Raw genomic sequence first — 72089 nt, forward strand, 5'->3', positions numbered from 1 at the left:
TTGTATCGAATTTATTCACAATCCATACACACTATGCCACATATATCTAAAAAATGATAGTATATAGCAGATTCCATACATATACTAGTTTTTAACATTTATACAGATTTCAAACACACAATGATCGCACATATCTCAAAATGATACAAACCAATTTTTATATACAATTAATACACATGTCAGTAATAAAAAAATATTTTGTAATATTGGTTTGAAAATTTATATTATGAGAGAAGATGAATTTTAGGTCTAGAAATGGTGTCTATCACAGAGGAAGAGAGAGAGAGAGAAGAATCTTTTGAAAAATGAGAAGAGGTTGATTGGTAACTATACTATAATTAAGTCCACATTTAAAATCAGATTCTTTTCCTTAAAAATGCCCAAAATCGCGAGTATCTCATTAATTCCAAATCTGGTATTCTATTTGGTAATTTTGTTGGTATGTTTTGTAAATAAGAAAAATTATCTTTATGTTTTGTAATATAGAGTCTTAAGTAGTATTATTAAGTCATTTTCTCTTTTTATAAAATACAAAAGGATGGGTTAATTTTAAAAATATTAAAAAGGCCAACGGATAGATCTTGGCCCAAAAACAGGTTTGAGCTAGAATTTGAGATTTGAAGATTCGTTTTCAAAATCTATCAAAATTTTATGGCCAAACAAAGATTTGAAAAAGCATTTTGAAAATATGCTTCCAAAATCTATGGCCAAACGAGAGCTGAGAAATCTTTATTTGAATCAACTTCGTTTTTACTCTTGTTCGTTCTTTATCCGGAAGATGATAAAAAAAGAAAAAGGAAACAAGCAGGTATGAAAGCTATCATTGTAAACCACGATTGAATCTATGGAAGCATTGGTTTATAAATTCCTCTTAGGGTGTGTTCGGTATGGAGGAAACTGTCTTGCTGGAAAATGTGTTCTTGGAAAATAAGTGAATTTCTACTTATTTTGTCATGTTCGTTTGGATAGTGGAAAATAAGTGAATTTCTTACTTATTTTCTCATGTTCATTTGGTTGATAGAAAACATTTTTCGGAAAGTACACACCCAAGCCCCTCCAACTCCACCCCCCCCCCCCCCCACCCTAATTTTTTTCTTGAATTTTCTACACCACCACATCCCCCCTCCGCGTGGACCCATACCACACTAACCCCCATACTTTTTTTTTTTTTGAAGTTTTTAATTTTCTTTTCTGGGTTTTCTACACCACCACAACCATCACTCCCCCCCCCCTCTAAAAATCTTAATTTTTAACCACGCAAACTTTTAATTTTATAATTTTTTTAATAAAGATAAAATTAAATAGAAAGTAGAAAATTCGGGAGGGGGTAGGGGGTGCGTGGGAGGGGGGGGGGTGTAGAGAATCAAAAAAGAAAAAAATTCAAAACTTAAAAAACAAAAAATTAATTTTTTTGGAGGGGGTGTCGGGAGGGGGGTGGGTGGGGTAAAAAAAAAATTTAAGAAAAAAGAAAAAAATTGGGGGGGGGGGGGGAGGAGTGAGGGGAGGGGGATGTGTTGGTGAAGAAAACCCAGAAGAATTTTTTAAAAAAAAAAATTGGGAGAGGGATGTATGGGGTGGGGGGGGGGGGGTGGTGCATGAGTTGCAGGAGTGGTTGGGGTTTGTTGGTTGGGGAGTGGGGGGTGCATGGGTTTTGGTAGTTGGAGGGTGGGGGTGGGTGGTGTAAAAAACCAAAAAAAACAAATCAAATATTTTTTTCAAAACAATTTTTTTAGGGGGGGGGGGGGTGTTGGGTCGTGGAGTGGGGGTGTACGACGTGGGGGTTGGTGGGTGGGGTGGTGGGAGTTGTTGGGGTTTGATGGTTGGGGGTGGGTTCGGTGGGGGTGGGTGGTGCATGAGTTGCAGGAGTGCTTGGGATTTGGTAGTTGGGGCGTGGGGGGGTGGTGCAAAAAAAAAAAAAAAAAAAAAAAAAAAAATTCAAAACAAAATTATTTTTTTTTGGGGGGAGGGGGATGAGGGGGATGATGTTGGGTGGTGAGGTGGGTGGTGGGGTGGGGTGGGGTGGGGTGGGGTTGGCGTGGTGAGAGTGGTTGGGTGATGGTAGGGTGGTTAGTAGAATGCACTTGTGGACTTATTTTTCCTATTTTTATTAGGGAAGTCATTTTTCCCATTTTTGAGGAGCTTATTTTCTTAAAGAAAATATTTTTCAATTTTTTTGAATAAACGAATATGAAAAAATTAAAAAATATTTTTCAGAAACTGTTTTCCTTCATACCGAACACAGGCTTAGTCTAATTGTCCGGAAGAAAGTATGAAAAATAGAAATAACTACTTTTGATTTCTAAAAAGTGTTTTTAGAGAAATGGGTTGCTGCAGGCCAACCCAGTAAATTACATGCTGTGTTTAGCCTACTAAAGCAGTATATCAGGCCTGCTTTCGATATTAATATGGGCTCTCTTAGTCAGCCACATTCTTTGCTCATTGAGTTTTTGTTTGGCAAACTTAGTAAATGTATCCTTCGGCCAACTAATTTATTAACATAGTCAAAGAATAAACTATCTGCACACTTCAGCTGCATATGTTGTGTATATGTATGTATAGTATATATATGTTTAGTATAAAGTATACATTTCTGCAGTATATGTTGTATACACATGTATAGTATATGTGCATTTAGTCTAAAGTATACACTATCTTTGCACTGTATACATATTATATAAACTAGATTGTCGAATGGTATTTGGCTGTATAAATTACCTATATGTATTGTGTACATATAGGTAGTGTATACTTTATACAAAATAGACATATGTCATACATATAATATATATACACTAAACATATAATATGCATACCTATACACAATATATACAATCGAAGTGTATAGATAGTGTATAATTTGGCCATATTGGTAAATTAGTTGGACGAAGGGTACATTTACATAAGTTCCCTTCAATTTTTCATTTTAGCTATTATGGGCTAGGAGACAAGAGGGGAAATAAAGCAGAATTTTTCTCTAGTTATCTTTTTTAGGATAGTTATTTAGTAAATGATTATCTTTTTATTTCTCTTGTAATTTATGGACATTTTAAATCACAATCTAAAATTTCTTTTGAGCAAATTAAAAATCTTATGAAAAAATAGTAGACCACGATCGGATTTAATTGTCGCGTCATTACACATAGAGGAAATAAAAGGAAAACGGACAAATGAGACAATAAGAATGACGTTCATACTAATTGTGTGAACGACTTTTACTGATATTACAACATCATAACTCTTGATGTATAAAAATACACTTAAATAACGAAGATGCAAAAATAAAAGAAAAAGATTAGGATAAATTGGAGAAGCCTAATAATTTATTAAATCTTTTTATGTGGAAACAATTCAAGAGAATTATATGTTTCAGACATGCCTCCAAGGTCTTTCAGCAAGATTAACACATTCTTTGTGTCTAAAACAATAAATCAAATGATCAATTGTCATTCCAGCCGCTTGCATAAATGAATTTACAATCACTGGCCCAACAAGCGTTAATCCTCTCTTCACCAAATCTTTGCTAATAGCTTCTGCTTTTGGACTTCTTAGTGGAACATTTCTTGCATTTCTAAATCTGTTAATTATTGGTTTATAATTCATATGGTTCCACATGTAGCAGCTGAAAGATCCAAATTCCCTCCCAATCTGCATATCAATCAATAAATAAATAAATTTAACTTTTATGCGCTAATGATGTATATCTTCTGAAAACAACCTCTCTATCTTCACAAGATAGGAGTAGGTCTGCATACACACCATTTTTTCCAGACCCTACTTGTGAGATTACACTAGGTATGTTATTGTTGTTGCACTAATGATGTATAATTTTTTTTTGGGATCCTTTCATTTAAGTTCCTTCGGCCAAGTTACTTACCTGCAGGCGGCAGTAGCCCAAATATAAAAAGGCTATACACGGATATGTATATATACTATATGTACATTTTGCACATTGTATATCTATATTTAAGTATAAATATACAGAACCCATACATTTGGTGGTTGTTTTGTAAACTAGATCACCCAAAAATATTGGGTTGAAATTATCCCCTTTTGTGTACATTATGAAGTCATCTAAAAATAATTACAGGTAACTACTCATAATAAGTGAAACTAATGACTTAAAATAAGTCTACCTGATATACCATATTAAATTAAATTAGCATAAAAAATTTCACGCAGAAAGTGTATATTATATAAGTTAAATCGTGGGTTGAGGGGAGGGAGTTAACCAACTTGATTTGGTAAAAATGGTAGTTTACTTTGGCAATAAGTGACAAAGCTACTTTTGTCAAATTAAAACGAATTTATCCACTATATATAATAGTAATATCACAAGATTTTGCACACTATAAAAGTAAAAGTTACCTTAATGGGTAGGCTTACCGTTAATGCGTAAACTTTATTAACTTTACTATTATAATGGATAAAGTTCAGTAACTTATTGTGACAATTTTTTTATTTATGATTTTATTATTATAACGGCTAGAGTTTAGTGATGTTATGATCATAAATAATAGAGAAAATTCAATTACTTTGACATGATTAAAAAAAAAAAAAACAATGTTATAACATTACTGTTATAATATATAATTTTCATTGACTATATTTGGAATTAACACATAAAAATGTTGGTAAATGAAGGTAATTAAGAGACTTGCCTTGACTATGCATTTGGCGTTGTCAACAATTGATCTAACTCTATTTTCTGGTAACATCAGGGATGCATTAGAGACTATTTCTTTAATCTCTTTCTCCCCCATTTTAGCCACTTGCTTCGCATTGAATCCAACAAAGGCTTCTCTGTATAATTATCACATTGAAAAGGTTATTCAACTATATTTTGTATGTGACATTGACAACATCTTAAACTTATCGGTAAATTTTATTTAGACACTCAAATTACAACATGTTTTAATTGAGCACCTGAACACATAATAAAATGTTCCTATTGGCAATTTCGATTCAAATTTTGAAAAAATCTTTTCGCGTGTTCTCAAATGTCCATTTACGTAGATAAGAACCACTTAAAATACACCGTCTCTTTTAATTATATGGATTCGCCTCAATAAGCTGTAAAACCCAAGGGTTTTTTTTTAATTGAGGTTGATGTGTCTAACTAAAAGAGATGACATATTTTATGTGGTTAACTTAACTAACTAATAGACAATTGAGAACACGCATAAAAGTTTTTCTAAAGTTTGAACTGTGTCTAATAGTAACAATTAATTTATCATTTGCTTGGGTGCTCAATTGTAACAAGCCGTATTTCGAGTATTTAAATAAAATTTGTTGGCAAAGGGGCTTTCAATATGTTAAGCCAATAAGTTAATACATCAAGACGTAACTAAGTGGAAATATGTACCTCATTAGTTGTCTTCTCTTTAAAATTTCAGTCCAGTTAAAATCCATCAACAAGCCAGCCAATGAAAGTAGCTCGAACAATTGACTGCAGTTAAATATTCTCTTGTGAAGTATCACTAATCGGAAAATTAGGTGAATAATTAAGCTCTAAAATATTAAATTACTTACTGGTCATCATAAACTGGAACACCCCAGCATTCATCATGGAACTGCACATATGCCTTATCTGTATACATATTGCACTCAATAAGTCTTTAATTTCCTAAATTTACTTTGATACTTGGAAAGATGAATAATCCAAGTAAAGTCCTACTTTCACGTCCAATTTTATTTTGCCTCTAACTAATGACAAGCAGAGAGATCAAATCTATGATTTGAAGTTTATGGGTCTCAGCGATTTCAATTAAAAAAAAAAAAAAAAAAAAACCTTGATTATACATGTCCCAGGGGCATCGAACACTTATCAAGGGAGGTTAAAAAAAGCTTTAGCAAGTTCCATTACTACCACTGTGGTAGACCGACCACTGGACCAAGCGCCTACCTTGTTTGTGAGTTTCCAATATATATTTATATATTTAATGAATTTTTTAATATAAATATAGAGTTTACACAAAAGTTACTATGTTTCCAAAAATCCACATCTCTAACCTAGATCCGCCTCTGATGACAAGTCAATTTTTCACTAAAGAATGTACCATAATAATGTATTTTAATCCTCTACAGCAAGGTTTTGTTGTATTTTTTAGGTTATCAAAGTAGGATTACGAAAGACAATTATATGTTATTGTAGGTCATCTTCTAACTAATTAATCATATTAAAAGAATTGCGCATAATAAGTGCACATATATATATTAAACTCAACAAAAGGAAAAAAAGATAGAAAAAAAAAATCTTGTTGAGAATATAATTAAGTAAATAAAAGTGCGTGCTCTCTCTCTAAGAGCTTAAGCTTTTGAATGAAATAGTCACACAATTCAATATGGTATCAAAGCAGCAGATAGAGGTTCTAGGATCGACTCCTACTAGCACCCATTATCAAAAACAATTTCCAAATTAACACAAAAACAGTAAGACACATTAAATTATATTGGTTCAAAGAGAAAAAGAAAAGGATAAGTAATGGTAGTTGAAATATATACCACTGCTATTAGTGATCCAACTGCACCTCATAAGCTCTTTTTCACTAGGACATGTGCTAAGATTTAGAGCACGACTAACTTGTGGAACAACATTTTTGCTGGCTGGAATTTCTCTTCTTTGAAACGACGAAGAGAATATATGATCATCCAGTGTAGAAAGGGAAGAATCATCTGATGAAGTTTGAGATAGAGATAAAGAAAGGGAATAAGTTGGAAGTGAACAAGTTTTTTGAAGCTCTATTGGGTAAACTTTCTTCAGGTGTTTGGATAAATAAAACAAGTTACTATAATTGCTTGGCCCCTTCTCTTTCTCTTTAGAACTACGGTTAATATGCTTCTCTATGGCTTGTTTCCTTACACTTGGCTTAGACATCTTTGAAGAAGAAGAAAACAATAAGGTAGTCTTTCGTTTAAATTTGGTACATGTAAAGACGTGGTTGAAGTTTATAAAGAAGTGATGGGAAAAGTTGGTTGTACGTGAATTTCATTATGGACTACGTACCTTTTTATATACTTATATCTCAAGCAACTCTTTTGAGCAATGTTTTAGGAAAGGATAATTGCAATTTGATCCCTCGATTATTGTTAAATTCTGATTTTGATTCTTGTGAATTTTATTAAGCATATTTAACTTTTAATTAACTTAAATGAGTATTTTAGTCTCTCTCTCTATAGGGAATATGTTATATTAAAATTATATTTTAAAACTATATTATCCTCAAATTTGGAGTATATAGTATGTTCCGGCTTTGTCCGTAGACAATTGATTGTTTCAATCTGGTTCGATTCATGATCACATATGCAAACCTTATACCTTGGGCTTTAGCGGACGTTTTTCATTCTTCACCCGGTCCTTAGTAGCCTTTCCAAAGTCAAACTAACCGCTTACCTTTGGAAATGCGCTAAATAGGCCTTGCACCTTTATATATAATAGAAAAAAATGTTCTAGTTGTAATTTAACTTACACATGAGTATTTGAGTGGTTTAATAGCTAATAGTTTATTAAATTTATGAAGATTCACAAGTAAAAGGATTAAATGAACATTTCAATTAATTGGAGGTTAAATGTGTTTAACCATATAATACAAGGACCAAAATCATAACTAATCAATATTTCAGAGACAAAAAGAACATCTTGCCCTTTAAGAGAAATTAAGAAATAGGAAGAAGTGGTTTGTTGGATCTTTAAAATATTACTATTAATAATTGACTGAGTTCTTAATTGAAGTGTAGGAACCCGGAAGCAGTCTTTTCAGAAATAAATATTCCTATTTAAATTTATTATGCCATAAACTCAAAGATTTTAACCTTAGAAGTGTTCTGCAGTGAGAGTGTTTGACAAATTTGAGCCCGTTTGGATTGGCTTATAAGTTGGCTTATAAGCTGTTTTTAGCTTTTTTGAGTGTTTGGCTGACCAGCTTAAAGTCATTTTGTACTTAAAATAAGCTCAAAAAAATAATTGAGTCCATTTGACTTAATTTATCTAAAGCAGCTTATAAGCTGAAAACAACTTATAAGCCAAAAAAAATAAGTTGGACTACCCCAACTTATTTTTTTTGACTTATAAGCTGTTTTCAGCTTAAAGGCATAAGCCCATCCAAACAGGCTTAGGTACTACTAAACAATAAGGATCATTTAACATATTACAAAATTCAATGCAATCACAGTCATCACAATTTAATTTGGAAAAAGGATTAATCATTTTTAATTGTTGATAGTTTAGTAGTCACTGTTCAGAAATTGTCAATCTGAGTTAGTACCCAAAACAAAAATGTATCTCTCCTACCTGTAGTACCAAATACTACAATTGCACTAGCATCTTTTTGTTTGCTTCTTTTGTTTTTGAGGGATAATTAAATGTATGTACAGTGTCCTGTCAAATCAAGAACTTATATTACTAAGTTTGTTTTACTAATAATAATAATATTTCCATGTTTTCTTCATTCAGGTTACTTATTTCTTCAAAAACTAAGTCCCAACATCCTATGCTTTTCTTAATTTCGAACATTACAAATTCTGACAGTGAATACACCAAAAGGCTTTGAGAAAATTAGGGTAGGGTTGTTTATAGTAGTAGAAATGTATCATTCAATCGCAACAAATGCATTGAAGAAAATGTAAAATAATAAACCATTAGTTCAATTGTTCACCTCTGTGCAAGTGAGGTTTTAGACCTAATACCACAATTTAGCCCTCAAAAGCTAAGAAAAACCTTTTTGGCTGCATAGATGATGATATATTATCCTCTCTTTCATTTCCATATTTTTTTCTTAAAAAAATGATCTCATCCATTTTAATTCTCATATGCTAACCATATGCAATCTCTTATGAACGGGTGTTCTCCCCTTGTGAGTAATTTAAAAAAAAAAAAAAAAAAATTTTTTTGGGACAAAGTTAGGTTACTGAACAGAAAATTATGTTTTCGACTATGCAACAAATGGAATGACAGGTAACTAAATGCAAATGTTACTAACTTTGCAAATTACCTTTTCTCTTCATGTTTGATGCTGTCTCAAGTGACTCTTAACTTGGAATTTGCCAACTATTAACACTACTAAGGACCCGTTTGGACATGATTTGGAATCATGAGATGAAATCATATTTGGACATGCAATTTAGATTTTTTAAGTTGTATTTTTTCTTATACATATAAAAACCCACAAGTTATGAAAACCATCAAAACTTTCCCAATTCTTATACAATCTTACCAAATGAGCAAGTCATAGTTCATAAAATAATTAATACGCTATACATGAAGGCCTTTCTAAATAATACAACATCAATTGATTAAACTTTAGTTCAATAAAATGGAAAATTGAACACTACTCTTTAATATAATCCTCCCACATAGTTGGCAAGAGTAAATTTGTTATAAATATACTACCAACTTGTAGATCTAATAATGTTTGATATAAATGGTCGATAAACATGATTGGTAATATATTTACCAACTTATGGATCTATTTTTACAAAATATAAACTTATGGGTCAACTTTTACATTTAAATTTTTTGAAATCATGATTTGGAATCACAAGTCATGCCTTTTTGGATGATTTGGGATTTCAACTCACAGATGAAATCATGAGACGAAATCGCATGTCGAACCGCGTACTAAAAAGACGGGATTTTTCGACCTCAATTGAGGTCAAAATTTTTTGACCTCATGAGGTCGAAATTTCCAGATTTTATAAATTTTTTTATTGGATTTCGACCTCACAAGGTCGTTTGATTAACGAGAAAATATAATTTCGACCTCATGAGTACAAATAATTAACGAAATTATATTTAGTACAAATAATAAACGAAAAAAAAAATTTTATACATATAAATATAAAATAAATAAATTAAAAAATTTCTAACTCGTGAGGTCGAAAATTTTAGTCAATGTTGGTCAAACATGACTTAAATTCTTGACCTCAAGAGGTCTAAAATTTTAACACATAATTGAGCAGATCGTTTTCCCCCATTTTCCTCTCTCTCTCTCTCTCCCTTTGCCCCAAAATTCCCACCACCACAACACCTTACCATCGGCCAGCCTGCACCATCCCCGACCTCCACTCGACACCGCCACCCCAGAGCACACCCCCAGTGCACGCCGCTGCCTGCACAGTGACCTCGAGCTCGAGGTAAGTTATTTTAGTTTTATTTTATTTATAAATAACTTCCTACCGAAGGAACGTAGTGTCACGATTCAAATTCATCAGTCGGGATAAATATAAATCCAACGAGCTATTACTCACTAAGCAAACCATGTTTTCAATTTACCATACCCAACACAACGTATATGATAAAGTCGACATGTAGATAATTTAATTTGAAAGCAAAAGAATAAATGTAACATGAAAGTCAAACTGTAGCCCAAACCCATATATACAGTGTCAAGGAGCATCTAAAAGATTTAGAGTACAACATATAAGAGACAAAATAAGTGGCGGATCTAGCACATATCGTTCAGGTTCGCTGGAATTTTGTAACTTTTGTTCAGACCATGTATATTGTGAACCCAGTTATTATTATATATTAACTTGAGATTATTGTAAGGAACACATTCAAATCCTGAATCCACTCTGGACATAACCCAAAATACTAAAAAAGGAATAGGTAAAGATAACATAGCAGCCACCACGAACAAATTGTAGTTGACTCACCTCATTGGAATTTAAATCACCTCATCGGACAAAGATCACTGATGTCCTGCGCTACCACTAGTGTAGGATCTGCATGAAACAGTAAATGAATTTGTTGATCAGAAAGCCAGTAAAATCATCGACCTGCTCCTCTGTCTTACCACGTGGAGCAAGTATTCAAAATAAATGCATGAAACCAAAAATTGTATTATAGAAGTAACTTAAATAACCATAGTATGTTTAACAACACAGTGAATAATATCCGCAATAATAACCACATAATCATTAGGCCCTTGTGTGTGCACCCACTAGACCAAACTCGTAGGCTTTATATATGCAGATAGAACTGCCAGGTCAAAGTCATGGGTCATTTATAGATAGAACTGGTATACCGCTCTCATGGACCCTCGTCAACTAAGACCTGCTCCTTAACAGGATTGAAGCTAGACTCGAGGCTTACGCTACCCACGCTACAAGCCTTTGAGCATGCGACTTTCCTACATGTTCTCCCCTCTCTTCCTTGATCGGACACAATCTAACAAGAAACATGAAATGACCACTCTCTCACCGATAAATGTGTTTGCAACTCATTGCACAGACCCTCGTGTTGTAGTCTAGATCGACAAACAATAGCATCCGACACCATTTAATCTTACGATGCATTTGGGGAAATCTTGACATAGAGTAAGACCACGATGACCCACCATTATCCCGTACTTGACCCTGCCTTTATGTAGATGTAAAAAATATACATGGAATGATCCTCATCAACAACAACACCTTGTGCTGAAGCGGTACATAGCTTGACATAACAGAGATTTAATCAATCTACTTACGAGTTCTAATAGGTCTACCCCATATGTAGACCTAAGCTCACACCGGAAACTCGCCATGCTGGAAGTTCTCCCAACATAGAGGACTTGACACACACGAAGTCACGCCCTACACTGTAGAGTCGTCACACTCAAAGTTCTCCCAACGGTAAAGGCTCGCCATGCACGAGTCGCACCCTCCTCAAGGGAATCGTCTCAATTGTTGTCTAGCCCATAAATATCTAGTGACTCAAATAAAGCCCAAATAAAATTACATTCATTTTTTCATTATCTCTTATTACAAATATTTCTTTTATGATCGATTTTCCTTATTTTTACTGTTAATGACACTAAAGTTATAATTTATCTTATATTTTGTGTTATTTTTCTGGAAAGCGTCATATAATTATTGTATTAGGACATAATAAACATTTAGAAACACGAGTTACGTACATGTATTTCGATATGAAAAAACCTTACAAGAAAAAAAGAATGAACTTAATTAAAAAAAATTGAGTAAAGCTGAGATTAAAATTTAACTTTTATTGATTTGATTTAGTTTATACAGAATCTAGTATAATTAATTTGGCTTTGATGGATGAAACATTGAAACCATACACATACGCAGAATTTTCTAGTACATAACATTTGTAATTTACTAGAAAGTTGTGCTTATGTTCATTTGCTAATATGGAAACACGTGTTACAGCATTAAAAGGTTGTGCTTTTGAAATGACTAGTCCGTCCTTAATGTTGGTTATTGTGCTTCAAATCAAATATAGGGGAGGAAGGACATTATGAGAGAGCCGATCGACCCGCCATATACTCAGACTTGGCCATCCCAATACGGAAAACATGAACACCCACAGACATTATGAAAAACTACTAGTGTGTTAACACTGCATAGACACACTGCCCAACTAGGTTTTATAAATCTCGATAAGTATAAGTCACATCTCACACCGGGAACTCGCCACGCTTGAAATTCTCTCAACATGGAGGACTCGACACACATCAAGTCACGCCCTACACTGTACGTGGACTCGTCACATTTAAAGTTCTCCCAACATTTAAGGCTCAACATGCACCAGTCACACCCTCTTCAGTGGACTTGTCTCACTTCTTGTCTAGTCCATAAATATCTAGTAACTTAAATAAAGCTATCTAGTAACTTAAATAAAACTCAAATCAAACTATTTTATTTTCATTATCTCTTATTAAAAATACTATCTTTATGAATTTTTATATTTTTATTCTTGATGAGACTAATGTTATGATTTATCTCATATTTTGTGTTATTTTTCTGAAAAGTTTTATATCATTAATGTATTTTGATAGGACTAAAGAAATATTAGTTAGATGAAGAAACCTTACTTAAAAAAAAAGAAAATATAAACTATATTAAAAAAATGAGAAAATCTGAGATAGATTAAAAAAAATCAATTATGAAGAAACCTTACTTAAAAAAATAGAAAATATAAATTAAATTTAAAAAATGAGATTGAAAATATCGATATTTATTAATTTGATTTAGCTTATAGACTAGAGAATCCAATATAAAGAATTTGGTTTGATAACACATAAGCAGAACATTCTAGTAGATGGATGACTCATTTACTAGAAAGTTGTGCTTATGTTCATTAGCTAATATGATACCACGTGTTCCTACATTAGAAAGATGATGCTTTTGAAATGACTATTCCATCCTTGATATTGGTTATTGTGCTTCACATCTAAAGGCCATTTACGTAATTTCATCATATAGCCCAAAACAGTAACCTTCTATCACTCTCTTGTTTGCCTAGTGAAAGCTGATTTCTTCTTCTATACACTTGTATATTTTCGGTAATATGAGCTTCAACGAAAATGGAAATGGAATTCGACTAAGTGCTCTAAATGCTTCAATAACGTCATCTATTTGGTAAATGTTGGTTTTTTCTATATCTGCATGTGTATGTGTTATTATATTTTGTGTAACTTAGTTTATCAATTGTAGCTTATTCTCGACAAGCAGTGCAGATTTTTGTGGATTATCAATTTTTTTCATAAAAAGTAAATCTATTTTTTCATGTCAAATTTGATTAATTGATTTTATGAAAAAAAAAAAACCTAAGTTGATTTGTTTTTGACAGATGGAAAATTCAAACAAAACCCGTCTGGGAAGCTACTAGAAAGTTGTGTTTATGTGCATTTGCTAATATGATAACACGTGTCTCTCCATTAAAATGAAAAGACTAATATGTCCTTAATATTGGTTATTGTGCTTATTATCCAAAAGGAGATATACCTATTTTCGGTAATATTAGCTTGGGTGAAAATGGAAATGGAGTTGGTTTATTAGGTAATAGTTTTGTTTCTCGGGGATTAGATTTAAGGTTACAGTGGAGCAAACTGGTGACAACATTCCAGTAAGTGTTGGTTGATTATTTTTGGGAAAAAAATAACACTCTATGTCTATTTGGAGAAAGTGTTTACCCGAAATGGCCCTTTTATTCATTATTATACACTTTTATATAAGGTTTATACATTATCTACAGTAAGTGTATAATGTTGTATATCATGTGTATAAACACTGTTGCAAAAAAAAAAAAACTGGTTATGTGGATGTAAATTAAAAATATGGCTACGCGGATATAATATTTTATGCAGGATTGTATATTGTTGAAAATATCCCTTTTTTGGGAATATTTTATTTTATGGGAATATTTTAAAAAATATACAGCTTTAGAAAGTATTTACGCCACATAGCCTAATATACAGCATTATACAGCATACCTGCGAAAAGCACAAGACATAATAGATCAACCTTTACAAGTGTATAAAAGGTGTTTATTACACAAATATGGGAAAAATCGGGTGTTTATACACAAAGTATGGTCTACCTAGCGTAAATATTTTCAAAAATAGATATAGAGCATAGTTTTCCCCCTTTTTTTTTTTGGTTCTTGCTTCATTATTATTGGGAGTAGTTTATTTATAGGGAAAAAGAAAAATTACACTATGTCTATTGGGAGAATTTATTTACGTTACGTAGCCCGTATTTTGAGTTTGTTACCCGGTTTAGCCCATATCTGTGTATAAACACCTTTTATACACTTTTATACAAGGTTGATACATTATGTATAATGATTTGTGAAAATTACGCTCTATGTCCATTTTTGAAAATATTTACGCCACGTAACCTATATTTTGAGTTTGTTACTTGATTTAGCTCATGTTTGTTTATAAACACCTAATTTTGTATAATGTTGTATAATATTGTATATTGGGCTATGTGGCGTAATATTTTATGTTGGGCTGCATATTTTTGAAAATTTCCCTGATTTATATCTGCATGTGTCTGTATTATTATATGTTGTGGTAATTAGTTTATTAATTAGTAGTTTCTTCTCGACATGCAATGGAAATTTTTGTGACTATTCATCTAGGTTAGTACAAATGTGTATGAAACAGTCATCCTAATGTGTTTGTTAAACCAATTACTGATATGGAAGGGTTTTTTTGACCCATGATTTTGCAATATGTAACCTTACCAAGGTAGAGGTAAGGTTTGCGTACACATTACCCGCCCAACACCCCACTTGTAGGATTATACTGGGTATGTTGTTGTTTGATTCTACAATATGGTTGGTTTGTCCTTGAGCTCCATTTTCCAATTAGGGTGTATTATGTTTTCTTTGGAAAATGTTTTCCAGGAAAATAAGTGGGTTTCTTACTTATTTTCTTGTGTTCGGTAGGTAAGCAAAAAATATTATCCTAAAAGCATTTGTATATAATCTAGACAAATACTATGGGGGTGGGTGGTGGGTAGGGGTGAGGGGTGGGGGGTGGGGAGGAGACAGAAATGCCACTTGTGGAATTTGTTTTCCCTACTTCCATTAGGAAACTCATTTTCCTCATTTTTAAGGAACTTAATTCCTAGAGAAAATGTTTTTTCCAAAATTTTGACCAACCGAGCATGAGAAAATTGGACCAAGCACACCCTTAGTGAATTTGCCTCTTTGATGTTGATAAGTTAATTCACTACATGACGAAGAAAGGTCCCCCCCCCCCCCCCTTCCTATAAAAGAAAAAGATAGTTTTAACTGTCTGTAACCTGCATTAGAAAACAGCAGAGGTGAAAAATCCAAATCATCAATTTTTTTTTTTGGAAAAGTACTGTGTGGTTGTGATGAAATTATTTATTTAAGCAGGCAGATATAGAGATTTGAGGCAACAAATAATCAATCAAAACCGTGAACATCAAGTGTTTATTAAAATGCTTATATATAAATGTCTCAATTGGATAACATGCTCAAATGACTAAAGAATCTAAAATTGAGAGAATCATCCTGATAAAAGGTATTCCCTCCGGTTCAAAATAAGTGTCCACTTAGCCTTTAGCACACCCTTTAAGAAAATACTAACTCCTAGAAAAAAAATAGGCGTTTTAACTACCCTTAATTAAAATTTGCACATTACTATTAACTTGACACATTGGGATCTAATCACTTAGCACTTAAATAAGGGAAAATCTGGAAAAATAGGGTTAATTCCTTTTTGATATACATTCATCTGTTGCTTACAGTTGATATCAGGAAAGATATATATGCTAATAATGTATGATTATTTTTGTAATGTTCAGTGTAGTGAATTGATGATGTTGGAAGTAATTTATTCTTCCGTTATCCATGCATTTGTTGTTTTTTCTCTTCTATTGCACTTCCTGATTTTGTGATTGGTTCAATTACCTGACTTCCCTTGTGCCGTGTGATTGTTAGTTGTTTTCTCTCAGTTTACATTCCCTTGCTTGGAACCCCTAGGTCATATTGTTCATAGCTTCGAGTAAGAGAAGCAATTATAGCTTAAGGAAATGCTGAAAAGATTGGTGTAGAAGAACTTACATTTGACGAAGAAGTCCAAAACAAATTCACATTTGACATAAAAAATCTGCAGTAGTTGTTCTATTCCGAGCATTATGAACCATTGTGCTTGCATACAACCATCCAGAATAGTTATATCTTGAATTACAGAAAATTGGGCAAGAAGAACCTGAAACAAAAACTTCTGTGCAGAGAGATGTCTAGAATAGGACTGGCAAATTGATGTTTCTATTTTGTTTTTCAAGTGCAATGTGCCATTATTCTTGATGATTGAATGAATTTTGATGAATTTGATACTGAAATTTTTCCAGAATGTAACAAAATGTAAGAGCTGTGTACAAAATTTTCTCTTGTGGAGTGAAACTATAGTGATTGTAGTAGTTGCGTTTGGTAATATAGGGCAACTCAAACAAGAACATTAAGACTTTGTTCATTTTGGCCCGTGCTCTACTCTCTACTAGTACTGATATATAAGTGTGTGTGTGAGTGATTTCCCCCAAAAAAAAAAAAAAAACTTTATTAACACGGAAATACGTTAATTTAGCACGTGGGAAGTAAGAATCTGATGTGAACTCGAGTGATTGTGGATTATCTGAGGTGGACCATACCTCTTACTAATATTTTCTATTTATTTTTGGTTTTTGAACTTGCTGAACCCATGGTTGTTCTCGTAATTTTTAACTTTTTATTTCTCTGGGTTTTTGGGGAATGCAGGATATTAAGAGCCTGTTTGGATGGGCTTAAAAAAAGCAGCTTATAAGCTGGAAACAGCTTATAAGCCAAAAAGAAATAAGTTGGGGTAGTCCAACTTATTTTTTTTGGCCCTTATATTTTTTGGCTTATAAGCTGTTTTCAGCTTATAAGCTGCTTTAGATAAGCTAAGCCAAACGGGCCCAATTAATTTTTTTGGCTTATTTTAAGCACAAAATGGCTTTAAGGTGGCCAGCCAAACACTCAGAAAAGCTGAAAACAACTTATAGGCAACTTATAAGCCAATCCAAACGGGCTCTAAATAGATTTCTGATATAGCTCAAAGTTGCTTGACGATCTTGACCGCCAAAGATTCTCAAGTAAGTCGTATGGTTTTAAATTGTTTTGGTCATTTGCTTGCTTGTAATCGGTTATTAATGTCACGAACCTAAGTTTTGTCTGCATGGAACTTTTAAGTGCAGTTGAAGTTTTATTTCACTATTGATAGGCAAACGGAAAACCTAATCGCCCAATTGCAGAAGTTGACTCCAAAAAAGTTAATTTTGCATTAAAATTCTTGTCAAATGGTCTCTCTGCCATTTGATTTAGACTTGCATGAGTCATATTTCTAGCATTCTTTGGAAAAATGATAAAATACTCGTCCGCAAAGGAAGGCAGAAAACTGCTATTATGCTACCAAGACCTTGAAGAGAAGGTTTTCAATGCAACTCGCCTAAAGGTTGATATCTTTTTTAAATGGGAAAAGCAAACGCTTAAGCTGAATGAGACTACTGGAACCTAGTGGTGCATTCTGATGCATTTTGCAATTTATTTTTTTATTTTTATTTTGGGGTTTTGTTTTTGCAACTAATGCATTGTAGACCTAAGAAATGATATATGTTAAAATTCAACAATCAGAACACCCAATACAACTATGACTGATTACATATAGTGAGAGAAAAGATGCCTGTCATAGCTACGATTATGAGTTTATAATGTATGGTATCCTGAATTTCTTGGAATAGTAGCACATTTTGTTCCGACATTTTACCCTCTGTAATTTGCACCCTGCCTAACCTCTTTAACTTAGGTATCACTTATCAGAGTGCCTCCAAAAGTCTAGCTTCGAACATGTTGCCAATGGTAGGTAAAACAAAGCTTTCTAGAAACTCTATTTCTGTGCAATTTATTTTGTTTTTTCGTTTATCACTTGGTGTATCACTCTTCGTATAAAAGGACTAAGCTATTACTACACAAAAACCAAAACTTCCTCTTTTTCTTTCTTTTTCTTTTACTAGATACTAGATATCATGAGATGAAGATATAATAAAGATATTTTTGTTCTATTGACCTAGGAGGAACATTTATAGATATTCAGAAGAAAATTGTGTAGTATGGGAGTGCGGGAGATGAGTGTTATATAGGAAGATTTCTTTCTTTTACTAGATGTCATGAGATGAAGATATAATAAAGATATTTCTGTTCTATTGAGCTAGGAGGAACATTTGTAGATATTCAGAAGAAAATGTGTAGCATGGGAGTGCGGGAGATGAGTGTTAAATAGGAAGATACAAAATTGTATCTATACTATTGTGGCCGTATTGTATCTGTACTATTGTGGCTGTATTGGCCATTTTCTTTTCTTGGTGAAGGTATGGGGCTAGGTTTGTATTTTTAAAGGGATGAGAAATTGACAAGATTAACACCAAATCCACGCGCCGCCCCTTGAACTAGTTCAAATTAATGGCTTATAGGAGACTTCGCTACCCGAATTAGGAGGTTAGGATGAAAACGATAAATGTTGCTGTGCTAATTACTGTTTGCTAGTAAAGGTTTGGATGCATCATCTGAACCTTGTCCTATTTTTTGTACATATTGAGGAAAATAGACAATCTTTAGGAGGTGCAAGTATAAAACATGCAATATCAATGTATGATCGTTTCAAATGTATAACAGTGCGACAAGGTTCAAATGAATCATCTTAAATACAAAACATGCAATATCACATTATCAGATTGCTTGAAATTGTGAATTTCTTCCTTGAGACTTTGTCTGAATTTTTTTAACTCCTTGTTCCTTTGGAGTTGGATTGTCCTCATCTATGTAAGCAATTCACATCTTTTGCTTCTTTTTGTTGCTCTTTTACTGTTCCTTTACAATTTCAGTTGTGGCATAGTTGGGGAAACCTATGAGGAATACCTTGAGACCAAAAAATTGCCTTTGTCTTCAAAACAGCTAGAAATTGAACTAAACCATCCATGACTATTTCTTTTGATAAGCAAAAATAATTGTATTAACAGTAGTGCCAAGTTGGAACTAACCTGTTACAACTAAACCATCCATGCCTTGTGTATTTTCTGCACAAAGAAGAGAAATTTCAGTGTTAAGCTTGTCATCACCTCTTTTATTGTTTGTCTTCACACTTGGTCTTTATTAGTGAGGCTTAAAAAGTGAGTGAGGTTTAAAAACTTGAAGTAACATCTGCCTGTAGAGTTACCATTCTCAGTTAACATATCCCTTGTTAAGTATCTTTTTGAAGTTTCTTTTGGTTGTTTCTCCTTGTATTTTGTATGTGCAAATCATTTATGGTTAGGTGCAGGGCATTTTTCATAGCAAAAAAATGATGGAAGCTTTCCCGTTTCCTAATTCCTTTATACCTTGCCATATATATTCATCAAGAGTTCACTTTCCAAGATGCCAATGAAGTTGTTGCCTTTGGCATCAAGTGAAACTGGACATAATCTTGATGTACTGTGCACTCATTTTCCTTGATACTTGGTAATAGATAAAGCTAATATACTTTTCTTTCTCCAAGTATTAGATGCACACTGTTAAGCGGGTAAAACGTTTTGTTTTCATGGTGAATGTTATTGAATATTTAGAAGTCCACAAATGTTCTTAAAGTCTTGCCATCTTACTTATGTAGCAGAGGATGTTTGGAAGAGGAGAGAAGAAGATACTATTTTAACATTAGAAGCTGCTAAGAACATATATTTGTTTGTAATAGTATCTTGAATTCTTGACGGGACATAGAAAGGAAAAATGTAATTTCTCACTTATCATTTACTCCTCTTTCCTGTAACTTATGTGCATATACTTAATTGTAAGAAGGGCTTAAAAGTTGAATTGTGTGAATTTTTTTTTTTTTGATAAGGACTTGTGTGAAAACCTCTTACAAGACCAACTGAAGGATGAGTTGAAGTATTATGTAACAGTTTCTAACTGGATTGCACTTGAGTGAAAGTTATCTGGAGGCGAAATTGCTCATATAAGTTGGTAACGAATTGAAATAAGGTCCCCAAGAAATTTGTTTCGTTGAAAAGCTTTTGTCTAACAAGTAGTTAAGGCTTTAAAACTTTTTCTGCACGGGTGGGAAAACCGAAGTAAGAGACCAAAAATCTGCAGTCATTCGTTTCTTTACGAAAGATATATATGCCAATAATGTACGATTGTTTTTATGTTCAATTTAGTGCAATGAGGATTTTGGAAGTGATTTATTCTTCTGTTATCCATGCTGGCATTTGTTGTTTTTCTTTTCTATTTAATCTCATGTTCAGAAGATGAAAGTGGCGGAAATGAGAAGGCTGCGATGGATGTGTGGGCACACTAGGAGCGATAGGATTAGGAATAAAGTTATCCGAGACAAGGTAGGAGTAGCCTCAGTGGGGGACAAGATGTGGAAAGCGAGGCAAAGATTGTTTGGGCATGTGATGCAGAGAGACGCAAATGTCCCAGTGCGGAGGTGCGAGAGGCTGGCTATGGACGGTTTTAGAAGAGGTATAGGTAGGCCGAAGAAGTTTTGGGGAGAGGTGATTAGACAGGACATGACACATTTCCAGCTTACCGAGGACATGACCTTAGATAGGAGGGTATGGGGGACTCAGATTAGGGTAGAAGGCTAGTAGTCGCGTTTATCCTTTCTTACGAGTAGTTGCATTGCTCTATAGTTTCTTGTCTCTTGATTTCTGCGAGTATCTGTTTTCACAGAATGGTTTATCATGGCTTATTCACGTTCGTTGTTTTCATTTTCATAATTGCTTTGAATTGTTTGCCCGTATCTGACCTTTCCTATGCTTTTTCTTGAGCCGAGGGTCTTCCGGAAACAGCCTTCCTACCTAAGGTAGGGGTAAGGTCTGCGTACACTCTACCCTCCCCAGACCCCACGTTGTGGGATTCACTGGGTATGTTGTTGTTGTTGTTGTTGTGATTGGTTCAACTACCTAACTTTTATTGAGCTGAGTGATTGTTAGTTCTTTTCTCTCAGTATACATTCCCTTGCTTGGAAACATTAGGTCATATTGTTCACAGCTTCGAATAAGAGAAGTAACTATAGCTCAAGAAAACGCTGAAAAGATGGGTGTGAAACAACTCAAATTCGATGTAAAAATTATGCAGCAGTTGTTCTATTCTGACCATTATGATTCATTGTGCTTCACAACCATCCAGATTAGTTATAGCTGAAATTACAGAAAATTATGGGCAATAAGAACCTGGACCAAAAACTTCTGCGGAGAGAAGTCCAGAATAGAAGTGGCAAATTAATGTTTTTTTTTTCAGTGCAATTTCTCATTATTCTTGATGATGCAATGACTTCTGTTGTATCTCATACTGTTGGAGTTTTTTCCAGAATGTAACAAAATATAAGCACTGTGTACACTAGTTTTCTTTTGGGGAGTTGAAACTATGGAGACCATGGTAGTAATTGCGTTTGGTCATATAGGGCAACTCAAACAAGAGCATTAAGACTTTGTTCATGTTGGTCTACTCTCTACTAGTGCTAATATATGTGTGTAATTTCCAAAAAATATAAGAACAATAGAGATACCTTAATTTAGCACGAGTGAAATAGGAATCTGATGTGGAGGCGAGTGACACTGGATTATCTGATGTGGCGTGTAGCGCGTACCTCTTACTAATATTTTCAATCTTCAATTGTTTGAGACAAATTCAAAGCGGGGGGGGGGGGGGGGGGGGGGTGTTCTGTCGTCTCAGTATTATGTGAATCTGTCTTCTCCTTTACTCACTGTCCTCCTAGTCCTCACTCAGCAAGAATCTTTCTTAAGTCTCTTCTTGCTTCACTCTCAGCTCTCTTGTCAAATCTCTGCATGTATATCTTCTCTTTTCATTTTCACTTTGTAAACAAAAGAACGTTTCGTTTTTGGTTTTTGAATTTGCTGAAACTGTTGTTGTCTCCCCAATCTTTTTTACTTTTTATTTGTCTGGGTTCTTGGGTAATGCAGGATATTAAGTAGATTTCTGATATAGCTCAAAGTTGCTTGACGACCTTCATCGCCAAATATTCTCAGGTAAGAACTATGGTTTTAAAATGTTTTGGTCGTTTGCTTACTTGTAATCGTTAATTGATGTCACAAATTATTTGTCTGCTAGGAATTTCTAGGTGCAATTGAAGTTTTATTTCACAATTGATGGGCAAACAAAACCTAATTCCCAATTGCAGAAGTAGGAGTAATTTTTCATTAAAATTCTTGTCAAATGATCTATCTGCCATTTGATTTAGACTTGCATGAGTTGCATATTTCCAGTATCGTCCTGATAAAGGTTGGAAACTCCTTCATTGACTTTCTGCAGGATTCGTGAATCTGCCCTACTATATGAATGTTTTTTGCAGTAAACTGAAGAGTATATGGTCTATATTTAAATAGTGAGGAAAAAAGCTCCAATTGAAAATACCGCTGATCCCAGTGACGCGCTCATAATCTCAATCAAGAACGTGAATATAAAAACACTTCTTTGATCCCCACAAAGATGGATAGCAAGTAAGACTAAATAACCATTTAGCATCCTAAACATATAAGCTGCTGAATACACCATTTGATTATACAAGGAAATGACCAGTTACACATTTTGGAGATTTCTCACTTTCTATCTATTTTTTGTGAGACAGTGAAATTCTTGGTGTACGAAAGGGATGAAACTATGTAAAAATCAGTATAGTTTGATATAATGGTGGTTTATGGTAAAGTTATTGTTTGACAATTGCTAATGTTTGCACGTCAAAGTCTTCAGATGTTTGAAAGCTATTATTTTTGTTCCAGTCAATAGCTTTTGAATTTAGCACATCCTAGAGGACATAGACAAATACGTTCAAATTTCAGTTGTGGCATAGTTGGGGAAACCTATGAGGAATACCTTGAGACCAAAGATACTAAACAATTGCCTTTTGTCTTCAAAACAGCTAGAAATTGAACTGAACCATCCATGACTTTTTTTTTTTGATAAGCAAAAATAATTGTATTAATAGTAGCGCCAAGTTGTAACTAACCTGTTACAACTAAACCATCCATGCCTTGCGTCTATTCTGCACAAAGAAGAGATATTTCAGTGTTAAGCTCGTCATAACCTCTTTTATTGTTTGTTTTCACACTTGGTCTCTGTGAGTGAGGTTTTAAAACTTGAAGTAACATCTGCCAGTAGAGTTACCATACTCAGCTCATGTTGTAGCTAACATATCCCTTGTTAAGTAACTTGTTGAAGTTCCATTTGGTTATTTCTCCTTCTGTTCAGTATGTGCAAGTTATTTATAGTTAGGTGCAGGGCGTTTTTCATAGCAAAGAATGATGGAAACTTTACCATGTCCTAATTCTTTATACCTTGTCATATATGCTCATCAAGACTTCACTTTCCGAAATGCCAATGAAGTTGTTGCCTTTGACATCAAGTAAAAGTGGACACTTTTGATGTATTGCGCGCTTATTTTCCGTGAAACTTTGAAATAGATAGAGCTGATATACTACTCTGTCTGTAAGTATTAGATGCACATTGATACACTAGTAAAAGAGGTTTTGTTTTCTCGGTGAATGTTATTGAAATTTTAGAAGTCCACAAATGTTCTTAAGGTCTTGCTATCTTATGTAGAAGAGGATGTTTGGAAGAGGAGAGAAGAATATACTATTTTACATTAGAAGCTGCTAAGAATATATATATTCGTTTGTAATATTATCTTGAATTCTTGACGGGACATAGAAAGGAAAAATGTAATTTCTCACTTATCATTTACTCCTCTTTCCTGTAACTTATGTGCATATACTTGACTGTTTTCTATGTACTGAAGTGCTTTCTTACTTTCAGTTTTCCTGTAACCTTTGCGAGTAAGAAGGGCTGTGAGAATTTCTTACAACACCAACTGAAGGATGAGTTTAAGTATTATGGAGCAAAGTCTCTTCATTTCCTTTTCAATACAGGCCTTATTTGATTTTGTCTAAATGTTTAATTTATTAGAAAAGGTATCCAGTATATCTTTGAAAATTGTGTTTTGTGTCCAAAAGGAATGAACATAAGTGCTATCTCCTTGTCTTTATGTCCAGACATGAAGAAACTTTGTTTTTTGAGTGATTGCTCTGTGGAGCTTTAATGGCAGTGATTCACGTTTACATTCTGGTGTTATGTAAGGGGCTGAATTATTCTTTTTGCTGAACAGTTCGGAGTTCTTTTTGAGGCTTACCTTGAAAAATGGTAAATTTATCTCGTTTCTTGATTCTTTAAACCTGTTCAGTTTTTTTTTTTTAAGTTCCTTCTGGTCTTATAGATCTGAAAAGAAAGTGTATGGCCCCTTCTTTATTCATATTTTTGATAATTGGAGGAAAATCTTTTATTCTTTGTTTGTATTTCTTGTTTCAATCCCCCGCAGGACAAAAACCTCTCTGGGGAAGACAATGACAGCATTGACTGGGATACTGAAGATGAATTAGAAATACAAGAAATACCGGACACAACATTTTCATCATGCACGAATTTAAGAGATGCTGGAGAGTATACTGTTCGTTGCCATGGGGAGGTAAATGCTTTAATCCTATATTTGATACCTAGTGATATTTCATGTCAAGGAAACTTAACACCCCTCCAGCTCAAAAAGAAAAGGTTCATAACGTTGCTTCTGAACTTATGACTTCTTTCGGTCTTCTCTTACCTGAAGGCAAGCTCATCATCAGTACCCTGCCAATCCAAATTCATTCAGCAATTTATAGTGATGGGATTTCCTGAAGAATCTATTGCAAAAGCAATAGAACAAAATGGTATTTGAATTTGCCAAGTCTTTATACAACTAAAAATTTGATTTTTCAATTGTCGTATTTATGTTATTTGACTTGAGACGCAGGAGAAAATGAAGGTTTGGTGCTGGATGCTCTTTTGACATTCAAGGTAAGTAACGTCTGCCTCATTGTTTGCAAACTGCTCATTTTAGATTTTGTAACAAAAGGTAACTGTCTCTGAGAGGGAGAAATTCTTGTTCCCTCCTTTAGCAACCACCTTTTGCTCTTCTAATAGTTGCTTATATGTGCCACCACTTGCATAATATAGTCTAGAGAGAGAATCTCGTTTGCTTGTTTAGAGTAAATTCTTAGATCAATCAGACTTTTAAATGGACAGCTATTAGGACCCATGAAGAGATTCTGCCATGTAACCACTTTCCTAGGTGTTGACTGTGCGATGTATGATGCCAATTGTTATTTATCACGGCACAGCTCTGAATGCAAGCTTGATTGTGTTAAGAACTCTTCATTGTAATGGCGATTTTCTTCTATCCTTTCATTTTTTCACTAGTAATGACCCTTTAATGCTTGAACCCCCCCCCCCCTCCCCCCCCCCCCCCCCCCCCGCCCTATCTCCTAAAAAAGAAGAGGAACAAAAATGGAAAAATTATGATCTTTGTTTGCATAAATTTAAGCAGCACCAATCATACTTTTTGTTTGTCTTTGGATGTTGCAGGCCCTTGAAGACTCTCCGGAAGAACAGCCCAGTACGAGCTCTCAGCTGGATCCCTGCATTAGTTCTGATGATAGCTCTTCTCAATACGACGAGAACTTTCTGGATGATGCTTACGAGGAAGTTAGTTGGTCCTCCGACTCAGACAACTGTATAGTATGTTAACCTCAAACATAATTCTCTGTTGTTCTTTTTAGTGTCTAATTGTGACCTAAATATTAGTTAATCTGGTTTGTCTTTTTTCAAAAGTATACATTTAGTCAATTTTAATCGAACGATGCTTTTTTTTTAAAAAATCTGTCACATAATTTGTGTAATTCAATGTCAGTGATATGCATCAACTAATACATCTTTTACCATTTAAGAGTTTTGCTTGTTCTGAATCCTTTTATGAGTTTTCTGGGCACAATTATGTGTAGCTTTTCTGACATTCTTCTTGTACTACGTGTGATAGGATTCTGCTGATCAGTGCTACTTGCAAGACGGGAGCAGTTCTTTGTCTGAAAAAGAGCAGACATTACTATTCCTGGCAAATATGGGATACCCAGCGGAAGAGGCTTCCATAGCAATGGAGAGATGTGTGTATATTAAATTATGTTTTGTCCTCTACATTAGTAATGTTATCTGAATATTTTTTCTTATGACATATTTAGTTTGGCTTTTGATATGGATTAATTATGCTAAGGTTTATCACTGGCAGAAGAAATATTGTTCATGCAAGTTCTAGGGTATACACTACTAAGTTGAGTTCCTAGTATCTAGGACAAATCCTGCTTATTAATGCTACGATATGCCTCAATGTCTTTTAGAACTGCAAGACCTATTTTTGATTTCATTTCTGAATTATTAATGTCCTCTTCACAACTTTCTAGGTCAAAAAGCATCTCTTGCTGAATTGATAGATTTCATGTGTGCTGCTCAAATGGCAAGAGAAGAAGATGTATATCTGCCAGAAGATGTGAAGGTCTGTTTTCCCCTCGCAATATTTTGCAATGGGCTCATGTGATCTAACAATCTGTTCAACTTTCTTCGCATTTGCAACTGCAAACAAATTAGCGATATCATTTTTCGTATAATTGATGTCTCCTTCCATTGCGACAGCCAAAACTAAATAGTGGTGGATACAAGAAGAGGAAGATGAACAATGAACTGTGCAGTAGAAAAAAGCAAAGGGCGATTTTAGATGAAGATACAATTCTTTTGCCCAACCCTATGATTGGATTTGGGGTTCCTACGCAATCAGTTCCAGGAATGGTGCAAAGAACTCTTCCAGAGCAAGCTATTGGTCCCCCTTATTTCTATTATGAGAATGTTGCTCTAGCTCCAAAGCATGTGTGGGGCAAAATTTCCAGATTCCTTTATGATATTGAGCCTGAGTTCGTTGATTCAAAATACTTTTGCGCTAGTGCAAGAAAAAGGGGATATGTTCATAATCTGCCAATTGAAGGTAGATTTCCTTTACTTCCACTTCCCCCAAGTACCATTCACGAGGCATTTCCCCTAACAAAGAAATGGTGGCCATCTTGGGATGTACGGATAAAGTTCAATTGTTTGCAAACATGTATTGGGAGTGCAAGGCTGGCTGATAGAATCAGGAAAGCTTTGGAAGCTATGGATAACTTTGTTGGTGAGCCACCTGTGATAGTGCAAAAGGATATTCTTCATGAATGCCGGAAGTGGAATTTGCTGTGGGTTGGGAGAAACAAAGTTGCTCCTTTGGAGCCTGATGAAGTTGAAATGCTGCTAGGGTTTCCAAGGAATCATACCCGGGGAGGTGGTATAAGTAGGACGGATAGATACAAGTCACTTGGGAACTCGTTCCAGGTTAGACATAACCTTAACCTTCTTTCTTCGGAGTTTCACTATATCTATCCAAGCTTGTATTCTTTTACCCCTTTGCTTTTTCCCCACATACAGTTTGCACAATGTAGTGAAGCAACTCGTTCATTAGCTTCTTAAGTTTCTTTTCTTTGTTATAATAATTACTAACATGATACTTGGATCGATATTTTTATTAGGTTGACACTGTGGCGTACCATTTGTCGGTGTTGAAAGACCTGTTTCCAAAAGGTATCAATGTCTTATCATTGTTTTCGGGAATTGGTGGTGCTGAGGTTGCCCTTTATCGTCTAGGTATTCCATTGAACAATGTGGTTTCTGTGGAAAAGTCTGAAGTTAATAGGAATATTGTGAGAAGCTGGTGGGAGCAAACTAATCAGAGAGGGAACCTTATAGATTTTGACGATGTACAAGAGCTAAATGGAGACCGCTTGGAGCAACTGATTGATAAAGTGGGAGGATTTGATTTAGTAATCGGTGGAAGCCCATGCAACAACCTTACTGGTAGTAACAGGGTGAGTAGGGATGGGCTTGAAGGCAAAGACTCTGCTCTATTTTTTGACTATGTTCGGATATTGGACTTGGTCAAATCCATAATGTCTAGTAGAGTTTGACAAATATTTGGTCAAGTTTCAGAAGGGATGGACTTGGTTGGCAACAAGTAAATGGTATCTTTGGTTTTGGTTTGCTACTCTTTAAAAAATTGTACATATTTCTGGATGCTTTGTAGGAATAGAAAAGGGAATCAGATTAGCTCTTTGAGCAACTGATCGACATATATTTGCAGCACTTTCTTAATGTCATCTTATTACTACCATTGTCTTTCTCCCAAAAACAGAAAGAAATTGTAGTGTTTCCACTTCACTCTAACCCCATACCTACTCAAAGTGAGACAACCAGAATGGAATGGAGGTAGTGTGTTCTTATCACGCTTCTGAGTCATAATGCTAGGAGCTGGGAGCTGAATCATTTGTGCAGTTTACTTCATTTCAGTATAGAGTTTGGACCGCAGATTGTAGTCTTCATCTGATGAAAACAACAGCAGAAGTTCTGTACTTTGGCTTTGAGTCTTTTTTGCATACTACTTTAGAAAAGCCCCTGAAATTGAACTTTGAGAAGGGTTGGTCTCTTGTAATGCAATTCTTGTGTTTTACTTTTTAAGCAGTTCTCGAATGTTTCACTCTGGCATTTGAAGTGAATTGTGTTTTTTTCGTGATCCAAGTTGTCTTGCTTTTAGCCAAAACTATGTTCGAGTTTGTTTAATTCATGTTCTGCAAGATGTTTTGTTTTCTGAAATTACAGTAAGAAAACACTTCTCTTTATTGCTAATCTCTTGTATATATTGCTTTAATATTATCATAGATTCTATAGAGGAGCTGCCATATTGAACCTAAGAGGAATGAAATCCTTGGTGTGTCAATCTAAAACCGACATTTTCGCCTTACAATTTGATTATCTGATGGTTTCGTACTCCATCCCTTATACTAAAGTATTTGTTATTACATTTTGTAAGTAAGTTGCAAGGATAATATAATCTTCCGAACCTTCATAACAACAATCAATTCAGAAGATTTTTAAATATATGAAGCTACGAGTTATGAATGGCGTCCGTTAGTGAATTAGTAATCAACACAAATAGGTACTGCTGGTTAACTTATGTTGCTAGTGTTACGTAACTAGTCAATCCAAATTCCAAAGCTATGCACACTCTGACATTCACCTATTATTTGTTGGAGGCTAAACTTTTGAGATTCTCATACCGAAACCAGTAATTAGAACAAATAGGTAATGCTGGTTAACTTATGTTGCTAGTTTTACATAACTAGTCAATCCAAAGCTATGACATTGTGACATTAATCTATTTTCGTTGGAAGCTAAACTGTTGATATTCTCACAGCAAAATCACAATTTCCTTCGTCTATGTTTGACTTGGCACACCCTTTAAAAAACATTATATTAAATTGTAAATTTAGTACATTGTCAGACATCTAAATGTTGGAAAATTAATAGTAGGTACTATTAGGGGTGAAACATGTATAAAATGACAAATTATCTCTTAATTTTTCAATTTGAACAAGTAAAAGTGGACATCTAATTTTAGGATAATGGACAAGTAAAAGTGAACAGAGGTAATAGTTAGTAAGAGATGCGATTATCGCTTTTGGGACGAGCTAATTAAACGAGTTTAACCACATCAACTCAGGCCTCATTTTTTTTAACTGTAAAATAGTTTGAATTCCTTTCCCCTCGTCCTTCTTTTTTGTAAAAAGGTTATTTTCTTCTGGATGGATAGTTGTGATTAGTCGAGACGTGATAGCCGTGAATGTATTTTATGCGCTTAGCTTGTTGAATCCAATTGTTTGTTTAGAATAATCACAATCACAAATATTAATTCTTTATTTGCTGAGTACTCCCTCTGGTTTAAAATATGTGTTCATTTAGCCTTTTATCATTGTTCACTTATATAACTAAGAAGAAATTAACTTTATTTTTTCAAATTTGCCCTTATTTACTCAAGATAATAAATAGTCAAGAGTCTTATTAATTAAATAGTTTAGTCGAAATACCTATTTTTTTCTAGGAGATAGTATTTTCTTAGGAGGCGTATTAAACGTTAAATGGATACTTATTTTGAGCCACAGGGAGTAGCAGAATAATTACGATCACAACTATTAATATTTAATTTGATTGATAACTCGGAATACTAGATTTTTAGCATTAATTAATACAAACTAGTAAATTTGCCCGCGCGAAGCGCGGTCGTAGTAGGCCGCAGACGAACTATTCTAATGATATAAGGAGTATTAAAGGGTTGATTCTCAGATGGTTACTCAGCTAAGTAATACAATAGTTATTATTATCTTAAAAAGTCACCTTTCTTCTTGATGATTACACTCTCCTTCAACAAAGAAAGTGACTTTCTGAGTATGAGATAATACCTATTAGTTGAGTAATCATATGAAAAATCAACTCGAGTATTAAGAGATGAAAAGGTAAAATTAAAACTAAAATTTATAAGTATCATCTTGCAACACTAATTACCATGTAAATTAAAATAATTAGATTATTATTATTATTATTAGTTGTACACTTGAGAAGATACAATTTTATATAAATGAACTTAAAACTTTTTCATTAACAACAATAAGTTATCCACAGGCAACAAAATTGGAGTTGATATTTTGAGGAACACCAGCAAGAAACTTTTCTAGTTCCTCAACATTTTTCACAACCAAATCAAGAGAGCAACCTGGAAAAAGATGCACAAGTAAATCATTTAGATGTAATCATTCATAAATAAGGAAATTATCATTTACGACATAGCTAAATTGAGATACTCATTTACATAGGATTATACCTTACATTGGCATTTAAATTGAATAAATTTAAAAAACAAAACAAAAATGTGGATGTAACATGCCAGTGGTATCAAGGTTGGTCAAGTTTTGATAAACATTATTTACAAGAGAGGTATTTTATTATTCTTGAGCTCCGCTCTCTCAAATTTCCATCCATGAAAATTTTTCATTATTGCTTTTACATCATAACCGAAGTACATAATTCCCTATATTGATTATCAGTGTCAAAACTGATACACAGATAATAAGAAGGAAGTGCCAAAAAGACTAAACAATGTTTAAATAATTAGGTCTCTTGAAATCAAATGTAAATAAATATTTCACAGGGTACATGACTTCGTAGTCCAAAAAATGGAGTTCATGTGTGACATTAATAGTGGAAGTCATAAATATTTTCTAAATCGCCAACGAATGAAACTCAAGCTGATGCTAAAGCAAATTACAAATTGTAAAACAAATACTCGAGTATTTGTGACAAAGGGAAGAAACAGGCAGAGTAAACACTAAACAGTCCATTGGAACAGTAGTAGAAAAGCAGAGTTTTTCATGATGGGATTCCCATATTCTTGAAGAAGAAGAAGAAAGAATACAGAGAGGTGCCAAAGAAGTGCCAGAATGTTTAAAGAATGAGTGAATGGTTATGAATCAATTAGTAAACGGTTCAAATGAATTAATTAGTAATAATGAGTAAAGATAAAAAGGGTAAACGTGTTCAAGAAAACGAATTAATGAGTAAACGAATTAAAACAATGACATTGTAATTGTATAAAATGAGGAGAAAACCCAACAAATGCCAAAAAATGGAGAAAAAAATAGCAATGCTGACCATAGAGAGGTGTCACATCACCTTGTTTATGAATCCTCGATCGTGTGTCTATTCTTTCTCAAATTCCTCTCGTCCAAAATTCTTGTATTCACAGTCCTACATTACTAAAAATGTTACTACTCTAATTACAACGTTGGAGCTCAAAAAAAAAAAAAACAACAACGAAACAATTACAGTATTTCAAAAAGTACCAATAGCAACAGGGGTCAGGATTCATGGGGCAAGAGAAGTAAATAGATGTTGATATCCTTGTACTGGCCCTTCGGTTTGTAGGATAAAATTTTAATCCTTGTACACAATTCAATATTTCTTACGCAACATCTCATATCTGAGTTTATAAAGCAAACCAAGAGGTGTATTAAAGTATTAACGTTGGCATCACTTATATAAAAGTTTATGCATTGTATTATACAAAATAAAATGTGGACAACTAATTTAATTCTAAGCGGACAATCACATTCATGAATTACTGTCAATAAAGTAAAAGTGTCCTACATTTTCATCACCAATCAAGTCCTAAAGGAAAAATAGGTAAGTAGTTTAAGGAGTGGACTTGTGCTTACAAGAAATAAGTTGACATTAACAATTGATTCAACAGTAAGAATAAAATTATCTTTCTTGGCATGTATCTCTATAAGCCTGGCTTTCTTGTCGCTTCCACTTTCTTGAGCACCTCATCATTGTAAGAATATGCTAGTCTCAGGCTCAACCACAATAACCTGCAAAAGATGAAAATCCAAAATGAAGACCTTGACCTATAAAAAGGCTTTCGACATATTGAAATGAGTCATTTAATTATCAGGGGAAAGTTCCCTGATGAGCAAGAAGTAGCTATAAAAAGGCTTTCGACACTTTCTGGACAGAGCTGTTGGTGTTGAAGAATGAAATTCTATTGATCGCAAAACTTCAACATACTAATCTTGTTAGGCTTTTAGGATACTGTACTCAAAGCGAAGAAAAGATTTTAGTATATGAATACATGCACAACTAAAGCCTAGACTTCTTCCTTTTCGGTAAATATCATACTTTTCATCTTCAACAGTTAGAGTAATTTCCCGCAATTTGCAATTTCTTTTTGGCTACAAGCTGCTTCTTTTTCATCCTTCATAATGATATGAACAGACAGACAAAAAAAGCTACTAAATGTACTACACGATTCAGAATAAAAAGAATAAATAAGAAAAACACAATAATGAACATTAAAGGTTGGAGTTGCAACACACATTCCTAGGCTATACAAACAGTTACTATGGCTCATGAATTGACAAACAATTACTTGGACTTAATTGCAAGTATTACGTGGGTGATATATTTGTCAATTAAATTAGTTAATTTATTATTGTGTTACTATTATTATATAGTGAAATGGAGGGGAAAATGCCAAAAAAAGGAGAAAAAAAAAATGATTCTAGGCCATAAAGACGTGCCACATCACCTTGTTTATGCCTAGCTTTATATTATATATAGATTTCTCATGGGAGGGAGCCTAAATCCGTCCATGCCCAGATATCAAAGTTAAGAGGTTACAGAAATGGTTGTTTCAAAGTACTCCCTCCGTTCACTTTTAGTTGTCCACTATTGTCTTTATAGATTTTCATTTTTACTTGTCAATTTTCACATATCAAGGTAAGACAATTTTTTTTCCTGTTTTACCCATAGCATTTATTACTCATTTCAAATCATTTCCTAACTCCAATACAATTATACACCATTTAATAGGGGTATTGTGGTAAAATACCTATCTTAATCATTATTTTTCAAACAGCGTGAAAAGTCAAAACGTGACAAGTAAAAGTGAACGGAGGGAATAAAATAGAGAGGAAGTGCTCACTTTTTCAGTAAATACCCACTGATATTAAATGAATGGGGTCGAATGTTGGCAACCTGTGTTTATACCATAAAGTATATGTGAAAATATAGGGTCATTGGCACTTTTCTCCCTATTTTATGTCGGTCTTTAACTTTTATCCCTCGTGACAAATAACTTTTTCGCAAGACATAAGTTTATATTTTCGCATCATAATATCCACAAGTTATGTCCCGACGACTTTTACCTTTAAAGAACTTATGTTCGCTAGGCATAAATTCGATTGCTAAAGGACAAAGATTAAAGACCAGCCCATTTGAAGAGCAAAATTTAAAGACCAGCCCATTTGAAGGGCTATTCGTATCATATATTATGGGGAAAAGAACACTACCTAGCCATTAGGAATTTGTTTAGCCCATGCTTGAGTTTAATACTGCAATTTGTCATTTCGACCCAAACTATCCCTAGACGCTAGCCCAGCAACCCATTAACTGCAAAAAAATAAATAAAATATATATATATATATATATATATTGGGCCTTTTAGTCACCACAAAAGATCAAAAAATCGCCACTAAAATTTTACTACAGATCGCGCTTTTCTGTCGTGACAAAAATAAAAAAATCGCCACTAAAGATATGACGAAAAAAATTCATATTGTACCTTCAAAAATATCCCAATATATATATATAATTAGCAGGTATACGTTGATTGATCTTTCAAAAATATCACAAAATATGTATAATATGTGTATAATTAGTAAGTATATGTTGATTATACATTTATTAAACACAAATTATACAACAATTACATTTTCTAAACACATATTGTAGGGATACACATTCTATACAACAATGATACGATCTTATATACATACGATACATTTTCTATACAGCAATGATACAGTTTCCATATACATACGATATATTTTCTATACAACAATGATACAGTTTCTATGCATACGCTGAAATTAGTAGAAAAAAAGACTAAAAATTGAATTATTTTAAAAAGGCTAAAAAATGTCTTTTAACCTTCTTGAACTATCGAATTGTCAATAGTTTGGGCCGAATAGCCATTTTTGTCCTTTTCCCTATCGTCTAACAAAACATTTTTTTTTTATATATTTAACTTTTACACAATGTCATATACAAAAAGATCGGGACTGAGAAGGATGAATAAGTAACCGAGCATAAGGCCTTATTTGTTTGCACTTATTGGAGGTCTGAATCTGAATGGTTCAGACCTTAAGCCATTAAGTGCATTTGTTTGCATTAAGATTGAAGCACTTATTGGGTCTGAATAGGTCTTAATCATTAAGATCTTGAACCAAGTCTTAATATCATTAAGAGGTATTTTTATATCGTACTTTTTTTATCACCAGCTCCAACCCCAACCCTCCACCTCAACCCACTCGCACCCACTCTCCACTCCAACCCTCTACTCCCCACCACCACCACCTCCAACCCCACTCCCTACCACCCCCACCCCACCACAGCCCCAATCCCTATTCTTTTTTAATCACCAGCTCCAACCCTAACCCTCTACCTCACCCCCACCCACACGCACTCTCTACTCCAATCACACCCATCCATCTCAACCCCACCCCACCACCCACCCACCCTTCACTCCCCACCACTAACCCCTACCACACACCACCCACCCCCACTCCCCACTACCCCCACCTGCCGCCACCCACCACCAACCCCACCTCCACTACCTCCCACCTCTCACCCCAACCACCCACCATCCACTCACCCATCCACCCCCACTCACCACCCACCATGATTACAAAACATCTCCACCAATACTAGTGAACATAAATATTTCATTTTTATTTATCAAATAATATTTTATTTTATTAAATCTATATTTATGTTCTACTATTTAGTTACTTTTAATTTGAATTGTCTATTTATTAGTTTAAATAAATACATTATACACATTCAGATATTAAAAAACAAACAGTCTTAATCATTCAGTATTTAGACATAGAGACAATATCTTAATCATTCAGATGTGCATTCAGATTCAGACGTCTTAATCTTAATGAAAACAAATGAGGCCTAAGTCTTCATCTTCGTATCTTGACCCCTGTCAAGTAGAAGAAAACCTCTTTCACAAGGTTGAGATAGTTAAGCATGTCATAATATTCAAACCAGCATTTAAGAAACCAATATAACCTAATTAATGAAACTTAAAATTGAATGGTGTACTCAAAGCGAGGCATGTGAGTTACCTCCTCAGATGGTCACTCGGTTTGACAAAATTAAATTATGTAATAAAGTTATTTCTTTTGTCTTGATAGCTATTCTAATTCATACATTTATCATGATTGTTGAAAAAGGAAAATCACTTTAAAAGCGAGAAAAAATTGTGAGAATTATGTATTCCATTTTAGTTATTCCTTGATTGGTAATGCAAAGCCAATGTTTCCTTGTGGGTCAATTTCTCAGTTCTCTTTTGTTCTCTATGAAATGCAAAATGTTTCTTATTGGTGGTGAAAAGTCTTTCCCTCCTCCTTATAATAAGAAGTCATTTTTTGGGTTAATAAATGAGCTAGAACAAGAGAGTAATCTGGCGCACGTGAGAATTGGCCTTCGTAGGTAAAACGAGAGTGGTGGAGGTTTTTAGGAGAAAACAATATAATGAGCCAACCTAAATTATCAGATTCACACAATGGTTCCATGTAAATGGTTTTTAAGCCAACTTTTACACACTAGTACTTTTTTTTTGTTTGGTTTCTCGCTCTTGTAATTTGTAAATTAGCAATGGAGATTTCCCAAATGCGTTTTATGAATAGGAGAAACACATGGCAAAAGTGAAGTTGAACCGATCAAGACATTGGAAAAAAAAAGACATGCTTTTAGGATAATATTATTTCACTTACTTACTTAACCACCAAACACTAAAACAATAAGTAAAGAATCCACTTAAATTTTCAAAAAAATATTTTCTAAAAAAACATTTTGCTTCGTCCCGAGAACACCCTTACACTAATTTTCTTAGGCCGACTTTTACACACTAAATTGTAAATTGGCAAGGGAGATTTCCCAAAAGAGAAACAAAATGCATTTTAAGAATAGGAGAAATACAAAAAACTTTACAATGGGTGAGGCATAGATATGACATGATATGTGAGGGAGTATTTTATTATAATTATATTGTGGGCCCCACCACTTTATGCTCTTCCTCCTCTTCCTTTCTTCGTCCACGTTTTATGTCATTTCTCTTTCCTCTTTTTTCTCATTTTCTTTTTTTCATCAATTTTAAAATCAATTCTATTATATGCAGATCAATTTTTTTAAGATATTCTTCCGTTTTATTATTTACATTTTCAATTTTTTCTTAAAAAATTAGTTAAACTCCATACAAGTTTAAAAGAAAATAATTGGCACTCAAAAAATAATAATAATGTAAAAACTGATATCCAAATATGAAGCTATATTCTGTACCTGAGAAATTTAAAATTCTAAGTGTTATCAAAGTAGACCCTGAATTTAGTGGTGTGCAAAAATCGGTTTAACCGATAAACTGAACCAAAAAAAAAAGTTATTGGTTTAACAATCTATTTGGTTAATGATTTTTTAAGTTCTAAGTTTTATGAACTTAAAATTTGAAATCGAGTGAACTTAGAACTTAAAAAATCATTAACCAAATAGATTGCTAAACCAATAACTTTTTTTTTCGTTTCAGTTTATCCGATAAATCGATTTTTGCACACCACTAACTTCAGGGTGTACTTTGATGACACTTAAAACTTTGAATTTCTCGGGTACACAATGTAACAACTTTGAACAATATATACCAAAAGAAAAAGGAAAAAAAGAATTCCAATAATTTTTCTTCGGTGATTTTACTTTTAAAAGCATCCTACATTCATTTTTGCTTATCAGTTTTTGCATTAATTTTTTTTTTGGAGTGCCAATTATTTTCTTTTAAACTTTTACGGAGTTTAACTGATTTTTTTAAGAAAAAATGGAAAAGATAAATAATAAAACGGAAAAATATCTTAAAAAAATTTGATCTGCGTATAATAGAATTGATTTTAAAATTGATGAAAAAAAGAAAATGAGAAAAAAGAGGAAAGAGAAATGACAAAAAACGTGGAAGAAGAAAGGAAGAGGAGGAAGAGCATAAAGTGGTGGGACCCACAGTATAATTATAATAAAATACTCCCTCCCATACTATGTCATATTTATGCCTCACCCATGGTAAAAATTTTCGGAGAAACACATGGTAAAAGTGAAGTTGAGGCAATCAAGGCATCGGAAAAACAGAAAAAGTTTTCTCGTTGAGTGGATGGCGGCAGACAAGCACGAAACACTTATACCTTCCTATCCACGTTAATAGTACACATTTCTCATCCCCCAACAGTTTAAGCCTCCCACTTGTAACCACCCATTCACTTCGAAGTTCAATACTTGTGAGGTGAAATGATAATTTATTTTTTTAATTAAAGATCTCAAGTATTTTAAGCAGTGAGGACAAAATTTCGAATATTTAGTATAGAACATTATACTAGTAGAAACAACATTCACTGACCACTATTCGGTTATGTCTTAAGAAAATAGTTAATACATCTCATCGTCGAATTTGACTCGTAGGTAAGGGGTTCCCAACGAAAAAGCTGTCAAAGATGTTACCAACGAGCCACATTCCGATTGATTTCGTCAGAAATTAGCAATTTTTTTAGTAGTGATTGAAAAATAGTCACGCTCATAGAGTTTTAAATTTCATAGGTGAAACTCCGTGACAATGTCCTGAAGTTTCAGCTGTGAAATTTAAAATTCAATGACAATGACTATTTTCAATAAAAAAAATTGAAAAGTGGGTATTTATGAATGTTACTCGAATAATTTACATGCATAGTGAGATTTCTTGACGTGAATCCGAATTAGTTGAACTAGTGGGGGATAGAATATCATATGCTCAAAAAATATTGTCCCATACTATTTTCTCTTATTTGGTTGGTCAAAATTTTTGATTTTTTTTTTCTTCTAAAAAAACAAAATCCTTCAAAATGAGAAAAAATGACTTAGTGAAATAGAGAAACAGGCTCAACAAGTGTCATTTCACATTAGCTGTCTCTTCCTCACCCTCCAACATACCCTACCCTACGCCTATGCCCACCCTGATAGCCCCCATTCCACACACACCTCTACCCCCCACAATCACCTCCAATAGTGTTTGTGTAGATTAATATTGTATACAAATGTTTTTAAATAATATTTTCTACTTACATATCAAACACAAGAAAAAAAAGTAAGAAAATCACCATTTTTAATATTCTTCAAGAATTCCTTCGTACCAAACAAATCCTAAATGAAAAAGAAAACGAGATGAGACCATAGCCGGTGCCACTATATTAATGTTGATGAATTGTAAGAGAACTTCCTCAAATTATTTATGGTATTTTTCAATAATCTCGAGATCCTAGTACTGATAACTTGCACTGACACATGGATCATCACAACTTTTCACGAAAAAGCTTTATAATTGGAATGCATGCAAATAAACTTGGTCCCCTTTGTAAAATGTACGTACTTCATTTGTTAACGTGAATTTGAAGGTAAAATTTTGGACTGCCCTTAACTAGTCTTATGCTTAGACTTGGGATTTGCAACACGTGGAAGTTTTCGGTATTTGTAACATATGTTTGACTTGTATCTAGTCTCCCTATAAAGATCACTTTATATTCTTGCATTCATTCTGTGTCTTTAAATGCTTGAAAAAACAGACATACCCCAAACAAAGTAAAGAAAGAAGCTATAGGACAATGCTGATACCTATTAGGATTTTAAGCTTACTAGTACTTCTAATCTTAATTGCTCAACATCTCCCAAACACTAATTCTTACCAAGGTACGTATTTCTTATCTTCACTATTCCAATTTGGATTATTCTACTCTTAGAATCAACTCAATTACTCAATGCTTTCAATGACTTAATAGCCTATATTTTTCCCGGAAATCTTATTTGTAGGCGGAAAATTTGCAACCAAAAGATGCAATTCAGCACCAAAAAGAGAGACCTTGGTACGTCTGTAATGAAACAATTCATTTTGTTTGTTTCCTTTTCCATTTCATATTAGGATTTAAGTTATATATATATATATATATATACACTGATAGTGTAATTCTGTTTATAGTATAATCAATGTACTTTAACATATAGTAGCAGGTTAATGAGTTATAAGTTCCTATCATTTTTACTAGGTTAATGAGTTATTCCTATCGTTTCAACAAGGTTAACAATCAATACTTATCATAGAATTTCTCTGCATGCAATTATCTTGCTTTATCTTGAACAAGGAAGGACAACATATCATTAGCTTCTATTGAACAAGTTCAACCTTGAAAAAAAAAGGTGCTAAGCCGATGTTGAATACTTCAACTTGGCCACTGAAGAAGGTGAAGGTTGTGCGAGAGAGTAGACCAACTTACTGCTTATTAGCATGGTTTAATTAAGCTTGATTCAAAACAACGAGATTCAACAAGAACTCTATGTACCAACCAGGATATATCAATCATATAATGCTTGTGTAAAAATCCTCTTATATATACTGATTGTGTAAAAATCCTTTTTATAATCAGTAAAATTTAACCTATGATAGCAAAAGAGTTATCACTTTTACAAGATTACATATTAATGCTTGTCAAGAAATTTACTTGTAATTATCTAATAAACGACCTGATTTTGTAAATATTTTCTTACAAAGTAAATGAAATAGAACTTAAGCACTTTTATTGTTATGTATTTCTCATAGGCAAATAATGGTGGAGAAAATGAAGCAGCTGTGATAAGAGGAAACAAAAGGACCAGACCCCAAATGGCATATGCAGAGAAATTCACCAAAGAAAAAAATAATATTGTAGCAAGCAAGCAAGAAATGGTGGATTTAAATGTAAAAGGTGAACAAATTATGAGCAGACGTCCACTCACCCACCAAGATAATGCTGGATATGTTGCATTTACAGCAGATTATAAATCACCTAGGCACCACCCACCAAGGCACAATTGAGAACACTACTAGAAAATCACTAATTTTGGACGTTTTGTCAGGATTTGACTCGCCGCCGCGAAAAAGCCATCGCAAATGTTACGACGAGTCAAATTCCGTCGGAAATTGCTGTTGAAAATTAGTGATTTTCTGGTAATGGAATGAGAAGTACCAATCAAATATCGATGGTTAAGTACTTTTGCATCTTATTTATCTTAGTCTTCACTTTACTATATATCTTTTTCCTTGTAACTTTGTATTATAAGGTTAATTTTAAGTATGTATGGTTACTGAACTTTATCGACCGTGAAATTAATGCCTTTGTATTTAGTGATCGTTTTGATGTGTTATACTCGTATGCAACAATTACGAACGTCGAGCAATGATGAGTATATGCTCATAATTCTACATACTCCGATGTTCATTCAGATGTTCACGTTTTGCAGTTCATAAACCTGTTTAATATATGGTGGATTAATATACAAGTCCTGAAATATTAATGTAATTATTATGTATTCACCAAGACTTCTAGTTGCTGTCTTACTGAGTGTTAGGTAATAGCAATCGAACATCCATATAACTAATAAAATTCTATTGAAAAGGTGTTTGTTGGTCTCACCATGCACATTTAGGGATGACACCCCCTGAAGAATATTAGTCATTTTGGGTGGTTCTCTATACAACCATATTGCAATTGATTAGTTTTTTTTTTTTTTTTTTAAATTTATTTATGAAGCAATGGGCGCTTATACATTTGAGGAATAGCTTGTGGTAATTAATATATTACTAGTTGATACGATTGAAGGTAACTCAACATTCAAGTAATGACGGTGATAGAAATATAACAAAAGAAATCTGAAAAATAACACAAGATCTAAAAAAAATTATTTTTTTCTATTCAAATTGTATTCAAATTGTAAGAGGACAAAAAAAATCTTATTTCCTCGAAATTTAATGCGTGTTGATTCATGATTTTTTTTTAATGATTAATAATTATATGTACTTAGATATCTTACAATGGGATATACTTATGAGTAAAACTGATTTAATAAATAATAATTGGGCCAATGGGTAGTTGAATGCTAGTAATATGAATTCATATTGTTGTGAGCTGATTTAATCAGTGATTAATAATAACTGATCACAATATGAATTCAATGTATTTCCAGTTCAACAGTCAACATGGAACATGATCAGTCAATAATATCAATGTCAATGAATACAAGGCACCATGCCACAAATCATAACAAGACTCAGATAAATTAGATCACAACAACATGAATATGCAAACATCACGATCAATGCCACAAATCATAACAAGACTCAGATAAATTAGATCACAACAACATGAATATGTAAACATCACGATCAACAAGAAGAGTATATATATAATAACTATATAGAAAGATGAGTTTAGACGTAGGATCGTCGACATAGTGCTATTTAGAAGAGGCTACAGCACACAGGTGTTGGTCGACATGTGGGCTAGCCAATCAAAGGGCATTTTCGGTATTACGTCATTTTCATGCCTTAAGTATATTGTACTTAACTGCCTTATGATGTGTACTTTTTCATTCTTGGACATCAAAAGCAGCCCATATTTTACTTTTGACATTTGTGTCCTCCGAAAAAGCTGCACTTCAACTTCCTATGCTGTGGGGCCCATCTTCTTTTTCTATTTTCATGCCTTTTGATTTTGGATTTTCTTTAATACTAGTGGACCCCACCTATTAATTTTGGATCACAATGCATTTGTCTTTTCAATTTGCCTACAACTTTTCCATAACTTGTTCATTTTAGTGAGTCAATTTTTCATATATTTCAATTGTTAATTACTGCACTACTAAGATTTTATTTACACAACATATTAAAGATAAAATAAGGAACTCAAAGATTATAATATTGTTGTTGTTCTTAATGATATTTTTACTAATGTTAAAAATATTTATTTGGTATTAATTTTACGTTTAATGAAATAATTTACTACCACACAAATATATAACGTCTCAAAGCATTTCAAATAATCTGAAAAAATATACTATAACACAAATTATTGAACCCATGCTTCCAAAACTTCTAGCTTTTCACATGTGACTTTAAAAAATGTCGTCAAATATGTTGAAAATTTCTTAAAATTGCATAGAGATAAAATTGAATTAGTTTTGAAATGTTGATTAATTGTAACAAAGAAACATCGTAGAATATGTTGAAAAATTCTTATAATTACATCGATTAAATTATAAATATATGTTGGGTTCCAGTATATATATATCTAATCACAATATGAATTCAACGTATTTCTAGTCCAACAGTCAACATGAAACATGATCAGTCAATAATATCAATGTCAATGAATACAAGGCACCATGCCACAAGTCATAACAAGACTCAGATAAATTATCTCACAACAACATGAATATGCAAACATCACGATCAACAAGAAGAGTATATATTAACTCCTTCCTTCTCATGTCATAACAATTCCATCTCAGGTTTCGGTATATAAAACAATGGCGACAATCCTACGTAATTTAGCAATCATACCAACCTAAGTAATATTCAACCAGACGTCATGTCCGAAAACCTAATCATGCTGTCTTCTATCAACTTTACTACATATAGAAGCAACTAACCATAGTCTAACTCAAGTAAATCATAACCTATCTCAGATGTAGAACTGGAACAATGCAAGCTACTCCGCAACAGCTTTTCCCTTCCGTAATGCTTCGGAACGCTCAAAGTCTAGCAATGTAATGCTTAGTGAGTAATGAGTCATATACTCAAACAAGAACAACAATTGGGGAAGAAAACCCAATTACTTCTACCTTTGTTCAAATGGTTGAACTATCATTTATTGCAATTTCTTCATAACCTTTATCCCAATGATCATACTACCCCAATTCATGGGTTTCTAATCAATGCAACCCTTGCAAATAGATTTTAGGCTAAAGGTTCCATTTTTATGCGAACCCTAAGTTTCAATATGCAATTTCCACCATTAATAATCAAGTTCTCATCTTAGAAAGTGATAATCTACACTTCTAGATGAATAAACAACAATAAAATCAACCACCCATCTATTATGTAAGGGTTTACAGCTTGTAGGGTTCTACCCTTTTCCTCCACTATTAGAGGACCTTCAATTTACGTAGGAACTTAAGATGAATAAGGAATGAACAATGAAAAGGGTTGAGACTTACCTTCAAAGGAGAACCCACCAAGACTCTAGGAATTTCGTCTCTTACTTTCCTGGGAACAGTTTCTGGTGTAAAGTGGTGAATGACTCGAAATTCCATAATATAAAATCATTTTCTGTCATCCATCGACCATAGCAGCTGTCAATGTTTTGCTGCAGCGGTCTCGCTATAGCGGAACTTCTTCCGCTACAGCGGACCTCATTAATTCCTCGACTCCCCGCGCCAGCGACCATCGCCCTGCCATGGCAGGCTCGCTACAACAGTATCACACCCGTTGCAGCGGTCACATCCGACCAGTGAGCTTTGTTTTTCACCACATTTTCACCCAAAATCCCAACATCAATCTGAGGCCCTACAGACATAAACCAGAAGTGCACATTAATGTAAAAACATGCTACAGACTCCCTCGTGGCCTCGGAATTCCCAGCGGAGGTCAAATTTGCTAAGTCACCCTCCATCGGAAACGAAACAAGAAGAATAAATCAAAGCCTCAGTTTTTAGACTTCTAACTCTTTGAGCTTCCATTAAGCTCATTCTTGATCTAGGAAAGGTACGGGTAAGGGTGAAATGGTCAAAATGCCCATAACGACCTAGCGCGTCGTTACAAGAATATAGGCAGTTCTACAGGTTTTCAATTAGATAAGAATATAGACAATTTTTTTCCTAACAAAAAACAGTTACTGCAATTTGAATTGGAGTAACTGTTGCACCTACTGGAGTTAATTGGAAAATAGTCACTTTTTCATTTTCCTTTTTTTTTTGTTCTTTTTTTTTAAGCAAAAAACAGTTACTCCATTTTGATGTCTGCCAAAAGGGCAGAACTTAAGTTTCCAAAAGAACAAAGTATGCCGTTGGAGGTAAACTTTCATTTTCATAAGCAAAACAAAAGAGTATACACAAGTGTTAAACAATAAGAAAGTCTGCCGCAAGGGGCACATCTTAAGCTTACAAAAAGAACAAAGTAACAAAATTTCATTTTCATAAGAAAAATAAAAAATTACACTAGTGTTAAGAAAAACAAAGCCTGCCGGAAGGGGCAAAACTTAAGTTTACAAAAAGAACAAAGCATGCTGTTGGCGGCAAACTTGCTTTTGTTTCAAACATAAAGTCTACAGGAAAAGGCACAACTTATGTTTACAAAAAGAACAACTTAAGTTTACAAAAACATAAACTCTACTTGATAAGGCAGATCAGCCAGAGTTTTGAACCTAGATTGTTTTGAGCAAATTATGCCTTGCACCTATTTGACTAATAAGTCAATTGATTTTTTTCTTCTCATTATGCAGGAATTTTAACAAAAATGGCGCCAAACTGCATCTACATAGCTTTCAATGACAAATAGGATGCCACTTACAACTATGTCAATCATGGACCAAGCTAATACTTGTCAATGATGGTGTAACTTTTCAAGAATTCACTCAACAGATATTTTAGGCACATACTGTAACACCTCGTACCTTTAAACTAAGCCGCGTCTATGACCCAGGGATCCCGAAAGCCAAAAAGGGATGTTTAAGTTGAAAAACCAGGTTCAGTTCTGCAGGTGTCATTCAATAGCCAAATAGACAGACTGTCGAGAGATCGACGGTTCGTTAAAACGCACCGTCCCTAGGAACCCCGTTTTGCAAACTCTCTGGACTTGTTAAGACTACTGACAATGGGTCAAATTGATGGACCGTCGACACATTGACGGATCGTCAATGATGCACCGTCCTTTCTACCATACTTTTGCTTCACAAAATACACTTCTCTGATTCCCTCTGATTTGCACAAACGACGATCCAATCGACGGACCGTCGACATGTTGACGGTCCATACTTACCCAGACTCAGACCGTCGAACAACAAACAGTATAAATACGACACTTCGTTCTAGAAATTCAGTTTACACAATTTACAAGCCCTAGAACGAAGATTTTTTCTTCACAACCATCTCCTACATCAAGGTAAGTCCTTTCAACGTATTTTCAGGCGATTCTATCATAGTATAATCAATTCCTAAGCGAGCTCCACTATTCTTAACCTAGGGGTTTCAAGAAAGCCCATCGCAAGGATTCACATCTAAAACTTTTGGGACTCTTCTCAAATTCAGACCATTAGTTACAAGTTTTGGAGCATTAACAGGCACGTAGGGTTTCTATCTACGTATGGGAACATTATTTTTCTTCCCCACGCCACGTTCTTCCAAGATTATACGAAATTTTACCAAAACTAGGGTTTCTAAACATGTTCATGATAACCCTAAGTACATGTACCATGATATACCATATTTGAATGATTACTTCGTTATTGTGTTCTTAATATTCCCTTTTGGTTATTGAGAATCTGTCTGTAATCCATGAAAACCTATACCTTGCATTCCATGGGTTCTTACATGTAAGATATAAACTATTATGCTTATTTTCATGAAAATCCTACATGTCTCCATGTTTTCATATAAGTTATATTATATATTATCTTCATGTTGTAACATAAGCAAGAATCATGTTTACAAACAAGTTATATAATTCATGGGCTACTAAGCCAACTATATCTATATTCATACTTTGAGAGTTGCACAGATTACCGAGAAGGCTCAGATAGCCTGAAACTGCATATGCAGTGTAGGATAATGATCGCTCCTGTCAGTTAGGACGATACCTTCATGTTTGCCCATTGTGGTTATTGGATCTATTCATGTTCATGTTCATGTTCATGTTCATGTCTTGTACCCCAACAGGGTACAGGATGGCTTAGCTGATCGGGCAGAGATCAGATGCCACGTTCTTACGTGGTGGTTACATGTCGGTTATACTAATGCTCTCCCACATATATCATTACAGACTTAAAATATTTTACTCATGTTATACATACATATTCATGTCAGATGATATTCATGTTCATATTCAGTTTACAGTTTCAGTTTCAATTCTATTACTTCATATGACATGCTTTACTTCATTCCGTTGCTTTACTTACTAGTACAATTCAAGTGTACTTACATCCCCTTTATTTTCTTGGAGGCCTTCATTTCACGATGCAGATTTACAGGACGACAGACCAACACGTTAGAACTCAGCACATATTAGCTTTTGGTGAGTTGTATTGAATTCAGGGTTTTAGCTTTATATGTTTATTTCAGTCTTGCAGTTAATGTATGCCGGGGGCCTTGTCTCCGTAAATAGTTTAGTAGTCAGATTTATGTCAGAGTTTTATAGACTAGTTAGTTATGTTATGACCGATATTAAGAGTCATCTAGCCATTTGGCTCATTATTAGTATGTTTATTCAGACTATTCCTCATTATGATATTTTCAGACTTACGATTTATAGTCCCACACTTTACTTGAATTATGCATGTTCATAGTTTATTCCATATCAATTTACTCCAGAAGTGGAGCCTTAGACTCAGAGGGTTGCACCGGGTATTACACCCCCAACTATAGGGAGGTTTGCGGAGGTCCATCCATCGCTACTCCATAGCCCAATGCTACTAACATGGATGTTAAGGGAGCCATTCAGATGCTCACCCAAATTATTACGAATCAAGCACAACGTCAGGAAACGGCTCCTAGCGTAGGTGCTAGTGGAGGGTTGAACAGCTCTAGGACTAAGGAATTTCTGAACATGAAGCGTCTAGTGTTCACCAGGTCTATTAAGGGAGAAGATTCCCAGAACTTTATCGATGGACTTTAGAAAGTCTTTCGTGTTATACATGCTACGGAGATAGAGGCAGTAAAGTTGGGAGCTTATCAGTTACAAGATGTTGCTCATATTTGCTATGAGACGTGGGAACAGTCCCGCGGAGAGGATGCATCTTTAGTAACTTGGGGTGAGTTTTTTGATGCTTTCATTGATCACTTCCAGCTAATTGAGGTTAGAGAGGAGAAGACCTATGAATTTGAGAGGCTCAGGCAGAACAATATAAGCGTGAACGAATATCATCTCAAGTTTGTTTTCTTGTCTTTGCTCAGTATATGCTTCCTGACATGAGGGCCATAGTTAGGAGATTTGTGTTCGGCCTTACACCCGACTTGTATGGTGATATGAATATTGTTGCTCAGAACGACAAAATGACTATCACCAAGATGGTTGCCTTTGTTCAGGGTTTTGAGGACCGAATGAAAGAGGAGGAGGCTCTGCAGAAAGAAAAGGACAAAAATTTAATAAAAGAGCTAAGTCTACAAGTAACTTCAGTCATAAGGGAGGTGGAGGTAGAAAACTTTTCAAGAACAGACCATCAGCACCCGCTCCATCTGTAGCCAGTGCCCCAGCTCCAAAGTTCAAGAATGATCAAAAGAGGCAGAATTTCAGGCCAACTTACTCATACTCTCAGGCTAGTGTGGGTTAACAGGCTTATAATAATTCATTTTGCAGCAAATGTGGTAAAAGGCACCCAAGGGAGTGTCGCATAGGCATTGATATATGCTATGCGTGTGGCCAGCAGGGCCATTTTTAGAGAGATTGTCCATCCGCCAGGCAGGGTACCAGTGGTAAGGTGGCTCAGTCCACAAATTTAGCAGCTCCTTGTAATTCTCGAGCCCAGTCAGGGCATGGGGCAGCCAAGTCTAGTAATGCGGGCTGAGGTTGAAACCGCTTGTATGCTTTAGCAGGTCATCAGGACACAGAGGCCTGTGTAGATGTCGTCACAGGTACACTAACAGTCTTCACTTTCGACGTTTATTCCCTTATTGATCTAGGATCCACCTTATCTTATGTAACTCCATTTGTTGCAAAGAAATTTGGGATAAAATCGGAAAAATTGCATGAACCCTTTGAAGTGTGCACACCGGTTGGGGAATCAGTTTTTACTAGATGTATTTATAGGGGTTACCCAGTTTTAGTCTATCACCGCAGAACCATAGTTGATTTAGGAAAACTAGAAATGATTGACTTTGATATAATCATGGGTATGGATTGACTATCTTCATATTATGCTACAGTTGGTTGTAGAACCAAAATAGTGAGATTTGAGTTTCCTAATGAACCTGCAACAAAGTGGAAGGGCAATTTAGTAGTACCCAGGGGTAGGTTTATTTCCTATCTAACAGCCAGAAAGATGATTTCCAAGGGGTATATTTATCACTTAGTTCGATTCAGGGATTTAGACACCTAAACCCCAACGCTCCAGTCCGTACCAGTTGTTTATGAGTTTCTAAAAGTCTTTCCAGAAGATCTTCCTGGAGTTCATCCCGATAGAGAGATAGACTTTGGAATTGGTCTACTTCCTAGCACTGAGCCGATATCTATTCTGGCATACAAAATGGCTCTATTAGAGTTTAAAGCCAGTTGAAAGATCTCCTTGACAAGGGATTTATTAGGCCAACTGTTTCACCTTGGGGTGCGCCAGTCTTGTTTGTCCAAAAGAAATATAGTTCCTTACATATGTGCATTGAATACTATTAGTTGAACAAGGTCACTATTAAGAACAGATACCCTCTTCCCAGGATAGACGATTGGTTTGACCAACTTCAAGGTTCCCAGCTCTATTCCAAGATTGACCTCAGATCAAGATACCATCAATTAAAAGTTGAGGAAGTTGATATTCTGAAGACCGCCTTTAGAACTCATTATGGTCATTTTGAATTTCTTGTGATGTCATTTGGATTGTCAAATGCACCAGCTACTTTCATGGATCTTATGAACAGAGTCTTCAAGCTTATCTCGATTTGTTCGTTATTGTCTTCATTGAAAACATTTTGGTGTAGTCCTATAGTAAGGCTGAACATGCAGAGCATCTCAGAATAGTGTTGCAGACACTTCAGGATCGTAAGGTTTACGCTAAATTCTCAAAGTGTGAATATTGTCTTAAGTCAGTGACATTTTTAGGCCACGTAATTTCAGGTGAAGGTGTGAAGGTTGATTCTTAGAAAATAGATGTCGTAAAAAATTGACACATACCCACTTCAGTTTTTGATATAAGAAGTTTCTTGGGTCTGGCGGGCTATTATAGACGCTTTGTGGAGGGGTTTTCCTCTATTTCTGCTCCGTTGACTAAGTTGACTCATCACAAGGTTAAGTTTCAGTAGTCATATGTATGTGAGCAAAGCTTTGAAGAGTTGAAGAAGAGGTTGACTTTTGCTCCAGTTTTGACGATACCAGAGGGAATCGAAGGATTCGTTGTATATTGTGATGCCTCAGGAATTGGTATCGGATGTGTCTTAATGCAGTATGGTCAGGTTGTAGCTTATGCATCTCGTCAGCTTAAGACTCATGAAAAGAATTATCTAACCCATTGTTATATCCCGTATTTTTATACGATGGATTATTCGTAAGTTAATCGACATAAATTTAAGGACAAGATTATTTTTGGATATGAGAAAAGGACTTTTAATCCCCGATATTAAAATGGCACGACTTGCTTGCAAATTTCTATTGTTGTAGAGATATTAATGGAGATTAGGGATTAATTCAGTATGATCCTGTTTATTGCATTTATGATTTACATGCTCAGTACATATTCCGTACTGACCCCTTTTCTTCGGGGGGGCTGCGTTCATGCCCGCAGGTAGAGATGCTCAAGTCGGTAACCCGCCAGCTTAGGAGTCCTATTCAGCTATCTTGGAGAGCTCCATTGTTCCGGAGCCTAGATTTTGGTATAGAATCTCTTGTGGTGTATATGTATTTTATCCAGGGGTACGGCGGGGCCCTGTCCCATCATATGATACTGTTGTTACTCTTAGAGGTCTGTAGACATATGTGTGGGTTGTGTATCGATGTTGTTCAGTTGTGTCTATATGGCTTATGTTTTGGGACGTTCCCATTCGTAGTGGCAGCCTTGTCGGCTTGCGTAGATATATATATATATATATGTTTTGAGAAGTAATGTGTTATGATAGCCTTGTCGGCTTATGTACTATAATGTCTGTTGAAAGTTGTACCTCCCCAGGAGACAGGTTGTTGTTATACGTCTAAATAATGCGACAGTTTTGAGACGATGTCTTGCCTTGGTATTGATAAGTCTGTATTATGCTAGTTGTGGATGATTATAGTTAACAGGTACATACGAGTGTCCAGCTCGGGCACTAGTCACGGCCTACGGGGTTGGGTCGTGACAAAAGTGGTATCAGAGCAGTTCGTCCTCGGAGTGTCTACAGGCCGTGCCTAGTAGAGTCTTGTTTATCGGTGTGTTGTGCACCACATATATAAACATGAAGCTACAGGACATTTAGGATGTTACCTTTCTTTCATATCTAAGATCGTTCGATAGAGCCCAGCCATAGGAAATGAAACTCCTTATACTAACCTTTGATTTCAGTTGAAAAACGACATCGACAGAAGAAAGTGACTGATGATATTGGAAGTTACAAAGTGTGTAGGTAAGCAATGGTATGAAAGATGTATGTCGCACAAGGTATTTGAAGTATGATTGAAATATAAAGTTGGAGATTGAAAGGGATAGTAAATAGGAAAGTGTAGTTTGAGTTGGACACACGAGGTAAGTCCATCATTTTCATACTATTGTTGATATTAGGAGCCCCGTGTGGCTGTGATATGATATGATATATATATATATATATATATATATATATATATATATATATATATATTGGCCCTGTGAGGCATTGTTGGTATTTCCTGCGTGCAGGTTCTGGAATAGTAAGAAATACAGAGGGAACTCTGCCAAAATTTCCTACTAATATAAAGGGAAAAAGATATTAGTTTGTAATATGTTTTGAAAGGTTGTGTCAACAGTAAAGATAAGAGTTGACTAAGTGGTGAGTGTAGTTGACTGCGAGAAATAAGTTAATCGTTGAATTGATGATAATAGTAATTATGAGATCGATATCAATATAGTAAAAAGGAAATGCTAGGACAATTTGGAAAGGGCTAGTGATACTAAGAGATGATTTAGAAAAGGCTGCCAAATCTTGATAGAATGTTATATTAAGGTTTCAACTGAATTGCTAAGCAGGGATAACATATGACGAGTTATAGTTGAAAGAAGTAATAGTGTGATTAAGATAAAGAGTACAGAGGAAAAAGAATTGTGACGGATATGAATGTATTGGTAAGACAGCTTGTGAGATATTAAGGACAAGATTGACCAGAAAGGGTAAAAGAAAAGGTTAAGAAGTGTACACTATTAGATCGAATACGAACAGGGTATGATGTGAATATAATGAGGATTGCTATGAAAATAAGTAAAGCCTAGTGAGGAAGCGGCCAAAGATATAACGTGATCTATGTGACTCGAATATGAAGGTAAGTGTGAAACGGAAAAGCGAGCTATAGAACGAATAAGAAAGACTTATCAAGTTCTGTAGGGAAAGTTTAGAATAAGGGTTATATGATAACGGAAATTAGCAAGCACAAGAAAAGAAAGAGTAAGTGAAAGAAGGAAATAAGAAGAAAGCGAGATAACAGTGTCGTAATAGGTCATGTGTAGCCGAGGACACGAGTACTATAAGTGACGGAACTGTGGAAAACCAAGTTATAGAAAATATGAGAAACGAGGTAGCATAAGGTTTCTCGTGCCCAAAATAAAAGATAGACATAGACGGGAGAAATGATCGGGGAATTCTAAAGGCAGTACCCAAGATGGACATAATTAATTGAGTATGAGTATGGAACGGAAGGGAAATATATAGTTATGAACTTGAAGGTAAAGTACAACGACGAGGTTATGAAGTAAGATTGTCATTTGGATGAACTTGATATGATTTTGAGTAAGTTAGGAGTCGGTGCTGAGTACACAACAAGGGAAAAAGGTCATAAGGCATGAAAGGGTACTGCGTGTATACGACTTCACCTCGGGAATAGTGGAATCCTTAAGGGACCAAGACAGTAAGCTTGAGGAGCAAATGATGTATTGTAAATCTATTAAAGGAAACAGATGATATAGGTTAGGATAGAGATAATGTTACAAGAGGACTTTGGACACTTATCATCAGAAAATAGGTGCTATCTAATTGAGAATTTGGAACGACTACTAATACTAATTAACTACAGATTGAAGTAAGTGGAACATGGCCTTGGATGAGTTGCTATATTGGTTGCGTTACTTGAGTGCAGACTATTAGACGAGATTTTGTACTATATACAGAAAGGTTCTCGTCGCTTCGTGATTTTGCTAAGGGTTCATACCTAGATAGTCAAGGTTGTACATCATAAAGAAAGGATGTGGATATGGTACAGTACCAAGTGGATTGGAAAAAGAGGATCGGATGAAATTGAGACTGGAAATAGGGACATAGAGCAGAGTATAAACGGATAATGGTATAAATACACCCTGAAGGGGGAAAGCGGGTGCAAGAAATGCAAGTGTAAGATGGAGACAATTTACACTGCAATATATTTGATATAGATGTTGAAATTTTAATTGAGATCCCTTGCTGAAACTAGTTAATAAGATCTGAAAGCCAGCAATAAATGGATAGAAGCCAGGATGGTAATTGAGACAGTGCTGAGGATTAATTGTAGAGATTTTGAATGGCATGACATTAGAAAGTGGGTGCGTATAAAAAGAAAGAATACGACAAAAGAATGGTATCGAGTAATTTAAGAGATATTGTAAAAGGTAGCAATGCTATGCTGGATTAAAGGCTAAGATGTTGCCAATAGAGTTGCTCACTGAGGATATTGCGACTTATAAGTGGCAAAGGAGAAGGGATAGAGAATATCCTATAGTAGGAAGTGATGAAGTCAAAGGGTGAGTAAAGGAAGGGAAAGGAATATGACAAGATAGGCTGCGAGCGAATTCTAGTACGGAGGGGATATGTAAAATAGAATGAACCAGGAGAAGGCAAGACTATGTCTAAGATTGAATATACTTTATACAAGTTGTACATGAATAGTTATGCAACCTACGAATATTTGTATACTAAGAAGGAGACGAAGTGAGTACTTGATAAGAAGAGTAAGGATTTAGTAATAACAATGCAATGGTAATATTTTGGGTACATTAGAGAAAGATGTAAAGATGGTCTAAGCCAAATTACCGAGATAGAATTTGTACTGATGGAAAATAGGACATGGCCATAGTTGAGTTGAAGATTTACCCCGATACCGATTGTAAGATATAAGGTGAGAAGACAAGGTAAAGCATGAAGGCTAGTGAAATGATGCTAAGGTTTCTTGGGCTAATTTGAGCACCTTCGCATATTCTTGTGAAGATTGCAACATGATGGGTGACAGGAAAGTTAGGAGCAAAATCTGAGTAAAGAGACAATAGAAGAGTTTGAGTTAAAAATAAAAGAAATGACACGGGATAATATGCCTAAAGTATTACAAGTTATATTAAGAGAAATTGTGAAATGATTTAAGTGAGACGATCAGAATAAGCAGGTTATTAGACGACAGTGAATTTATATGTTGAATTAAAAATTCTTTCGGAATGATACCAGTTGAAGATGGTTAAAGCACAGAGCAGCTATGTAAAGTTGTTATATGAGGGAGCTCCAGCGCTACTGGGTAGCCAACTCTAAGGATTGAGATTAAGAGCTAAAAAAATAGAATGACAGTTAAAGTCTTTTAAAGAAGTCGAGAAGTACTGCATGAGGCTGAAGATTCCAGAATATGGACTTTATTGCAGGCTTACCTCGCACTCCACAAAAGTATGACTCTATGTGGGTTATTGTGGGTAGGCTGACAAAAATCAGCCCATCTTCTCCCAGTCAGGGCTACTTATTCAGGTAAGGACTATGCAAGGTTTTACATCAAGGAGATAGTGAGACTTCATGAGGTTCCCACATCTATTATCTCAGACAGAGGAGCTCAGTTTACAACTAACTTCTGGAGATCATTCCAGAAAGGATTGGGAACACAGGTGAGTCTTAGCATAGTATTTTACCCTCAGACTGACGGACAGGCCGAGCGTACTATTCGGACGCTAGAAGATATGTTACGGGCCTGTATGGTTAACTTCAGAGGTAGCTGGGATGACCAGTTGCCACTTACTGAGTTTGCTTACGATTCTAGTACCCAGGTGGTACCGTATGAGGCCTTGTATGGCAGGAAGTGCAGGTCACCTATTGCTTGGTTCGATGTTGGAGAAACTAAGTTAGTTAACCCAGATATGAATCAGCAAGCTATTGGTAAGGTAAAGCTTATTCAGAAAAAGTTATTAGCAGCCCAAAGTCGACAGAAGTCATATGCAGATAATCGACGTCGACACTTAGAGTTTCAGATTGGTAATTGAGTGTTCTTGAACGTGTCACCCATGAAGGGTGTAACGAGATGCGGCAAGAGAGGGAAGCTTAACCCGAGGTACATTGGGCCTTATCGGGTTATTCGTAAGGTAGGCAAGGTTTGCTATGAGTTAGACCTACCATCTGACTTGAAAGCAGTGCATCCAATCTTTCACGTGTCGATGCTTCGTAAATGAATTGGTGACCTTTCTAGAGTATTACCCGTGGACGATGTCCAGGTAACGGAGGAATTATCTTATGAGGAGAACCCTATAGCTGTACTTAATCGTCAGGTGAGGAAGTTGTGTACTAAGGATGTGGCTTTCATTAAGGTATTGCGGCGAAATAATAATCGGGAAGAGATGACTTGGGAAGCTGAAGAGAAGATAAGGAATGAGTATCTTTACTTGTTCCCTATGCCTACATGTATTCTAAATTCCTCACTTGATTGTATTGATTGGTAGCTGAGACTATATGTTCTCGCAATAAAAGAGACTTCCCCGAAATCCTTGTAATACCTTATGAGGCTAGTTTAACATTCGAGGATGAATGTTCTAAAGGGGGGAAGGATGTTATATCCCGTATTTTTATACGATGGATTATTCGTAAGTTAATCGACATAAATTTAAGGACAAGATTATTTTTGGATATGAGAAAAGGACTTTTAATCCCCGATATTAAAATGGCACGACTTGCTTGCAAATTTCTATTGGTGTAGAAATATTAATGGAAATTAGGGATTAATTAACCGTGATTAGATTATTAAGTGGGGATTAGTGATTAAATTAATGGATATAATTTAAATGGGCTGCAAGAACTACCAGTACACATGCACGTTGTGCCTTGAATATTTGATGACTAATGAAAAGTTAGGCCAGCCAAGTATACGTGTAAAAGGGCAAGGGACCCTTAAGTGGCTAATTCATTTTATTACACGTAAGAACAAAGAAAAAGGGGAGCTTAACTTCATGAGTAGCAACATTGAAATTTATGAGCAGCAACATTGAATTTTATGAGTAGCAACGAACTGCTCCATAAACATTAAGCTCAAATCTTAAAATATTAAGCAAACAACAATGTTGCAATATGAAAGAAGAAGAAACGTTGGCAGCAATTTGGGAATTAATTTGGAGGAATCAATCTTGTTAAGGTAAGATTTAAATCTCTTCTACATGTTTTAGAGGTGGTTTAGACTTGTATATTTTGGTATATGTGAATTGAATCTATGGAATTATGGATATTAATGTTGAAATCGTGTAGGGGCTGTTTTAGTGGAAATTGGTGAACTGATTTTTATCAATATTTTGGTTGTTGTTGTCATGGATTATGTGATGAGAATGAAGGAATCAAATGGTTAAAGTTGAAGTTGTAATTGTGTTAGTAGTGTTGTAATGGAGTTATTAAAATTAGATTGGACGAAATTGGAAGTAAGAAAATGCATAAAATTGATATTATAGGAAATTGTGGGTTGAAATGAATTTAGAGGAGTTGTTGGGTTTTTAGAATTGTTATGGGATGAATTGTGGGAATTTTATATGTATATCTCTATTGTTGGTATTTCTGTGTAACAGGAGGATAATTGGAAATTCGGGTTAGGCGAATATATAGGGGAAATGCTGCCCGACTTTCGTTAAGCCCTTAAATAATGAAAAAAAAACCCTTATTGAGAAAGTATAAGTTATATAATAAGTTCTATAAGCGATGGGCTGCAGATTTATGAACTAGAAAGTATAGGTACTGACGATTATGTTACTTTTATATGAAATAGGCTAAGAGGGACGACGAAACAAACGAGAGTGCGATTAACCTTCAGCAGGTATGTAAAGCTGTCCTTTCTTTCTTTTGGCATTTCCTAGATGTAAGTAAGCTATGATATGAGCTTTGGGGTAATTCTACTCACTAGTTCCGAGCATGACTTATGATTTTTATTCGTTTCTTGATGTTAGAACTCTCATGATAGTCGAGCTATTGCCCTCGAGTCTCTTATGTGATTGACTAGTATATGATGTATAAAAGTTCCTATTCTTAAAGAATTCCATAATGAGCGGTGTCCTTGACTTTGATAAGTTATCTCGTATTAATTTGATACATGTCCATGATCCCAGAGACGTTCCTTGATATAGTTCGTAATGACATTTAGAAAGAACTTAATATGGATATTATCCTGATACTTGAGAGCTGATTAGTCTACTTATCTATTGAGTCTCAAAAGACGATTTGTATGTATATGGTTACTCACTACTCTGCTCGTGCTTACTGTTACATCCTTCACTGAGTCCCGGGCCAGGACATGTTTTCGTGCACAGATCCACTGCATTATTCACCGAGTCCCTCACTAGAGGGACGGGACACGTTATATATATGTATATGATGATATGATGATATGGGGATGGCGGCCAGGATGGCACATGATGATCTTATTCACCGAGTCCCTCACTAGAGGGCCGGGACACGTTATATATATACATGATGGTGATATGATTTTATTTACCGAGTCACTCACTAGAGGGACGGGATACGTTATACATATGCATATGAACAAGATGATTCTCTAATGGTGACATTAAGTTTCATAACTAGTTAAGTCTGATATTGACACCATGATTTATGATTCAAAGGTAAGCCTTGTGGTTTTCTGGTTATTGTACTGGTTTTCTATACTCCTCACTTCAGTATGATCCTGTTTATTGTATTTATGGTTTACATGCTCAGTACATATTCCGTACTGACCCCCTTTCTTCGGGGGGGGGGGGGGGGCTGCGTTCATGCGCGCAGGTAGAGATGCTCACGTCGGTAACCCGCCAGCTTAGGAGTCCTATTCAGCTATCTTGGAGAGCTCCCTTGTTCCGGAGCCTAGATTTTGGTATAAAATCTCTTGTGGTGTATATGTATTTTATCCAGGGGTACGGCGGGGCCCTGTCCCATCATATGATACTGTTGTTACTCTTAGAGGTCTGTAGACATATGTGTGGGTTGTGTATCGATGTTGTTCAGTTGTGTCTATATGGCTTATGTTTTGGGACGTTCCCATTCGTAGTGGCAGCCTTGTCGGCTTGCGTAGATATATATATATATATATATATATATATATATATATATATATATATATATATATATATATATATATATATATATATGTTTTGAGAAGTAATGTGTTATGATAGCCTTGTCGGATTATGTACTATAATGTCTGTTGAAAGTTGTACCTCCCCAGGAGACAGGTTGTTGTGATACGTCTAAATAATGCGACTGTTTTGAGACGACGTCTTGCCTTGGTATTGATAAGTCTATATTATGCTAGTTGTGGATGATTATAGTTAACAGGTACATACGAGTGTCCAGTTCGGTCACTAGTCACGGCCTACGGGGTTGGGTCGTGACACCCATGACTTAGAGTTGGCAGCCGTGATTTTTGCACTTAGGATATGGCATCATTGTTTGTACGGAGTGCATGTTGATATTTCACCGATCATAAAAGCCTGTAGTATATCTTCAAGCAAAGGGAGCTAAATCTTAGGCAGATAAGATGGCTCGAATTGCTTCAAGACTATGATGTGAATATTCTCTATCATCTTGGGAAAGCGAATGTAGTAGCCGATGCTCTTAGTCGGTGTTCCATGGGAAATTTATCTCACATTGAGGCAGATAAAAGAACTATGACCAAGGAAGTTCACCATTTAGATAATCTAGGAGTTCGACTCTTGGACTCCGAAGATGATGGTGTTATCGTTCAGAACAGAGCTCATTCCTCCTTAGCGGTACAAGTTAAAGAAAAACAGTTTAGTGATCCCTACTTCTTACAGTTGAAAGAGGGGATTCACACGCATAAGATAACAACTTTCGAACAAGGAGGAGATGATAGTACCTTAAGGTACTGAGGCAGATTATGTGTTTCAGATGTAGATAGGCTCAGAGAGTGAATTATGTCAGAAGCTCACAATTCCAGGTATTCCATTCATCCAGGTTCCACTTTGATGTATCATGATCTTAAAGAGATTTATTGGTGGAATGATATGAAGAAAAATGCAGCAGATTTTATGGCTAAGTGTCCGAATTATCAGCAAGTGAAAACCAAACACCAGAGGCCTGGTGGTTTGGCCTAGAATATTGACATTCCTGTTTGGAAATGAGAGATGATAAACGTGGACTTCATAATAGTTATACCTCGTTCATCCTGGAGACATGACTCGATTTGGGTGGTTATGGACCGACTTACTAAGTCAAGTGCACTTGTCACCTGTTAAGACCACCGCCAAGTTGTATATTCAGGAAATTGTTAGGTTGCATGGGATCCTAGTGTCCATTATCTCAGATCGTGGTGCTTAGTTCAAAGAAAACTTTTGGAATTCCTTTCAGAAAGGATTAGGTGCCAAGGTAAACCTCAACACAACTTTTCATCCGCAAACAGATGATCAGGCAGAGCACACTATTCTGACTCTTGAGGACATGTTGAGAGCATGTGCCCTAGATTTTAAAGGTATTTGGGATGACCATTTGCCTCTTATTGAATGTGCCTATAATAAAAGTTATCCTGCTAGTATCAAGATGGCACTGTTTGAAGCTCTCTATGGGCGAAGATATAGATCACCCATTGGTTGGTTTGAGGTTGGTGAAACAGAACTGCTAGGACCAGATTTGATCTATCAGGCAATGGATAAAGTCAAGTTGATTCGAGAGCATTTGAGAATGGCTCAGATGTTACACCTCGGAAATTTTCGATCTCGTACAGTGAATAGACTAACGAAGAATACGAGTATACGATGTTCTAATAAAAAGGGAATAATGTTTGACGACCCTAATTTAGATTTCAAAGGCAATGGGAATAAGAGGTAGGTTATGAGCCCAACAACTATTTATAGGTTCTGAAAATGTGGAGAGTTGCAGATTTGCACTTTGGCCCAGTTGATCGTAAAATGAAATACGGACCGTAAAGTAGTTTACGGGCCGTAAACTGCCATGTCGTATTTCAACTTCCAAAACTTCAACTTTCTGTCAAATTCTTGAATGGTTAAAGACGACTTGAAATACGGACCGTAAACTGAAATATGGCCCGTAATTTGAGTTTGTAAATCACCATGTCCTTAGCCTACCTTTCTGGTTCTGTTATGCTTAAATACGCCCACATAATACGGACCGTAAACTGGGTTTACGACCACTGTACACTTTAACTACTGTTCATTTCGGATCAGATTTTAAGTCATTAAAAAGGAGACCCAAGCTCATTAATTCATTTCATTTCCACGATACTTCTCTCTAGAAACCTCTAGAATATTCTCCACTCTTTATCTACAAGAAAACAAAGGAAATCAAAGATCAATATCAAGAATCCAAGTGAATCAAGTGTATGAAACTCATCAAAGTTCATCCAAGCTAAGAAATTTCAAGAGAAGCAAACTAGGGTTTTGGTGCAAGAAGAGTAATACCACTCAAGGCTTGTTCCTACAACATCTAAGGTAAGTTTTATGGCATTTACATGTTATTTAGGATATGGAAGATTTGAAACACTTGGATTATAGAAGGATGTAAGAAATGAGTCATGAAAGTGTGAATAGTAGCATTATTGAGTAAAGGTTTGAATTGAGCCATGATCATTGATAATTTGTGATTATAAAAATGTTATGAATGGCATTTAGAACATGGAGTAAGTATCCTATGTGAGAAAAATGTAACAAAGAACCATGGCCATGATTGTGGAGAAATTGAAGACAAAGTGTGAAATATGGATATTGTAAACGAATGATGAGTGTTGTCTATCATATTGAGAATGTTGTTATGAACGTTTGAGAGTTCATATAGAATATGGGAAAAGTAGTATAAACGAAGGAAATGCTGTCCAATTTTCTCTAGCGTTAGTAAGCCGTTCTTATAATTGTTAGCTAATGTCGATACGAATTCTCTTGAAGGTAGAACATGTGCATTAAGGAGAACAAGCAAGCAATAGATTAGTTAAATGAAAAAGGTATGTGAGGCTAGTACTTTCTTTCTATGGCATGAATCCTATGGTATGATTTTTCCTCCTTCTCTATTAATCCTTTATATCCTGGAAAACTAATAGTCCATGTTCATGAATAGCCTTATGAGATGAGAGATATATTATGAGTTCAATAATGATGATGATGAGTTAAGTATAAAGATTCTAGCGTTCACGATATGATGTTCCTATAAAGTTGATGATGTTATTCGTTGTGTATATTCACCTTATATACTATTTCCTTTAAGGTGAGGTAGAATACTTATAAATGTCCATAATGGAATCGGGGGTTCACGACCGTATGTCACCTCGATAAAGTATAATTAACTTTGAGTTATTGTGCATGCATTATGATGAGTACATGTTGATGACATTACACCTCGCCTGTAAGGTCGGGCAGCACCGCTAAGGCGGGCGGCTTATAGATGATTACACTGTGTCTATATGGCACGGGCACCACCACTAGTGGGCGACATGAGATGATATCCCAAACGCGGGAGGCCTGGACGCAGGCTAATGTTATGACTATCACACCGATCCGACATGGACGGGTAGCTTATACATTATCACACCGTACCTATATGGACGGGAAACTTATACAATTATGCATACATGACATGATGATGATTATGAGTAAGCCAATATGCATTATTTCCTTTGTACTTGATAGTTAGATACAGATGCTCCATATTGATATTTCTTCTATGTCATTGTCTTATTTCATTGTTTATGCCTCTCATACTCAGTACAATATTCGTACTGACGTCCGTTTCTTTGGACGTTGTGTTCATGCCTACAGGTAGATAGGGAGGTGAGCTTGATCCAGATTTGTAGTAGCTGTTAGCTGATTCGAAAGAACTCCTTTGTCCCGGAGGTGCTTATGATTATTGTTTTGTGTATATTCATGTATATGTATTTTAGGCATGACGGGGTCTTGTCCCGTCTTTATGTTTAGGACTCCAGTAGAGGTTCGTAGGTGCGCAGTGTGGGTTAGATGGTCTCACGGGATTGTTACTATGTACATATATTATTTTGATGGCCGAGAGGCTTGTGCATATAAGAGTATTTTATGTTCTCAAATGAAAAGATGATTTTCTTATGTCTTGAGTATAAATTGATAAAAGAGCATTAAATGAGTAAGATGAGTAGTAGAACAAGTAGTGCTCGGTGGCTAGCCCCGAGTACCCGTCGCGGCCCCTAGCTGGGTCGTGACATCAGAGTCGCCAGAAGTCTTATATTGATGTGAGGCGAAGAGACTTAGAGTTTCAAGTTGATGATTGAGTATTCTTTAAAGTCCCACCCATGAATGGTGTTATGAGATTTGGGAAGAATGGGAAGCTTAGCCCCAGATATATTGGACCTTACAGAATCCTGCAAAGGGTTGGTCAATTAGCTTATGAGCTGGAGTTTCCACAAAAGTTGGCTGCTGTTCATCCAGTATTCCATGTGTCTATGTTGAGAAAGTGCATGGGAAACTCGTCGTTGGTTGTTCCTGATGACACCATAAGGGTTAAGGATGGTCTGACTTATGAAGATATCACTGTAGCAATCAGGTTCACAAGTTGAGAACTAAGGAAGTAGCCTCAGTAAAGGTTTTATAGAGGAGTCAGAAAGTCGAAGAGGCTACATAGGAAGCCGAAGAGGACATGAAATCCAGATATCCCTATTTATTTGAAGAACAAGTAGAGAACACTTAAGGTAACCTTTCCATAATCTATGTCATATCTCATGTCTCACGCTCTTGTATCCAGTGCTCATGTTCCATGTATCAGTATTCATGTTTCCATGTCATGTTAATTCAGTTTCCATGTTTCATGTCATGTTTCCTTCACGTTCATGTATTCAAGCCATGTCCAGTCCCACTCTTAAGCATGACCTATCATTCGAGGATGAATGATCCCAAGGGGGAGATATTGTAACACCTCGTACCTTTAAACTAAGTCGCGCCTATGACTCAGGGATCTCGAAAGCCAAAAAGGGGAGTTTAAGTAGAAAAACCAGGCTCAGTTCTATAGGTGTCATTCGATGGATAGAGGTGTTATACCCCATATTTTCATACATTGGGACGTTTTAAACTAAACGCGACAAGTTAAAGACAAGACTATTTTAAGATACGAAGTAGAGACTTTAACTTCCGGTTTCGCTTCAAGTCACAAGTTACCTACAAATTTCGTTTGGTATAGAAGCATTAATGGAAAATTGGGATTTAATTAACCATGATTGGATTATTAAGTGGGATTGGAAAACAAAAAATCAGTCCATTATTATACGCCATAGTTGGCCGTGTAGGTTAGTGATGTGGTCAATGGTTTTTGACCCAAAAATTTGAGTGGGATACATGTCCAATTCATGGAAGGAATATATAAGGCAAAATTATGATTCATACATCACTAAGCAACTCATTTCAACATTCACAAAGCAAGAAATATAGAGATAGAGAGAGAGGGTCTCTCGGCTAGAGCTGGCCGAGAGAGAGGTGCCCCAAAGTTGATCCAAAAATCGATTTTTCAAGCAATTTAACTCCCTTATAGAGGTATAATAACGTGTAGCATTCATTGGTATAGCAAGAACAAGTGTTAAATTTCAAGAAATGGATTTGAAGGCTTAGCCGATTGAAGCATTGGGTGATAAGGTAAGAAGTTGATCCCTTTTCATATGTTTAGTGGTGAATTGAATGTTTATGATGTTGCATGTTGGCATTGGAATGTTTTTCTTGAAGTTGAAGTGGGCCGTGTGATGTAGACTTAGGTGAAATGATGCTTAATCTCCTTGTACATGTATTGGGAATGAATTGAATGTGTTGTAGTATGGATAATTGGATGAAAATCATGAAGTTGTTGTAGTTGTGTTGAAGCCGTGTAGGGGACTGCTTTAGAGGAATTTATGGACTTTTTTGTGTCATGTTTTGATTATTGTTGTTATGGACATTGTGGTGTATTGTATGCATTATGAATATGTGAATTGAGGTGTTAAAGAAATGAATCATGTTGAAGGGGGAAAACAGTCCAAACCGTGGACTGTTTTAATGTTAGGAGTGAATTAGTGTATGTTGAATGTTGATTATTGTTATGAACGCATAGTGAAAGTGAAGTTTAATGATTCAAGTTGAAATTGAAATGGTTTGTGGGCTGTTGTAAGAGTAATATGATGCTAAAACAGTTCTAATAATCGTATAAGTAATGTTGTAAACGTGTTGTTGTCGTTGTAGTTGAAGTTGGAAAATTGCGAAATAGAAATGGTAGTGTGGTGTGTGCTGTTTGACCGTGAGTATGGGACAGTTTTGAATGATGTACAAGCTGTCCAAAGTTCCCTTAAGTCATGTTTAAAAAAGTTCGGATTGATACATGAAAGAATGACTAACAATATTAGCTTGTAGTACTAGTTGGTTTGAATGCGAACGAAACGTCATATAAATGTTGGATGGGGATGGTTAACATTAAAATACATATTGAATTCCCTCGTAGACTAATTGTAGCTTTTGATTTCTTGATATAGGATAAGTACTATTGGGCAGCAAGTACAAGTTATAATACGACTAAACGCTAAAGGTATGTAAAGTCTATTCCTTCTTTCTTTTGGCATGTCCTAGACGTAAGTAAGAAATGATATGAACCTTGGGGTAAATTCTACTCTCTAGTTCCAAGCATGACTTATGATTCTATTCATTCCGTAATGTTATGGTCACGAGCCTACTATATGATTGACTAATGAATGATGTATAGAAGTTCCTACTTTTAAAGAATTGCATAATTAAAGGCATACTTGACTACCAAAAGTTACACCTTGTCAAATTGATACATGTACATGAAATCTGAAACGTTCCTTGCTATAACTTGTATATGAGATTTAAAAAGAACTGAATATGATTATTATCCTGACACTTTAGAGCTGGTTAGTTACTTATCCATTGAGTCTCAAAAGATGAATTGCATATATATGGTTGCTTATTATTCTGCTCGTGCTTACCGCTATATCCTTCACTGAGTCTCGGGCCAGGACACGTTTTCGTGCGCATATTTACTATATTACTCACCGAGCCCCTCGCTAGAGGGCCGGGACACGTTATATATATATGATGATATGATGATATGATGATATGATGACATGATGACATGATGATATGGAGATGGCGGCCAGGAGGGCATATATTCCTTATTACCGAGTCCCTCACTAGAGGGCCGGGACACGTATATGTTTATGTTATGATGCTATGATTATAATTACCGAGTCCCTCACTAAAGGGCCGGGACACGTTATATATGTTATATACAGAATGACTATTCAGCCTTGGTTACAGAACTCTATATTGATATTGATATGAGAACGATACAGATGAAATATGTTCAAAGGCAAGTTTTATGAAATTCTGTTTGTTGCATTGGGTCCTACACACCTTGTCTGAGTATGAGTCTATTACTATATTTCATGCTTTACATGCTCAGTACATATTCCGTACTGACCCCCTTTTCTTTGGGGGGCTGCGTTCATGCCCGCAGGTACAGACGCTCGTTTCGGAGATCCGCCAGCCTAGGATATCTATTCAGCTACTTTGGAGTGCTCCTTTGTTCCGGAGCCTAACTTGTGGTATAACTCCCTTTTGTTGTATATGTATGTGGTTATTTGGGGTATGGCGGGGCCCTGTCCCGTCATATGATACTGTCATTACTCTTAGAGGTCTGTGGACACATGTGTGGGTCTGTATATCGTTGTGGTTGCGTTGTATGAATATGACTTATGTTTGGGGCGTACCCATTCGTAATGGCAGCCTTGTTGGATTGCATATATATATATATATGTTTGGGATGTTGCGGGTAGTGGCAGCCTTGTCGGCTTGCGTAAATATATATATGTTGTTGTTGAAGATCGTAACTCCTCAGGAGACAGGTGCCTACGACATACAGAATTGTGGCAATTTTAGAATAACGTCCTGTTTTTTTTATACAAATAAGTTCATAATATGCTGGTTATAAAAGATTATAGTTAACAGGTGATATGAGTGTCCAATTTGGACACTAGTCACGGCCTACGGGGTTGGGTCGTGACAAGAGGGATGGGCTGTCGAGTGATTAAGGGCCCGTCCAAATGCACCGTCCCTAGGAACCCTGTTTTGTAAACTCTCTGGACTTTCTTAGACTACTAACAGTATGGCGGAATCGACGGACCATCAATGATGCACCGTCCTTTCCATCGTACTTTTGCTTCACAAAATACCCTTCTCTGATTTCCTCTGATTTGCACAAACGACGATCCAGTACTTACCCAGACTCAGATTGTCGAACAACAAACAACATAAATACAACACTTCATTCTAGATAATGAGTTTACACAATTTCCAAGCCTAGAACGGAGGTTTTCTCTTTCTAACCATCTCTTATATCAAGATAAGTCCATTCCACGTATGTTTAGGAGATTCTATGATAGTATAATCAATTCCTTAGCGAGCTCCACTATTCTTAACCTAGGGTTTTCAAGAAAACCCATCACTAGGATTCACAATTTAAGCTTTTGGGACTCTTCTCAAATTCAGACAATTAGTTACATGTTTTGGAGCATTAACAGGCACGTAGGGTTTCTATCTACGTATGAGAACATTATTTTTCTTCCCCACGCCACGTTCTTCCAGGATTATACGAAAGTTTACCAAAACTAGGGTTCTAGACATATTCATGATAGCCCTAAGTACATGTACCATGATATATCATATTTCAATGATTACTTCGTTATTGCATTCTTAATATTCCCTTTTGGTTATCGAGAATCTGTCCGTAATCCATGAAAATTCATACCTTACATTCCATGGGTTCTTACATGCAAGATATGAACTATTATGCTTATTTTCATGAAAATCCTACATGTTTCCATGTTTTCATACAAGCTATATTATATATGATCTTCATGCTGTAATACAAGCAAGAATCATGTTTACAAGCAAGTTATATAATTCATGGGCTACTAAGCCAACTATATCCATGTTCATGCTTTGGGAGTTGCACAGATTACCGAGAAGGCTCAGATAGCCTGAAACTACGTATGCCAGCGTAAGATAAGTATCGATCCATCCAGTTAGGATTCATTCATGGTCATATTCATGTCTTGTACCCCGGCTAGGTAGAAGATGGCTTAGCTGGTCGGGCAGAGACCACAATCAGTTATGTTATGACAAATATTAAGAGTCGTCTAGCCATTTTGGCTTATTATTATTATGTTTATTCAGACTATTCCGCATTATGATATTATGATATTTTCAGACTTACGATTTATGGTCCCATGCTTTACTTAAATTATGCATGTTCATAGTATATTCCGCATCAGTTCATGCCCATGTTGAGTCAACATGCCATGTGGTTTGCTCGGTCACATGCAGTCAGGCATCGAGTGTTGTGTTATGCCCAAGCCATGGTTCGAGGCGTGACACATGCACAACATACTCAGCACAAAGAGGCCAACATATGGTTGGAACTAGTGAGAAAACATCCAAAGGAATGCGGGTAACAAACGACAAAGATCATTACACTTGATTGTACCTGCTCAACAACAACGAGAACTTCAGAAATTCCCATTTCATAGTAGAGTTCAATACAGCTGATGCGGAGCACAACCCATTACAAGAACATCATAACAACTTTGTGCAAATGACAGAAGGGCAAACCATAGAAGAAATTGACAGACAACTCTACATTGCTTTTGTAGAAGACATGTCTATAGTTAGATTTGATGAGGAACACCCAGGCCTACTGAATAGAACTTTGGAATTCCACATTACCAGGGTGAAATGCTAACTCCAAACCAAACACCTGAACAACCACAAGAACAACCACCCAATATTGCGCAAGTTGTAAACAATGACCAACGCACTTCCTAGCATCCACTTCAATAAATATTGTATTGCTTACTCCAAGTCCGACAGTTGAAGAAACACAAATACAGCCAACCAAATGAAGAAAGACAATAAAGAGGAAGAGGATACAAAATGAAACAATTTTTTTTTACACCTAGTGCACCCATGGATCAAATACAAGTTGGTATTTTTTTCAAAGACAAAGATGCTGTGAAGAAGTGCATGAATAACATTGCCATTACACGTCATCAAAAGTACAAAGTAGAAAAGTCGTGCGCATAACGGTATTACATCAGATGTCTTGACTCAAACTGCAATTGGCATTTCCATATTTCAAGGTTGAATGGATCAAAACTTTTCAAAAGTGGTTAACTTTGAAAAGAGACATAGTTGTTCAATTGATTTCATCACCTTTAACATGAGGAATGCAACATCAAAAGTCATATTAGAGTACATTACAGACCTAGTATGCCATACACTACAAGAGATACACCCAAGTTTGTGATTGAAGAAATGAGAAGCAGATATGGGTTGCACATTGGTTGCCACAAAGCATGATGTTCCCTCCAACACACTACAATGTGATAATACGGAGCCCAGAAAATAGCTTCAAACTTCTACCGCAATATCTTCACATGATGAACGAAAGAAATCCTGGCACAATTGTTAACATCAAATGAGATGATAAATAAGTTTATGTATTCTTTCTTCTCTTATGGAGCATCCATTGATGCTTGGAAACACTGCAGATCAGTATTGATGGTGGATACAATGTTCTTGATATCAAAATACAACGGTGTCCTTGTCACGACCCAACTCGTCGTGATGGCACGCATACTAACCCCCCCTAGTGGGCGAACCATCCCCTTAACCAATTACTCATTCATGTGTAAAATTATAAATCCATAAAAAGAAACAAAACCCTAAAAATGTCTATTCATGCCATGAATAAAATAAAGATGTGGAAGTATTACAACCCCAAAATCCGAAAGTCATTGTACAAAGACTCTAAAATATGAAGCTGTCTGAAATAACATAAATATCTGAAATGAAGTAGACATCAAGATAGGAAAGATCTTTAGATGGTATGGCATAGTAGGAGCTCACCCTCTGATCTGGACAGGAAATAGCCTCAAGCTAGATGTGAGGTCTGGAAGAAGTCTCTAGCATACAATCTACACTAAAAAAAAGGTGCAACAATTTAGTATTAGTACAAAGACTATGTACCGGTAGACAGAAAAGGTCTATCCCTAAATGTATCATGAAAGTAGACTTGAGAAAGGCATATGACTCTATTGAATGGTGTTTTCTAAGGAGTATGCTAGTAATGTTAGGCTTTCCTTTCAAGTTTATTTAGTGGGTGATGGAATGCATTTCCTTCGTGTCCTACTCCTTTTCAGGGGAAAAAAAGGATTAGGGAGGGTGATCCTATGTCACCCTACCTCTTTGTAATTACTATGGAATATCTACAAAGGTGTCACGACCCAACCCCGTGGGCCGCGACTGGCACCCTACCTGGGTACCCAGACCAAATCGCATATTCGTTTACCAAATCCAAACTTATTTCAAGATTTCATAAAAATCATATCGAACATAACTTATATCAAAATATGTCTTAAGCGGTCGCACAAATCAAAATGTCATATCGAATCCAAACGGAGCGGCGAAATAGACATCGCCGGTCATAAGTGCAAATATAAGCATAAGGGCCATTTAGGGCCATCATAACAAACTGACCGCTGTAAGACCAGAAAACAAAATCAAACAGACATACATAGGACCCTCGCCCCACATATATGACTACAGGCCTCTACGAATCCAAAACAAAGACATATGGCGAGACAGGGCCCCGCCGTACCCAAATAGTCAAATGTACAAAATATATACATAGCAAAAGAAGTCTGTACCAAAAGTGGACTCCGAGTCAAGAAGGAGTACTCCGAAATAGCAGAGAGTGAAGCCTACAGTGGAGGATCACCAATATCTGTACCTGCGGGCATGAAACGCAGCCCCCGAAGAAAGGGGGTCAGTACGAAATATGTACTGAGTATGTAAAGCACGGAGTACAGAAATATGAGCCAAAACTGAAAGCAAACCGGATATCAAAGGGAAGTACCAATCAGTATATCAAAATCCGTATCAAATCATATACATATACATAATGCAAACAAAATCATGCAAACGCTCAAGAACGTAGTCGCCACTCCGACGCTGGCGCCACACACAGCATAACACCAGAAGGTTCGAATCTCCATACATCCCCGAACACAAACATAAGTGAGCGTATCGCATCACTAGCCATATCACAGCATAACTTCAAACGGAACCCGGCCCTATGGCGAGGCCTCGGGAACCGTAACACAGCATACGACCGAATTATCATATGGCGCACGAATCATAACCGGCCCGGGAACCGGTGAGCGAAGTCAAAATAAGGCACGAGCAGAGTCGTGAGCAAACAAATGCAATTTTATATTTCAAAATAGCCTTTCAAAACTTAATAATCTCATAAGTCATTTCATAAACCAAAATAGTCGAATGATTGGTTCATACGAAAGTTTATCTCACAAATTGTTTCCAAAGTGGTACGTATGGCTCAAACAAAACTTAACATATCATAATAGTCAAAACATATTTCATAGAGGGAAGTTTCACGGTCGAAGATCTCATGTCGAACTTCATCCAAAAAGGGAGCCCAATAGGACAAATAGGGCGTCTCGGGGTTAGCAGGCTCACCTCAAGTCAAATTGAGGTGGCGAACATAATTTACGAACATTTAGAGGCTAAAGATCATACATAATGATTTCAAAGTGACCCGATCACATTTCGATAGGTTTCGGACATTTGGTTGCATTCTAGCAAAAATAGAGCCTTTAGGCTTCAATTGAATTGAATGAATAGTAGTCATTTTGTAGATCGGGTTTCGAGGAGCAGAAATGCTCCGGAGGTTCCAATATTCACCTAACATACTAAGACATGCCAAACGAAGAAGTGGGAAGCTTTACATACCTTATGGACGTCTTATGCTCTCCTTAAAATCAAGTCCCGTTTCGTCCAGAATATGCAAATGGTCAAAGTTACCAATTAGAAATTCTTAGGCTTAAGATTTCCATTAACTTGATTTATGTCTACCGAAATTTCGGCAGCATTTCCCCTATAAATCTAGCACCCCCGAGACTTAGCTCGGCTCAATAAACATCAACAACAACAACCCAAACGTCACAAACAACATAAACCACAACTAAATCGTTCTAACTTCAATATTCCTCTTTACTATAAAAGTTGGCAACTTTCATTCAAACTTCACAATTCCGAACTTATGTCCACATTATTGTATTCATTCAATCACTCAAAATTATTCAATCACATCCCAATTATGTTCCAACATTATACATAGATTCAAGAAGTTCGTCACTTTCCATATTCCTTTCAAAACGTCAACAATTCCGACGAACATACTAACTTGCATTATTTCATTCCGAATTCATTAACAACAACCATAAGTCATATTTAAAGTCTTTAGTATCAAAGATATACAATGATATACGCAAATATACAAAAGGTATACACTTTCCCGTAATGATCCGAAATCCTTTTCCAACGCCAATTCAATTCCTTAAACGTTCATTTACGTCATAAATGTCACAACGACACAATAAGTAACTAAACAAGATCAAATTCACCTCCCTTCCACACTATCATGGCTCACGGCCAAACACACCCCCTATACACACACACGCCATTCACAAACACCACAAAAGTCCATAATCTTCATGCCACTTTAATCACTATAACATATATATCCATTCCCTAACATAAAAACATAGAAATCTTACCTTTTTCTTGAAATTCCGACTTGCCGCAAACGTCGCTCTTTCGCCACACTAATTATATCACGTCGGAGAGCGTCTCGAACTTAGTACTAATACAAAAAGAACAAGATTTTTAGGATCAAATCAAGGCTAGGAATTTTTTTTTTCTAAGAGGGTTCGGCCGAATAGGGGCTTGGAGCTCTCAATGATATGTTTTGATTTTTCCTTGAATTTCTTAGAGATAAACATGGATATATACTTGATTAAATGGGTCACATGGAAATCACATGACCCTACAAATGGGGCTTGGGCCATGGCCTCTTGGCCGGCCACCCCTAACACTTGGGCTTCAATTTTCTTCAATCTTTTTCTTGGCCCAATTCGAAAAAAATCTCGTTTTGAAATTCCCGAAACTAATTTCTGAAATTCCAAATTTACCCTCGGCCTTCCCTAATGACTTAGCACCAATAGTTTCATAACCAACATAGTCATATTATCTAGAATCAAAATATTTCCTTATAACACACAAGTCTTATTCATTTTTTTTCTCGATTTCCAAATAGGCGAAAACACGGGACATAACATTCTCCCCCCCTTAAGAACATTCGTCCCCGAATG

General features: G+C 35.5%; 3 protein-coding genes across 14 annotated transcripts; 2 read left to right on the forward strand and 1 right to left on the reverse strand.

Moving 5' to 3' along the window:
- Positions 1-3162: 3162 nt before the first annotated feature.
- LOC132615435 (uncharacterized) lies at positions 3163-6904 on the reverse strand. Its single transcript, XM_060330037.1, has 5 exons — positions 6502-6904; positions 5530-5587; positions 5363-5446; positions 4659-4800; positions 3163-3645 (listed from the first exon to the last, which is right to left on the reverse strand). The coding sequence occupies exons 1-5, from the start codon at positions 6872-6874 to the stop codon at positions 3367-3369; spliced, it is 936 nt and encodes a 311-aa protein (XP_060186020.1). The 5' UTR covers positions 6875-6904; the 3' UTR covers positions 3163-3366.
- A 3068-nt stretch (positions 6905-9972) lies between these two features.
- LOC132615999 (DNA (cytosine-5)-methyltransferase DRM2-like) lies at positions 9973-28878 on the forward strand. Of its 12 annotated transcripts, none has more exons than XM_060330602.1 (13): positions 13206-13362; positions 22234-22299; positions 22382-22453; positions 22583-22770; positions 24404-24466; positions 24642-24788; positions 24927-25026; positions 25110-25153; positions 25721-25873; positions 26172-26295; positions 26590-26681; positions 26819-27541; positions 27736-28878. In XM_060330602.1, exons 5-13 carry the CDS (start codon positions 24464-24466, stop codon positions 28168-28170), a joined length of 1821 nt encoding a protein of 606 aa, XP_060186585.1. In that variant the 5' UTR covers positions 13206-13362; positions 22234-22299; positions 22382-22453; positions 22583-22770; positions 24404-24463; the 3' UTR covers positions 28171-28878. The 12 variants fall into 12 exon arrangements, with proteins under 12 accessions (XP_060186587.1, XP_060186584.1, XP_060186593.1 ...); XM_060330605.1 differs by having other exon boundaries at positions 24432-24466; XM_060330606.1 differs by lacking the exon at positions 22583-22770 and having other exon boundaries at positions 24432-24466.
- Positions 28879-39280: 10402 nt separating this feature from the next.
- On the forward strand, positions 39281-40865 carry LOC132615912 (protein GOLVEN 5-like). The gene is made up of 3 exons (XM_060330509.1): positions 39281-39409; positions 39530-39582; positions 40314-40865. The coding sequence occupies exons 1-3, from the start codon at positions 39325-39327 to the stop codon at positions 40566-40568; spliced, it is 393 nt and encodes a 130-aa protein (XP_060186492.1). The 5' UTR covers positions 39281-39324; the 3' UTR covers positions 40569-40865.
- Positions 40866-72089: the final 31224 nt, after the last annotated feature.

This window comes from Lycium barbarum, chromosome 10, assembly GCF_019175385.1.
Source record: "Lycium barbarum isolate Lr01 chromosome 10, ASM1917538v2, whole genome shotgun sequence".
Lineage (NCBI taxonomy): Eukaryota > Viridiplantae > Streptophyta > Magnoliopsida > Solanales > Solanaceae > Lycium > Lycium barbarum.

What these genes read in the sequence shown, in the direction of transcription:
- LOC132615999 (XM_060330604.1), top strand. An exon ending in CTGTTCGTTGCCATGGGGAG is followed by an intron (nt 24,789 to 24,926) that starts GTAAATGCTTTA and finishes TCTTACCTGAAG; the next exon opens with GCAAGCTCATCATCAGTACC. An exon ending in AAAAGCAATAGAACAAAATG is followed by an intron (nt 25,027 to 25,109) that starts GTATTTGAATTT and finishes CTTGAGACGCAG; the next exon opens with GAGAAAATGAAGGTTTGGTG.
- LOC132615912 (XM_060330509.1), top strand. Translation starts at nt 39,325, where the DNA reads ATGCTGATACCTATTAGGATTTTAAGCTTACTAGTACTTCTAATCTTA. An exon ending in AAACACTAATTCTTACCAAG is followed by an intron (nt 39,410 to 39,529) that starts GTACGTATTTCT and finishes TCTTATTTGTAG; the next exon opens with GCGGAAAATTTGCAACCAAA. An exon ending in CACCAAAAAGAGAGACCTTG is followed by an intron (nt 39,583 to 40,313) that starts GTACGTCTGTAA and finishes TATTTCTCATAG; the next exon opens with GCAAATAATGGTGGAGAAAA.
- LOC132615435 (XM_060330037.1), bottom strand. Translation starts at nt 6,874, where the DNA reads ATGTCTAAGCCAAGTGTAAGGAAACAAGCCATAGAGAAGCATATTAAC. An exon ending in TTGGATCACTAATAGCAGTG is followed by an intron (nt 5,588 to 6,501) that starts GTATATATTTCA and finishes ATATGTATACAG; the next exon opens with ATAAGGCATATGTGCAGTTC. An exon ending in AAGAGAAGACAACTAATGAG is followed by an intron (nt 4,801 to 5,362) that starts GTACATATTTCC and finishes ATAATTATACAG; the next exon opens with AGAAGCCTTTGTTGGATTCA.